The 72089-nt window shown below is 45.6% G+C and overlaps 2 protein-coding genes across 5 annotated transcripts in view; both read left to right on the top strand.

Moving 5' to 3' along the window:
- The first annotated feature begins 17173 nt into the window (after nt 1–17173).
- On the top strand, nt 17174–42610 carry Alg1 (ALG1, chitobiosyldiphosphodolichol beta-mannosyltransferase). 4 transcript variants are annotated; one of them, XM_072289987.1, is made up of 13 exons: nt 17174–17263; nt 18418–18582; nt 22499–22579; nt 23587–23690; nt 25114–25262; nt 26292–26381; nt 28128–28360; nt 31755–31793; nt 32600–32662; nt 34062–34172; nt 37589–37703; nt 40012–40087; nt 42112–42610. In XM_072289987.1, exons 2-13 carry the CDS (start codon nt 18447–18449, stop codon nt 42241–42243), a joined length of 1329 nt encoding a protein of 442 aa, XP_072146088.1. In that variant the 5' UTR covers nt 17174–17263; nt 18418–18446; the 3' UTR covers nt 42244–42610. The 4 variants fall into 4 exon arrangements, with proteins under 4 accessions (XP_072146088.1, XP_072146090.1, XP_054923879.2 ...); XM_072289989.1 differs by having other exon boundaries at nt 17189–17263; nt 18434–18582; XM_055067904.2 differs by lacking the exon at nt 17174–17263 and adding an exon at nt 17676–17766.
- Nucleotides 42611–69829: 27219 nt separating this feature from the next.
- Nucleotides 69830–72089, top strand: part of Myo10A (unconventional myosin 10A) — a 118412-nt gene continuing 116152 nt past the window's right edge. The window contains exon 1 of the mRNA XM_072284133.1: nt 69830–70941. Coding sequence (XP_072140234.1) covers nt 70678–70941 — 264 coding nt within the window. The 5' untranslated portion in view covers nt 69830–70677. The remainder of the gene's footprint in view (nt 70942–72089) is intronic.

Raw genomic sequence — 72089 nt, 5'->3', positions numbered from 1 at the left:
AAACAAAACAAAGTGGTCAAAATTAATCCGGAGTCCCCCATTACGACGTGCCCCACAATCCGATCGTGGTTTTGGCTCGTAAAACTCCATAATTTGAAATTCAGTGAAGGCGGCGACATCTAGTAACTCTCTGATTAATTGAAGTGATCAGAATTTTTTATCGGTTCCATGCTCCTCGCTGTAGTAGCCTGCTGGCTGCCCGCCGCTCGGTGACGTAAGCAGAACGTCGCTTCGAGGGGCGCGGCTTTGCGCTCCCTGCAGCTTCCGAGCTTCCCAGCCGAAGCTCGTCAGTGCCGCAGTTACGCGGGTAATCGCATTTCTCTAGATTCAAAATTCAATAGGGCTTACACGGAAAGCTCGCTTCAATTTCCTTACTACAATGAAGTCGCTGAAACTAAAAGTTGAAAAGTTAATTTATGGATTCTTCTTTATTAGCCATAATTACCCCGTGGTCGGCGCCGCTGACGGCATGTCTCCGACAGAACCATCCTTTTACTTCAAAACAATATATATATATGTATTTATTTATTTATTTATAGCAGGCACGTGGCTAAAAACTTGTATGGTACCTAATGACGTCAAGACTGCCATTCTTTAGACCCTCGCTATGAATGAACATGATGCTTTCGTTGGCTTCATTGTGGCTTGGCTGTATATGGTTCATATCATTCATTCATTAATGACAGTGCCAGGGAAAACCTACCCATTCGTTCGAAAACGGGATTACGGTGCCATCGACCTAAAAGTGCATACAGAGGCGAAATTTTATTAACGCTGCAATATTAAATTAAATTAGAGGGTTTTATGTGCTGAAACCGCTTTCTGATTATGAGGCACGCCGTAGTGGAGCACTCCGGAAACATCGAGCACCTGGGGTTCCTTAACGTGCGCCTAAATCTAAGTACATTGGTGTTTTCGCATTTCGCCCCCATAGAAATGCGGCTGCCGTGGCCGGAATCCGATCCCGCGACATCGTGCTCAGCAGCCCAACACCATAGCCGCTGAGCAACCACGGCGGGTCAACGCTGCAATAGTAATGCGCTATTACAGAGTATCTGTATCGGCTGCGATCGCCCCGTGTGCGTGTGTGTGTGTGTGTGTGTGTGTGTGTGTGTGTGTGTGTGTGTGCGTGTGTGCGTGTGTGTGTGTGTGTGTGTGCGTGTGTGCGTGTGTGTGTGTGTGTGTGTGTGTGTGTGTGTGTGTGTGTGTGTGTGTGTGTGTGTGTGTGTGTGTGTGTGTGTGTGTGTGTGTGTGTGTGTGTGTGTGTGTGTGTGTGTGTGTGTGTGTGTGTCTAAAGCGCGTATGGAAGGCAGAATAGACCAGAGCCTTTAAATAAGTGACTTTCTCGGACTTCATTTACGATAGGCAGGAATGACGACACGTTGAAGTTATCGCAACAGGTTCTCGTCATATACTCATAGATGGGAATTATGAAACCGTTTAGCCTGCTCCGCAGCTGTTCTATGAGATGAAAGTTAACCGCTTATTGGCTGAGCAGTTGACCCACACGCGCGTCCATATCGCAGCCCAATGGTGGGTGGGCAAGGGCAGCGCCACTGAAGCTGCCTACCAGGGGCTCGAAGACTGCGTGCAGGACATCGAGCAGATATACCAGGTGACCGCTGTCCGACTGTGACAATGTGTCCATATGTCCAACGAATTGTGTCTGTTTTGCCGGATGGGCGGGAAGCGTAAACGTGAGCGGCGTGACAGGTAGTGCCACCTGGTGGCATAGAGCTCAACCAGACAAACACAGAACTAGTACTGCATCAACCAAGTGTGTTCTACTTCGCTGCTGGTGTAGATTTTTCGGCAGCTGTGGATCGTGGCACAGTTACGCCGCTGCGAAAGTTTAGACCAGCAGCGAAAAAAGAATACTGTTGCATGGTTACTGTAATATTCTTGGAGGAAGGAAAAGACTAGGAAAGATCATCGCGTGGCAATGTTGAAGCCTAGTCATAAAAAAAAAAATTAGAGGAGTGGAAAGATGGGAAATAGGCCTTCACGTGACAGGCAAGCAGTAGATTTAGTTGGCTCACCTTGGTTGCGTCTGCTGTGGGGGGGTTTCGGAATATGCGCACACAGCAGGCGTGGAAAACGCACGCAGAGGGTAGTGCAGGAATTCAAGCGTGTGAAGCAGTCGTGTCTGTGCCATGTCAGTCAGCTAACGCACCGAACCACCATACGTTGCGCTAACGCGGCTCGCCGCAGACAGGTTTTAGTAAAGCAATGAAGGGGGCTAGTTGGTGAAAGTTCATGGTTATATTGCGCTCAGTTTTACACAGACGATAATAAGGAAGGACAGGACGTGTACGGACGTAGCGCAAGTAGTTGGTGAACGTTCATGGTTATATTGCGCTCACTTTTACACAGGCGATAATAAGGAAGGGCAGGACGTGTACGGACGTAGCGCAAGTAGTTGGTGAACGTTCATGGTTATATTGCGCTCACTTTTACACAGGCGATAATAAGGAAGGACAGGACGTGGACGGACGTAGCGCAAGTAGTTGGTGAACGTTCATGGTTATATTGCGCTCACTTTTACACAGGCGATAATAAGGAAGGGCAGGACGTGTACAGACGTAGCGCAAGTAGTTGGTGAACGTTCATGGTTATATTGCGCTCACTTTTACACAGGCGATAATAAGGAAGGACAGGACGTGGACGGACGTAGCGCAAGTAGTTGGTGAACGTTCATGGTTATATTGCGCTCACTTTTACACAGGCGATAATAAGGAAGGACAGGACGTGGACGGACGTAGCGCAAGTAGTTGGTGAACGTTCATGGTTATATTGCGCTCAGTTTTACACAGGCGATATTAAGGAAGGACAGGATGTGGACGGACGTAGCGCTTTCCCTAAATGTTATTTCGAGTATGCTTTACTAAATGTTATTTCGAGTATTGCGCTACGTCCGCCCACGTCCTGTCCTTCCTTAATATCGTCTGTGTAAAACTGAGCGCAATATAACCATGAGCGCAGACAGGTGCCAAAGCTGTGGCGAACGAAGGCGTCGGATAATCGGCATTGTGCCAAACAACCCGAGAGGACCGCTTCAAGGGCGTCTGATAGCGTTTGGCGTCGACGGTTTCAGAAATACGGCGAAACATTTCGCCCTTCAATGCGTGCAGGCGACCGAGCCACCCTTCCGACGGCGATTTGTGGCGTTTGTGGACGTCTTCTGGGAAAGAATGACGCCTTTCGCCTCCACAAACATGTACAGACGATTAACCGAGAGTCCGTAACGACTGCTTTCTTGCGGGAAAAAAAGTTCTACCTTTCTTGTGCCCAAGGATGGACTGGGGAGCCGAGGACCCTGAACATATTTAATGTCATGCCAGCCCATTTTTAAGACAGATGGTCCCAGTCGACGGTGTCGTTCTGCTCAAAGTACTCGGCCTCTCAGCCGACCGGCGAGGATTCAACAGGCGCGTCTCAACAGCGTAATGACGCAGCACCACACCATCTTACAAGACAGAGGATGTAACTCGGAAGGAAAGGCGACGACCTTGGCTTCAGAGTGCAGGCTAATGCTATTTAATTCGCTCACAACTAAACACACACTGTAGAACCTTTCAGTAAGCGAAAGCGCGACAAGAAGATATCCCGCAAAACTGTCTCGTCTCTTCCTAGGTTTAAGACAGCGGGACAAAAATTTGCAAGAAAATACGCACCACAGTTTAAGGTGCGCAACAGCTGACTTGACGAAAACAATAGACCCCGCTCGGGAATTCTGGACAGGTTTCGAGACGAGAGCGCTGGCAACTCCGCTAACCGCGCTTGTAAGCGCAGTTGACGCTTTGAAAATTCTGCCGTCATGGGGGCCCAGTTTTTCTCCACGTTTCAAGGCAACGCATTTGAAGCATACGACGAAGTGCGCGGTAGCAGAAAACCACCACTTCCTATGTGCCTTCCTTGCCTGTAACCGCAGGCGCCACTAAAGGTTACCGCGTACCAAACAATCTCGAATGGTCTGGCAACAATGTGGGCCCATTCCTACGCAAAAGACACCGCGCACAAGGCCCCGGATAGCGGGAGGGGCGGCGTCAGAGGAGGTCGGCTTGCCGAGGCTAGTGGAATGGCGTGACGCTCCCTCGTAGTTTTTCGTTCCTCCGTGGTAATATTAGCTGAGTGTTTGTCTGGTTGAGCTCTGTGACATCAGGTGGCTGCACCACTCCGGCCGCTCACGTTCATACCTCTGCCCATCCAGCAAAACGTCCAGTCCACCTGCGTTTACCGGAATACCGGACACGCTAAATCTATGTGGCCAGGCCAGGAGGATGGGGCGTGGTTTGTAAGAGTCCACCTAGTGAACTGTCTATTCGGGCTACTGCTGAAGTGCCGATTAGGTGGTGTGTGGTACCAACTAGGAGACAGGGGCCACACACCTCCAGGGGCCTCCAGGGGCCCCTGGACAGGGGCCTCCAGCCAGTTCTCTTCTCGCTGGTACTGCTCCAACCTCAGCTGTGACCTCAATGGACTGTTTAGTTGGTGGACTCTTCAAAATACACCCCCGTCCTTAGATCGGCGGTCAGCGGGAACTTTTTTGACGCCAGTCGTCTGGCAGTCGCCGCCGGACAAACCTTGTCGCTTGGACTCCGATAGTTAATCGCTCTATGTACCGTACCCCCGTATTGACCCATGCTCGCCTTGGTCTACATAACGCCTGGCGTGAACGTGCCGAAGATGCTCATGGCCTTTCCTCATAGGCCCTTTCACTTCAGGCGTTCATTTGACCAAGTCCAGCGTGGGCTTCAAGGTAATACGCATTTCCTAATACGGAGGTTAGGCTTTATGTGGCGTCGGTAGTTCGCCGAGCGGGCTTCGCGCGTGTGCGGTCTCTAGAACAGCGCATTAGTTCGGTACTGTGGCCTCTTTTTGGTGCAGATCGCCAAAGAACCCGTGGAGCGATATGAGACCATCGCAGAGATCGCGGCTGTTCACGTGCTCTACAAGGTGGGTCAGTCGTCGGCAATGCGTGTCACGATATCAGCACCCGAGGGAGGTAATTTTCACAAAGGTAGCCCATGCGTAAACCTTAAGACTGCCTTTGCGTTGTCGCTGTCACCGCAGCAATGTTTAGCCTGCCACTCGGCTGACGAAGGCGCTACACCTCACGAATCAACGCGTGGATGATTCCGAAACGCAGCGACCGATTATGGGTCCAGGGGCGGCGCTGATCTCTGCGTTCTTGAGTCGAGGTGAAGTGTTGAGTGGAGGAACCTCTTAGACTACGGGGGTAAAACTCCCTGCTATAACTCACCAATCGGCGACTGGGGTTCTCGAAGACGACGAATTAGAGCTCGCGTTGCGCAGGTACAAGGCGCCTTGATGAAGTCCCTGAGGTTGCTTCGGCATGGCGTTATGAAGGCATCATGCGTGCGATAGATGAATGATTGCTAGCTGTCCACTCCGATATTTCAGCGCACAACCTATAGAGTCGTTTCCTGACCTTTTCTGTTGTTGTTGTTGTTGTTGTTGTTGTTGTTGTTGTTGTTGTTGTTGTTGTTGTTGTTGTTGTTGTTGTTCGATTAGCCATAGACACTGATTTTCTGTCACAAGTAAAATTTTGCGCATATGCACGTTCTTTAGGCATATATTACGTGTAAGATGTCGACATACATGGCATTCTTGTTAGACGAAAACATCATCAGCCAGTCAATAGATATATACTGTGATTTCGTGGTGCTTTCTTGCTCAAACTTCGTAGGTACTCAGTTTCTTCGCATAACTTCAGTCATAATATTTCTCCGTGAGATTCAAGAAAACGCAGAATCGCGGAACCGACAAAGCGCTTCCGCACGCGAGTCTGCTTTTTTTTTTTCAAATATAAATTTAAAGAAATGACTTCGACTGCATGGCAACAGCTCACGTGTTCTACGCGCGGCGCCGTCCATCGAGGATCGGTCTTCCTGTGCAGCTGAAAGTTGCGCTGCAATCGTCAAATTATAAATTAGTGGCTAACAAGCTCGAATGGTCGCGGCTGTACTGTATGTATATTACGCGCTTTCGAAGTTGTTCGTGTCTGCAGTCCGCAAACTAAGATCGAAACTTAACCACAAGAGCTTTTATTACTGTAAAGATCACAACGAAAACTGAAGTAAGGCGTGTTGTTGGGCTAGTCGGTTCATATATATTCCACAAAATTTTAAGCTACGCGAAGAAGACGGGACATGAACAGAAAAATAGACTCGCACACTGCGTTCATGTGTGCGTCTATGTTTTGTGTGCGTCTATGTTTCTGTTCACGTCCCGTCTTCTTCGCGCAGCTTAAAATATTGCTGGACAAAACAAACACCGGGATTCTGCAAACTCACCCGATATGGGCGAATAACAGAGCATCGAACTTGCCATGCACCTTTGCAAACCTTGCCTATACGTAGCAAGAACATGCATTGCACTTCGAAATTAGCGACAGAAGTGCAGGAGCAAAGGACGTTTTGCAGACGCGCCTCCAAACGCTCTCGTCCGTAAGCTTTCGCCGATGCTTCACGATCACCGTCGCTTTCTGAGTTGCGTGAGAGCTGCAGCTGCTTGGCAAGAGAGGCTGAGTCGTGTAGCTCACAAGAGCGGCCATGCCACAACGTCAGCGCGGTTTCCCGCATGTTGCCGATAACCTCCTGCAAGGTGCAGCTCACTGAAAACGATTGCGCCAAGCGTTGAACAACGAGAACGGTCATTCCGGCGAGTAAACCAGTGTGGACATATGCACACTGCGCGGGTCACGACGCCGCGGAGGCGAGCGGCCAGAAAGAGCTCCGGCGCTGGGTTTCACGACGAGGCAGTTCGGTCAACATTCATTTGGGCTAGATGGTGCATACTTGAATTAGGAAGGAACAGCGCCAACTAAGACGATCACAAGGGGGGAGAACGACACAGGACAAGTGCCATCGTCTTAGTGATCGTCTTAGTGATCGTCATCGTCATGTGATCGTCTTAGTTGGCGCTGTTCCTTCCTAATTCAAGCAGTTCGGTCGCGCACTCGAGCGAGTCCAATCGAAACGGCGCCACTTGTTTTTTTTTCTTTTTTTTTTTTTACTGACGACAGTATATGCGCAATACAGCGCAAGCCATTTCGTCGGTCAGTACTTGCTAGCACCGTGACAGGTATGTTGTCGTCGTAGCGTGAGTTTCGAGCTTTTTCTTTGTTGGCGGCGCAGATGTACACGGAGGAGGTTCATCAGAACACGAGGAGTGCCGTGGACGTGCGACTGCCGTTCCTCAGGACGGTCCACTCCACCACGCAGTTCTTCGTCGCCCTGGCTTCGGTGCGTGACTTGTCCACCGCAGCTCTCTCTCGAGAATAAAGCCTTAATTTCGACGAGCTCGCGAAGAATGGGGAAAACAGTGTGCTTGCGAAAAAGAATACATGAATGTGGTGTGCGTATTAAAAATCAAATCTGCCGAAGCGACACGCCTCATTCATGTGTAACACCCCCCCCCCCCCCCCCAGAAAAAAACAAGGGGGGGGCACACCATAGCCTTTTCTGTTTTCGAAATGCCTGCTCAATGTCGCCTAATAATGAGGCACGGCCGCTCGATGAAAACGCACATTTCATCGAGCGGCCGTTTTCAAAGAGCGGCCGTGACTAAGGGGAGAGGGGGGGGGGGGCTGTAGAGGGTCACTTAGAGGGCGCCACTTTCCGAGGTCTTGCTACAACTTTGCCTCAGCGTGTGTCGGCTCTAGCGAACCTCCTACGACGTTGATCTAGTGACACTGCCGACCCACTGATCTGGACCTTAATGATGTACTAATTGTTTATTGCACCAACGCGTACACTTGTCTCTACCACGGTGATCACATAGCACCAGATTTCTTTTTTTTTTTTTTCAGTCGGTGCAAAAATTGAACTGACAGATAGCACTGTGCCGCCTTTTCATGCGTACTTAATCAACACGAAATAATGTCACTAACTTTTTTGACGATCTCTTTAGAGCACTTGTTACAAACACGGAATCGAAGCCGGCCACCGCTAAAGTGGCGCCCATTTTGATGTTCAGTGAAGTATAACGTTCGATGAAACTACGTCCACGTTTGTCTAGCACCGTCCTAATATGTGCCCCCCCCCCCCCCAAAAAAAAAAATCCTGTGAAATACATTGGCGTCTCAGGAAGTACTTTTTCGCAAAGTCTCACTCGCTCACAGGGGAAATCGTCGCATGCTGTCTTACGCCGACTCTGCACAAAGCGTGCGACTGCACATAATCTTAGTGAAATCAATGAAGGCATGACGGTTGTTCGCGTGGGCTAACCGATCGTTCCGTAGCCATAGCCTATAAATCAATTGGCTTTCACGTGACTATCGACTGTCTCCTCACGTGCACGTCATGTCATGCCCGTTGTCGTTAGCCTGAACGCATAGTTTCAGTTTCAGTTTATTTCTTTAATAAGTGGATACATGCTTACATAAGCATACAGAAGGGAGTCTCAGAGCATGTAGCTGAAAGGGGACCTCCTAAGGCTAATATTAATAATAATTCTATTCATTCTATTCTATTCGTTCTAATAGTAATAACAATACTAATCATTCAGGCTAATAGCGACTAGGCATTTCTCATTCACTAGGGGTATAAAGGCTGTTGCTCCAAAGGCATCCTCAGTGGCACGACTATAGTACACGGAAGCTAAGGAAGAGCAGGACACACGGCCTTACCTCTGCGTCCATAGACTACACTCGCACAGCACATCAACGCCTCCGCGGCGCTGTACCCATGAGTCCAAGGGATAACCGTTAACCCTAACGCGTTCCGGCCGCCCGTTGCCGGATATGCCCTCACAAAAGTTTGAACTGATATTCGGTAAGTTTTCTAACGTAAGTTCGATAAACGGTACAACCACCAAGAATTCGCTTAAGATTTCAACAATAATTTTGTAGTGGTATCCAACGCAAATGGTATATTGATCGAATGCAGTCACATCGAAGCCCCCTACAATGTGCAGACGACGATCACCAGTGGCCTCAGAGCTGAAGCATCTGAGGAGCAACGTCGAACGGAAAACGTGTATGCAATAACGAGATGTCATGTTCGTGCCTTCTTCTGTTGTCTCTGTTCTTATCTGTAACAGTTTAAAGCTTGAATAAGCGCTTGATCAAGTTTTCGCGATAAAGCAATTATCGTCTGCTCCCGGTGATGTGCAGGAAATGTGCGCCAGAACAGACGAAGGAGCCAGAAATGTACTAAGGACGTTTGGAGTGAAGACAGCGGAGCAGAGGTACCGGTCTTTGTGCTCGGAGGGCAAAGGTAGTACTGCATGGTAACTCCCTCAGAGGGCGTATGACTGCTTTTCGCACATTCAGCAACATACCGAGAGTTCGTCACATTGCGCCAAGCAGTGTAATAAACAAATAAATGTCTATCATAGGTATAGCGTAGCGACAAATCAGTAAAATGGCATGGGGGCACCCCTGTTAGTACAGATGGCGTATACCTTACAACAGGAAAATGGTAATAGGGGTGGGCCTGCAGTATAAGTAGTCTAGATAACCAAAATGTTAGTGGTAATATGGTTGGACCTGGTATATAAGTAGTCTATATCATCGGAATGATAGTGTACCTGTATACGCGGGCATCAGCAAAGTGGTAGTTTATAAGCGTGTTGGTGAGCAGGCGTGATACGCTGGGCTGTCGCCATGCTCATTGCGACGAGAGGTTGATGAGATTAACGTGAGTCAGCTGCTTCACTTCCGCAGCGCTGTAGGTTCAATCTATCTATCTATCTATCTATCTATCTATCTATCTATCTATCTATCTATCTATCTATCTATCTATCTATCTATCTATCTATCTATCTATCTATCTATCTATCTATCTATCTATCTATCTATCTATCTATCTATCTATCTATCTATCTATCTATCTATCTATCTATCTATCTATCTATCTATCTATCTATCTATCTATCTATCTATCTATCTATCTATCTATCTATCTATCTATCTATCTATCTATCTATCTATCTATCTATCTATCTATCTATCTATCTATCTATCTATCTATCTATCTATAACATGCGTCAATGCATGCGTCGTAGGGAGGAATTTTAAATAGTGAAGATCATGGAGTGTCACGCAGTGCTTAAGCATCCAACCGCATGCACCCCTCTCTCATTCCTAATTCCTCCTTTGTCATTGTCTGTAGTTTCGCGAACATCCTCTACATGTGATAGTGCTTTTCTAAACTGGCTAAATAGAACTGTCAAGCTATGATCGTTCCGATACCGGGAGAATGATGACTACTGCCATCATTCTCCCGGTGCAACTGATTACCAAGATTATTGTGACGTCATTTTTTAATATACGCTTTAACTTGTTTTTTTTATTTTCAAGCGATCATTTTTAGTCATCGCAAATTGAAATTTGAAGTTTCATTATTGTAGAGTCCCTTGAATAGTGCAATACACTTCATCACTCGTCGGTACTCAACAAAATTCTTAAAAGCCATCGAACAATTCTGCCATAATGAAAAAAAAAATCGATGGCAATTAAGTATGTGAAGCAAGAATATCTTCTTTACAATTGTTCATAAAATGGAGACTATGTGGACTTACATGAAGATGTAATTAGCAATACAACAAATAGTGAATGGCAAGTAACATTGTGGGTTCCGGTTAGAACAAGCTACGAACTAGTGTGGATTAAATTCTTTATAATTTTCAGGGAGTGGGTGATGAGTTGAAGCAACTTTTGGTTAGGCTGTTCCAAATTGTAGCTCCTTTGACTTCTAAATTGTAGACACCGTAATTAGTGTTTATCTTATGTTGCAAAAAAAGCGATAGAATGAAGTGCACTCGTTAGAGCGAGGTGATTGTCGAAGGGACACTGTCGTTTACAAAAAACGACGATTTTGCAAAGTCTCAATGCTTTTGAAGCCAAAGGGACACAAATGTTACGTGAAGTCCAGCTGGACCAATCGACTGTTCTAGCAGCTTCTGTATAGACACTAGCGCCACTCTTGGTGATTCTAGGACACTGTACAATGTCTATAGTTTCATCAATACACTTCTATAGATGCTTCGCATCCGCACGCTTTGGCTCATTGTTTGAACTTCCGCCGCCTTCCGCAGGATGGAGCTACTGGCCAACCACATGCCGCAATACACAGAGCACTTTGGCTGCCACCCATCCCAGAGGATGCACGTCAGCAGGCGCTACAAACGATGCCTGTTTTGGAAGAACTGATTTTTTTCCGATCGATTCGTTAATTTAGAAACTTGGGCTTTTAATGAGAACGGTTCAACCCATATATATATATACGTCCTACGTACTTGCAGCTGGGGAAATCTATTCTTGAACCTGTTGCCGCTGCCACGCACTCTATTTAGTGGTGCTTTTCTTATTATGATATTAATGAAGTAAATTAACTTTATTTTTCAAACTGTAGACATCGTGCAAGTTGTGATGCAGGCTTTTTGCGGGGATGGCTTTCGACAGAAGCGTACCCCGATGAGTCCTATTCTCTCTTTCTTTTTTTTTTAGCGGTTATACCCTGAGGCATGTGTGTTACTATCTAAATAAAATCATGAAAGCCTTCGTGATGTATAAGTTGCTGTAGTGGATAAGCAACGCTTGTCGTCTGTCAGCAAACGCTTATAGCTGTCCGTCTGACCTGCCCCTATTGCTTGGCAACTCTTACGGCCGCCTCCATTCAACATTCCATCTCGACTCAACGATGGCGATGATGTTTATTTGCCTCCCCTGTGAAACGTGGCGGGGACAAATAGTCATCTAGCCTGCTTGATTTATTCAGGTTTTACTACATCTATCGCCACATGCCCTTTTGCCTATCTGATCTTTATCCCAACTTTCGTATTTGAAACCTACATCACTATATTGTACCATTACCTACGATTGCAGTGATTCCGGTCATATCCGTTTCTTCCCTGCTTTTCTTTTTCCCAACCCTACTCTAATTTGCTCTTCTCAACTGCTGACCAGCCAATCCTTCTGTCTTTGAATCCCAACGCTCCTGGAAAGTGGACACTCACTACGGATCTCGCAGGGTGAATATTTTGGCATTCCATTACGATATGCCGAGGCGTTTACGGGCTTTTTTTTTTCAAAGTGAAAGCGTTAAGTGGCTCAAGGAGCGATAAATGCGATGTCCGGTGTTATGGCACCAAAATTGAACGGAGTCGAACCCACGATCATTGGTGGGAGGCGAACCCATCACCTTTGGTGGGAGTCGAGCCCACAACCGTTGGTGTTAATTAAGGCGAAGTTAAGGCACGGTTAATTGAGGCACTCGAACCCAAGATCTTTGGTGCTAATTGAGTAAAAGTTGAGACACTCGAACCCATGACCTTTAGTGGGAACAAAACTCAATGGCACCAAAATTGATGGTGCCACCATTGGTGGCCGAACCCACGACCATTGGTGGTTGTAGAACCCGTGACCTTTAACTTTGATGTTAAATAAGTCGAATTAAGGCACGGTTAAGATATGGTTAACTAAGGCACTCAAACCCATCACCTTTGGTGGGAGAAAATTAATAGGAAGTAACAACGTGTTCGAATTAGAATATCAAGTAATTTAATGTCTCGTGAGGGCGCAGGCTTTCGTCTTTATCCTCTTTAGCGCATGCTGTCCGTCAACATTTCCATCTTTTTTTTACTTCTTTTTAACTTTTTTTACTTCTTTTTAGCTTTCTCTTTTTTATTTTTTTAACTTTTTCCTTTTTTTCATACCCACCGTGGTTGCTCAGTGGCTATGGTGTTGGGCTGCTGAGCACGAGGTCGCGGGATCGAATCCCGGTCACGGCGGCCGCATTTCGATGGGAGCGAAAACACCCGTGTACTTTGCTTTAGGCGCACGTTAAAAGAACCACAGGTGGCGGAAATTTCCGGAGTCCTCCACTACGGCGTGCCTCATAATCAGAAAGTGGTTTTGGCACGTAAAACCCCATAATTTAACTTTTTTTTAAGCACGCACGTGACTCATCCTCTGGCGCATATTCTCTTCGGTGAGTTTCTGTCCTCCGGCAGCCAGCTCGGGCCTCAATAGCAAGGCACTGCGTGTAGCTTTTCACACATATTTTCCCTCCATATTTTTTCTTGCTGTTTTTGTAAATCTCCATGGTCTTCTTTGTTTCCATCGTTTGCATCCTATTTATAAACCGTATGTCTCTGTCCCATTCACTTTCCCATTGTGACTACTGGTTGTCTGTTTACACTTGAAATGCCCTGTACTTGGTTGCCAGCTTTCTTGACCTCTTCTGCCGTGCCATGTCAACGCTTTTAAGAGGAAGCTTTAGCTCGGATCATCATCATCATCATCAGCCTGGTTGCGCCCACTGCAGGGCAAAGGCCTCTCCCATACTTCTCCAACTATCCCGGTCATGTACTAATTGTGGCCATGTTGTCCCTGCAAACTTCTTAACGTCATCCGCCCACCTAACTTTCTGTCGCCCCCTGCTACGCTTCCCTTCCCTTTGAATCCAGTCCGTAACCCTTAATGACCATCGGTTATCTTCCCTCCTCATTACATGTCCTGCCCATGCCCATTTGCTCCTATGTAAATACATGTAAAAGGAGAATTTCTTTTTCTCCGCAGACACTGCACCAAATTTGATGGGGTTTGCTGCATTTAAAAGGAAAACTTATATTCTAGTGACTGCCGGTTTCGAATTTTTGATTTAGGTCGTCAGTGTTTTTATTAGAAATTGACAAAAATCAAAACTTTTCAGGAAACGAACCTATCAAGTTTACAACTCTAACTCAGCTAGGAAAAATCGTACCACAGTTCTGTGAATTGCATCTGATAGTACATCTATAGCGGACAAAATTGATATGTTACACATGAATCTCAAAAAATTTAGCAATGTGTGAATACAAGTTTTGCAGAACCCTTGTGCACAACGTAACAAATTATGTAAGATGTAAAACGACATAATAATTTGGTCCGCTTTCCATTATCTAATGGATGCCTTTTACAGAACCGCGATATCTCTTCTTGATGCAGAGCTGTGAATTTGTAGACTTCGTGCTTCGATTTTTTTCAAACGGTCGAATACTTGAAAATTCTTTTAACAAAATTCAAGCCCTAAATCGAAATTCCGCTTCCAACAGTCACTAGAATTTAACTTTCTCTCTCAAATGCAACAAATTTCATTACAATCGGTCTAGGGGTTATCTCAGAAAAGCGTTTTTGCGTTTTACATGTACTTGAATAAGCCGCGTCGGAGTTGGGCCCGAGCTAATGCATTTGGGCACTTTAGCCGGATATTTCATTTCATCCATTTTGCTTAGTCTTTCTTTAAAACTAACCTTCCTCTGCTCTTCTCTCACTTCAAAATAAACCCAACCCATGTCACCTTGCACTGCCTCATAGGTATTTATACCATGAACCCCCAAATCCTGTCGTCCCATCGCTGTCTAACCACCATACCACCGCACTCTGGTTAATCTCCAACTCCGACAAGATTTCTTATTTATAGCACAGAATTGCAAGACGTACCAGTGTTTCCATGGCATTTAAGGGCCTACGACCTTCATATAACGCAAAAAAAAAGAATAATGATCAGAGGAGGTATCCAAATCCACGCTCTAGTGGTGACGCCCTCTAAATCAACGTATGCTGATCTTGAAGGCTATGCTAGTGCTGGTTGCATGCGGCGCAGGCAAGAAGTGGTGTCGAAACTCGACGTCCCTAACGTGCTTTCGGGTCCCAAAGTCTCTTTCGCCGCATTTAGCCACCAAAAGCATAACCTTTAAGATCCGCATTTTAAATTCAGAGGGCGCCACGCTATGAGTCCAAAAAGTGTTACAATACTCGCCGTAGACAGCTAAGTAGATGGCCAAGCGGACAGCGGCCATCTTAAGTCTCATTCCAATTCTCACGAAGACGTCGAAGCAGACAGCTTCGCAAAGACAGTATCGAAGTCAACAACGATGCAGGCTAGTTTCCCATCCATACAAAATCGCGGCTGAGCACGACTCTTGGAAAGCCGACAAGAAGATTGTCTGCGCACAAGAAAACGTAGACACGCTATCCTACGCCCTTAATGTGAACTATCTCGTGTTTTCATGGATTTTAAGGCGTAAAGACTTAGAAATACTGAACTAATGTGGGCTTTTCTCAACTTTTTCTTGTGGCAGCGAGGTAGTGTCATATCGCAGAAGCGTCTCCCGTACGTCTTTCAGGTACCATAGCGTTTTCCAGACGGCTAAAAACACGTTCCATTACATGGTCGCGAAGCTGTCTACGTAGACTGTCTCAACTTTTTCTTATCACCGCAAGGTGACGTCACGTCGCAGAAGCGTCTTCCATACGTCTTCCAGACTGTTCGAAACACGTTCCATTCAAGGAGGTTAAACCGATGCTTGGCCCTCCTTCACCTGGAATAGAGCCTTGTCGGGTGATGTCCGCCTACAGATTAAGTTACTTGGCCCTGTGATTGTAATGCTAGGCTAATTAGACAATAAAAGCTGGTCGTTCCCAACGAAAATAGTAGTTACTTCTGAAAATTGATGACGTTATCCCCAATACAGTATGCCAGGATATTCAGATTTCACACTAAAGCCATTCATACAGGTATACACGCAAATAATTATCCGTCTGGTAAAGTAAGCCGTGATTAACCAAGGAGTTTGATTATCACGTGGGAAGTGTGCGAAAAGCGCCTCTTTATCGTTTTATCGATTATTTATACCTTTAGCGTGCCGCTCCAGCGCGGCTTCATCTTTGGGACATAGTTTCCACTCCAGCAGTTTTTCTTTAACCTCCTTGCTTCCATTACGTGGCCTCGGAGCTGTCTCGGCTGTCCCCTAAGCTGTCTACGTAGACTGTCTCCGATGCTGGCCAGAATTGGAACACACCCTATGACGTGTTTTATGAGGCTAAGCTTGCTGCTCCTGGAATCTGGCGGGAGCGGTTTCGGGAGCCTAAAACACGTCGCAGACGTTGGGTTTTGGACACCACTTCGTGTCCTACATGTCATAATCTGTGTAAGCCGCAAACATGGCATAAACGAGAGAAATTAAACACCTAAGCTTCTTTGGAAAAAAATCTCCTGACATCATTGTCGCGTGTTATTAACATAACTCTCGCGATAGGTGGTGTCCAAATCCACGTTCCAAAGACCGTTGTCCTTGAGCATGGAGAAAGGAAAGCATAGGAGAGGCCCCGGCTAGCATGGGCGTATTGGAGAAAGTGTGGCAGAGGTCACGTGCTGATTTTCGCAAAGGACTACTGGAACCGGTACCCCAAACCTCAACGTTACCATGGCAACCACACCCCTGAAGCTCTCGCTGCTGCTCTATTATAGGCCTCTGAAAAGTGAGGTAGGTTTTTTCAGCCTGTGTCTTTATTGCTGCAGATTCTGTTCGCGAGACAACCTGACTTTGGAGCATGGTGTGTAAGCTTGAAAGTTGTGTTTTGGGTCTGGGAGTGTGAGTTGTCAGTCAGCAACACACTCAAGTAATCATTGCGTGGGTCTTCGTCGTCGTCTTCGACGTGCCACGAGAAAGCACAGGAGTGCGTCTGCTTTACTAAAACTGTTACAAAAGTTTCGTAGCCTCTGTTCTGACGCCTGTCGTAAGCACACATTACCCGCGGCTCGTAGCAATGCAAGTTCAAATATCCCGCCTATATGCTCATTTAAGGCGCAACGGGAGATGGCACACCAACATGGCTGCATTTCCGGCTTCAAAAACACGACGTCAAGACCATAGAGTTTCTTACAATTAGGTAATTATTGTATTAAACTCTATGGTGAAGACCTCTCCTATATTGTTTCTTTCCTCCATGCCCTTGAGTAATAAAAACAAATCTCGGAGGCTTTGCTTTTGGATACCGGGAAGCAAAATACGTCAATACCACAATTACTATCATCATCATGATAGTAGTGAGACTGACGTATTTTTTTGCTTTGCACCAGCTTTGCACCACGCAAGAACATGCTGTAGAGCTGTAGAGTATGTGAGTATGTTTCTCCTCCCACGATAGGTGGTGTCCAAACCAAATTACGTACCGTCGCGTGGCGTCCTCTTGAGTCCTTTGGATCACAAAGGTTCTGCTTTTGCCACCATAGTTTCCTACAAAATTTTTGTAGGAAACTCTATGTTTGCCACAGAGTAACTCTATGGTTTTTGCTGGTCAAACGCGCCGGACGCAATTTATGAAGCCGGAACACTATAACACGACCAGCCAAGACTAGCCAATAACGAAGTCGTCAGCGGAGCCATTGTGGCGTTTGCCGGTTTCGTCTTCTGCTGTGTACTACAAAGCTGATCGTAGCATGTTTTGAAACGCGTGACCTCTTCTCAGGTTAAGTGCAGATTTCCATGCAAATTTCCCTGATAAATTTCTTCGGCTAAGTGTGCCCCGATCACTGTAGTGTAGCTATCCTAACCTATCAAAATTAAGTCGCTGTCTGCTCCTGTCAGTGTATGTGTAATGCAGACTGAAGCACGACCTACTGAAGACAACTACTTCGTGTGCAGCGTGTGCGGTATGCGAGAGAAGTACCACGTCGAGTGCGACGGCATCAAGCGTTTCGGTCTCAGGTTCCTCGAGAAAGTGTACTTCGTCAAAGACGGCGCGGGCGAAGATCTGGGAGGCTTTGCCGTCGGTTCGCACTGCTCCGTGTGTCGGCGCGCCGTCTGCCACGCGAGCGATTGCAGCGTCTTCTACGCGAAGCGGTTCTGCAAGGCCTGCTTCCTTCAGCACAGCCTGCAGTTCCCGCCGCAGATGAGACAGGCCTTCGGCAAATAAGGCGTCTGGCGGGCGAAGAAAACTTGGGCCGTCAGTGCGTGTTTTGTGTGCGCGCGGTACGTGTCACGTACGATTTGCATATCCGCGTGTTGTGGCACCTTCTGGCGTGTTCACACAGTGTCGTGCAACAGCTTTGCTCTTCGTTGCGTAGTTGAAGCGCGTAGCGACTGTACTACGTCACGACCCCCAAATACTGTTCGCACCTGATCGGCCTAAGCTATACGACTTCTGCAAATACTTTGCGTCAGGTATTGCTTCTAATTTAGCGACTTGGCACGCCAACGAACATGTTCAACTCCTCACCCCCTGCCTCTTTTAAGTGCGTTATTGGGGGGGGGGGGGGGGGGGGATTTAGACAGGATACAGTTACTTTAAGCCAAAAACATCACAAGACATTTAGTAAGCGCATAAAAATGATGAAAAAAAATGATACCATGGTTCATTTCAAGCTTTATGTGAAAGTGAAATGCGCAAGTTTTGTAGCTGACATGCTTTGTGAAATATGTGTGCATCCTTAGGTACGCATAATTTAGGAGGTCTGTATTACATGTGTGATACAAGTTAGTGTGGGAAACCCAGACTTGGGACTGGAAGGAAATGCTGCTAAACATATGAAAAGTTTTGCCAGATAGGCGAGGTGCATCTTAAAGCATGCTCTACGTAGGCTGGCCCTGGGAACCTTATTGAGAAGTTCCTTTGTAACGCAGGCATACCTGCATGCAGTGCGTGACCAGCCATGACTGAAGATGCACAGAGACGCCGCCGAGTGGCCGTGGTGGTCCTCGGTGACTTTGGACACAGCCCACGCATGAACTACCACGCCTTGTCTCTTGCGAAGGAACGACTCGAGGTCGACGTGGTAGCCTACCGTGGTAAGCATTGTCAGCGTTGTGCCATTGGTGGGGCAGATAGTCATCATAAAAGCGTGATTAAGCTTACACGCTCATCGGGTATTTCATTATGTGTGAGTGAATCGCCTATATGCATATGCTTTCAAATGTAGGGAAGATTTCTTTGCCTCTGCCCCCACTTTCCGGGTGCTGTCCAGCTGAGCAGGCTGGACAGCACCATCACTTGACCCACTGGTTATGGGTATAAATGAGTGTGTGCCCTTGATTGACCAATCACCCAGAATTAGTGTTCGTGTCACTGTGACACAAGAGTGCAGAAGCCTTAAGTGTATTAAAAGTCATACTTCTCTATGCGTACATTTTTCATCATTATTCTTTGCTTAATTGTCAAGCATCATACATTGCCTTCGTCTTTGTGATTCAGCCAGCTAACTGGGGATGAGGCTGTGCTGGTGTCATCAGCTACTGCCGTTACCTCGCTAACTCCAACAAGCTTCGCATCATTTAGATTGCAACATTGCGTTGAAGCTGCATTCTGATCTGTGCCTCGCACGTTCATTGCGACGGCAGTTTTTTTAAAAATTCATTTGCTCAATCCATCTGATGCCTGTCCATTATTTCTATCATGCCTTTGTCAGGCTTCCTTGTCAATCTCATCTTCACCCTTACGATACGACCAGGAAAAACAAAACTTTGCCCATCGGCACCAGGCATCGAAAACCTGCCCTTGCACCGATTTTCAGGTGGAAGCCACACACTCCAACTATAACCGCACATTCGGCTGGGGACATTCAAGCACTTCAGATCTCTCTGGCAAGGAAAATTACGTTCACATTGCGTACATGTGTGTTATGTTACGTTCAATTACATTCATGTGTGTATGTGTGCACGCACACTTAGAAGGGGACACATGTACGAAAATATCTTTATTTTCAGGTGTTGTGGCAAGGTTCCGGCCTTCAAATTAAATTTCATTAAATTCCCTTTTTTAGTAGTTTTAATGTCAGCCGGCACCTCTCACAGTAATCCCAAAGTGTTTGCAAGCTAAGAAAGAAATGTAAACATTGGCCTTCACCATTGCGGCGAGCGGAACTCTTCTTTCGATTTCTTCCTGCAATGATGTGAGGCTGAAGTAGGAGGTGTTGGCTGACGTAGATACCTGTAATCTTTCCTCACACAACAAAGCCTTTAATGGTGGAGGGGGGGGGGGGATGCAGAAAAATAATTTTCCTCGAAGGGAACATGCCCCCCCCCCCCCCTTTCTTGAAAGAAATTTCAAAGGTGGTTCTGGCCCAGTTGTTCCCACATGATCGAGGTCTGTTGTCTCACCAAAGGACCAGGCAGGATTCCGTAAAGGCTACTCAACAATAGATCATATTCACACTATCAATCAGGTGATAGAGAAATGTGCGGAATATAACCAACCATTATATATAGCTTTCATTGATTACGAGAAAGCGTTTGATTCAGTCGAAACCTCAGCAGTCATGGAGGCATTGCGGAATCAGGGTGTAGACGAGCCGTATGTAAAAATACTGAAAGATATCTATAGCGGCTCTACAGCCACTGTACTCCTCCATAAAGAAAGCAACAAAATCCCAATAAAGAAAGGCGTCAGGCAGGGAGATACGATCTCTCCAATGCTATTCACAGCGTGTTTACAGGAGGTATTCAGAGACCTGGATTGGGAAGAATTGGGGATAAGAGTAAATGGAGAATACCTTAGTAACTTGCGCTTCGCTGATGATATTGCCTTGCTTAGTAACTCAGGGGACCAACTGCAATGCATGCTCACTGATCTGGAGAGGCAGAGCAGAAGGGTGGGACTAAAAATGAATCTGCAGAAAACTAAAGTAATGTTTAACAGTCTCGGAAGGGAACAGCAGTTTACGATAGGTAGCGAGGCACTGGAAGTGGTAAGAGAATACATCTACTTAGGACAGGTAGTGACTGCTGATCCAGATCATGAGAGTGAAATAATCAGAAGAATAAGAATGGGCTGGGGTGCGTTTGGCAGGCATTCGCAGATCATGAACAGCAGGTTGCCAATATCCCTCAAGAGAAAAGTGTATAACAGCTGTGTCTTACCAGTACTCACGTACGGGGCAGAAACCTGGAGGCTTACGAAAAGGGTTCTACTTAAATTGAGGACAACGCAACGAGCTATGGAAAGAAAAATGATAGGTGTAACGTTAAGGGATAAGAAAAGAGCAGATTGGGTGAGGGAACAAACGCGCGTTAATGACATCTTAGTTGAAATCAAGAAAAAGAAATGGGCATGGGCAGGACATGTAATGAGGAGGGAAGATAACCGATGGTCATTAAGGGTTACGGACTGGATTCCGAGGGAAGGGAAGCGTAGCAGGGGGCGACAGAAAGTTAGGTGGGCAGATGAGATTAGGAAGTTCGGAGGGTCAACATGGCCACAATTAGTACATGACCGGGGTAGTTGGAGAAGTATGGGAGAGGCCTTTGCCCTGCAGTGGGCGTAATCAGGCTGATGATGATGATGATGATGATTGAGGTCTAGAGGGTTAACATTATTCGTCAATCTAGCATTCACTGTCCTCACTAGATTTCTGCTTTTTGCATGTAATAGAAAGCAGCACAACTGCTGCGTGACATTTAGCAGCCTACCCTTCCCCGCATTTAGACACTATAAATATTTACTCGAACCCACTATTGATCAAGCCATTCGAAATTTAATTCTTAATGCATTGCACTTGATTGTGTTTGGTTAAAGAGAGCACAGTTCACAGAACACTTTGAAGCTCTGTTTGTAAAGCTGAAAATTGAGCGGGGAATAACTGCGCCAGAGCAGAGACTTCTCATCCAAAAAGAAACTGTTCCTACGGTCACTTCACAACCGAGACCATCACCCAGCCTCCTCAATGTTGCTGGTGTGAATGTGCCCTTATGCTTCTGAGGATTATGAGTATAACGAGCCATTATATGGATGATTGAGGTGCGCTCACGGCGTCAGTGTCGTCCCGCTGTCAATGGCACGTAGGTAATTAAAAGGGTCTCAAGGATGCGGAGTGTATCTGGGTGCAAAAACAACAAACTGAAGTGGACACACCGTCAACACTCTGCTCACTCGGCTTGATGGTAGAGCCAGGCTGGCATTTCGCCTTCCACTGCTGGCATGAGTGTTGCGTGCATGCAGACTAGTGTTCCTAACTAGCTGCTAATATGAGTATATGATGAGTATATATGTCAGCATATAGTGAGTATATAACGATTATATATGAGAGTATATAATGAGTATAAATGTGAGTATATAACTTTACCCGTCGTGGTTGCTCAGTGGCTATGGTGTTGGGCTGCTGAGCACGAGGTCGCGGGATCGAATCCCGGCCACGGCGGCCGCATTTCGATGGGGGCGAAATGCGAAAACACCCGTGTACTTAGATTTAGGTGCACGTTAAAGAACCCCAGGCGGTCGAAATTTCCTAGGTCCTCCACTACGGCGTGCCTCATAATCAGAAAGTGGTTTTGGCACGTAAAACCCCATAATTTAATTTTTAATTTAGTATATAACTTTATCTAATATCTAATATTTCACTGGACGCCGACTAAAACCCACAGCGCCTCGGTGTCATTTTTTTCACCATTGAGGTGCAATCCCGACAATGCCACTGATGGCGCACCACAAGATGCCAGTGTTGTGAGACACATTGCAGCTGCCAGGACACTGTTCCTTCTTTTCAGCAGAAGTTGCCATGCTTGCCGTGTCGGGCCGACATTTTGCACCCACGTGTAGTTGAAGCACTGCTCCTAAAAGTTTGTGAGATACTCTAAACCTTGCTAGCGCTGTTGGTGCTTCACTCTTTTTGTGAAACTGCCACATTGATGTTGTTATTCTTGTCTAGAATTGTTTACCCAAGATTCCGGCTGTTGTGCAGTGATTTATTCTATCTTTTGTTTGTCTCTGCAGGTTCCAAGCCTGGTCCTGATGTCCTGTCCAACCCACACATCCACCTTCACCTTATGAGGGAGCCACCTGGTTTTCAGAAATGTAAGCGTAATGTGCTCAATGCGCTTGGGCTGAGTCTGAGGATTCAACATCTCACATTCTTTGCACACAAGAAAAGTGTTAAATAAGGCAGACCGACATTCACCTATAGCTTTATCAACATCAAGTATATGTTCATCGAGCAGTTAATAAAATGGGCAAGGATCTATTGGCGAATAATGTGCGTGGAGCACCATGATATGTCAGCGTACCCTCAGTTTGTCTATCAGCAAATGACCTACAGTTAACTTTTTGTTTTACTTCGCATGTTGAAGCTTATCAGTTAGTCGCGTCGTTTGTTTTGTTCGATTAGTTGTAACCTGGTTTCTCTTTCCATAATATCGCTTTTCTGTCACAATTTCTTATTGCCATGTGTGGTGTCGATTTAAAACAAACAAGGTAGTTGAAAGTCAACGCTTGCTGTGGGATCTTCTGCATGCTTATCTTGCACAGTTAAAAAAAAAAGAAATACGGGATCCAATGTCCTGAGGCTGCATAGGGGGATGTGAAGGATGTCATAGGTGAAGGCTTCGTATTAATTATGGGCACCTGAGGTCTTTTAACATGCGCCCAAAGCATGGTACTACACAGTGTTCTTGCCGCGCACTGCAGTAACTCAGTTCCTATGGGGATGAACTGCTGAGCTCAAGGTAATGGGTTCAATCCCCGCCACTGCTCCCACATTCAGGTAAGGGCGGAATGCAGAACTGCTCATGTACCATGCATTGGGTGCACGTTGAAGAAACCCCAGGCGGTCAAAATTAGTACAGGCACCTTGCACTGCGGCGTCCCTCATGATGAGATCTTGGTTTTGGAACGGACAAACTCCGAATTTAATTAACAGAATTTAATAGCTTCTTCACATTCGCAATCCATCAGAATGCAACAGACACGGTCGGGAATCGGACCCGCAACCTCGTGCTCAACAGCACAGTGCCATGGCCACTGAGCCAGCTCTGGCTTTGTTCACACTATTAAATTGTTCTGCTGCTGGTTCCTTTGGCTTGCAGATGTTCCAAGGCTGGTGGCATACGTTCTAAAGGTGCTGTGGCAGTCCCTAGCCTTGTTCTTCAGTCTGATGTTCCTGCCCAAGCCAAGCCATGTTCTTGTTCAGGTGAGCCTAAGCTCTACTCTAAGCTGGACACAGAGCAATGAATTCCATCGTCCAGTTTCATATTGAGCATGTACTCGCTTCTATTTAATCAGTGTTTATTGTGGTCACAATGAAAGTAACATAGGCTCTGCCTTATTGTAACACAGTTCGGCTCTGTCAATGCTAGAATAAGCTGTGTTTTGCTTTCTGCTGGTGGCATTTGAAGATTAAAATTTTTGAGTACAAGCAATCAGGAGTGCTGATTCAAAGAGAACTGGCTTGAAATATTTCGAATACTGAACATTTCTTTGCCCAATGGGATAATATAGACTAAAGTGGGAAAAGAGGACAAAATAAGAAAATATAGGCAAAGAAACATCTATTAGAACATGTAACAGTTTTAATTTAAACTAAATTATTGTGTTTCATCTTTCAAAGCAGCACACAAACTATGAAAGATGCCTTAGTAGGGAGCTCTGGATGAAATACAACTGCCTGGACTTTTAGCGCGCATTCATAGCATAGCAGAGGAATGTTTTTTGCATTCCACTCAACTTGTAATACTGCAGAGTTGCTGCAACCAAGGGTTTGAACCCATGACCTTGTGCACTTGCCACACCAGTCATTAAGAGTGGTGCATCATAGTGATGCGCTGTTGCTTTCAATTTCTTAGACCTACTCGTATACTAACTTATTTTGTATTTGACCAGGAACTGGCCAACAAGGCAAATTACAAGAAGCTGTACCTACGTAGTTAGGTCCAGTTTTCTGTGTACCTTTGCATATGAGGCCGTCGTGAACCTTGAATCAAATTTGAACCAGATAGCAACATCCACTTGTTTCGTATATACAAAATCTGAAATATTTGTGTAACGCTACTTTTAAAAAAAATTACAGAAGAATAAAGATAGTTGGAGTGCATACAATAGCCATTGCCAACTCATGACCGGCAGCTTACCGCTATCTTTGAAAAGTGCACAACTATTGCATTCTACTGGTCTAGTACTAGCATATGGGGCAGAAACTTGGAGGTTGACAACAAAGTGTAAGAAGTTAAGGACCATGCTGCGAGCAATTGAACTAAACATGATAGGCATAACGTTAAGTGACAGGACTAGAACGATGTGAATTGCAGAACAAATGGGTGCCATCCAATATTCTAGGTAACATTAAGAGGAAATAATCGAGTTAGGCAGGACATGTGACACATAGGGCAGATAACCAGCAGTCTATTAGAGTTACAAAATGAGCATTAAGACAAGGAAAGTGCATTCGGCGGTGGCAGAGAACTAGGTGGTATGACGGCATTAGGAAATTTGCAAGCACAACTTGGAATCAGCTAGCGCAAGACACAGGGTTATTGTAAATTGCTGGGAGAGGCCTTCCTGCTGCAGTGGACATAAATAGGCTGATGATGATCATTATTTGTTTTCTCCTTTGACAGAATCCCCCATCGGTACCAACACTACCGGTGGTGTGGTTCTGCTGCCTGCTAAGAGGCTCGGCACTCGTAGTGGACTGGCACAACTACGGCTACTCCATACTGGCGCTGGCATTGGGGCCTGGACACCTCCTGGTCCGCATCTGCCGCTGGTGAGCTGGTGGTATCACTGTCACCGAACGGTAACTTGAACTGGACGGGAACTGCAGAAAAGTCAGAATACAGTGTAACCTTGTCGATACAATCCCATTTGGTACGATTTCCCACCGCCAACATTTGCGATCGCGAACGCAAAAATTGACCCACTACAGTTACTCTTCTTTCTTGCCAGCTAATGTGTTCCCAAAAAACACAATCGTTCAGCACCCGCGTTCAATACACCACGATACTGCAATTGTCTGATGCGTTTTATGGCTACTAGATGCCATGGGAACAATCAAAGAGGCGAAGCATGCACGATTGAGATCAATGGGCTCGGTCGCTCGGTCTCAGGTGATCGAGAGCTTGTCTCAGGTTGCTCGCGCTTCACAAGCTCAACACGCAACAGCGTCTCAAGCTGCAACTATTCTCGCCCAATGGGCAAATCAAAAATTCTTGCTGTAATGCCCCAGCTGAAGCTGAAAGGGCTGCTGACCAAGGGCAAATTCGAGGAGCGCAAACCTAAGCTTTCTGAAGCCGCAAGAACAACAACACGGGACTCTGGTCGCTTATGACCCAACACCTTGGCACGTGTGGATGTCTCTTGGTAAGAACGATTTGTGCACCGCTTCGCTTTACGTCGACGTCAAGTACCGCTGAGTGTGCCAAATGTTTTAATAACTTCGGGTCAATCATTTTCCCGATTAGTACGTTTTCTCTCACGTTTTTCCCCAATAAACATGAGTGAGGTTCTACTCTAATTGGGAGTCTGAAATATCGGATTTGCCAGCAAATAAGTAACTTACAAGTATCCAAGAAAGGCTGTCATTGCGTTGCTAGACGCGCATACACTTGCCTGCAGCATGGTTAGTTTATATCGCAACCATTGTCGTGCTGTCACTACAGATAGACGTAAAGTACCTGTAAATGCATACACCATCCCTGGAGTTACTGGGCGGGGGTCTATGCAATTGGCACAGTACTTCAATTTCCAGTGCACCTCTTCATCATTTCACAGATCCATGGTTGGCTTCTATTTGCAGGTGTGAGAAAACATTTGGCAAGAAGGCAAAGAGTGCATTCTGTGTGTCTCAAGCAATGCAGCAGGACCTGGAATCGAACTGGAAAGTGCAGTGAGTCTTCCCAGGCTTCCTTTCCCGTTTTTTTTTTTTTTGACATCATTGAACAAGCGTAGTCTCCGTAGTACCTGTGGAATTGAGATTCCTCAAATAGTGACACATATAAAATTAAGTTACAAGTTTGGTCATTTCGTCTCGCTTCTTTCGTGCAATTAGAAAGATTTTGAGTGAGCCAGAGCACACTCTCGACCATTTTGGCTCAGTTGTGTCACTGACACGGGGAGTTTGCTGTGTTTGCAGATTATGAAAGCTTTATTTGTGGTATTCACCATTGAGCTAACCGCAGCAACATTGTTGGCTAACTGAAGCAGCTTGTTGTTGGGCGGGTGAGAGTGGTAAAATAGGGGACGAGTCACGTTGCCAGTGGCAGCATTGTTTCCTGTGGTTAGAACTCTGGCTTTGTGCCATCTTCAACCTATGGTCTACATGTGTGATACCAGTCACTACAGTTGTTTGTGTCTTTGTGTCAAATTGTTCCTCTGTTGGTAGCTCTCTGTAAATGTGTGCGTTTTCACTTACCTCCAGTGTCTGTCAATGGGACACTTCTAGTACTAAACAACTTCACTGACCTAAGCGCCTTAAATGCTACTGCATATTAACTCACATAATTGTTATAGGTAATGTCTGTTCTAATGCAACAATGTTTGTCTGCTCGTGTAACAAGCGATGATTTGGTTTGGGTCACATTTTATTAAGCTTCTGTAACTTCAACCTTCTGCTAGCGTAGACAACGAAAAAATTTTAGTCACCAAGGCATTTGAATTGATGGAAAAGACCATAGCTTGAATTATTAATGCAAGTTGATTCTAGCAGTAAGCAGTGGTCGAACAAGGGAAGCCTTTGTCCGGAGCGACTGTTTTGACTAGAGAGAGGGAAAGTTTAATGACATTTGAAGAGATTAGTCTATACCGATAGGCCTGGCATGGTACCCCATGTGAGATGGGGAAGGAGGAAAGAAAGGGAGCGAGATACAAATGAAAACAAAGCACGTACGCACTCACAACAACACAAAAGGTCTTGCACAAAAGTAATTTACATAGTCTCACTGAAGCCTGTACACCGCAGAAATGCTATAAGCGTTTTAGTGGGGCACAGCAGATGTCCAGGTCATTGCCACGGTTCCAGAACGTCTTGTAGCCAGAAGTAGCGTGTCGTGTCACATGCATAAAGCCTTCTTCAAAACAGCTCTTGAGGTTGTCTAGCCACTACAAATGCAGGTTAAGTGGTCTACGTCCTAGTCAACACTGTAGGTTGGACAGAATAGCATGCCGGATAAATAAATTTTAAATAAATGATGTCTCGTACAAGCAACGCTCAGGTGAATGCGATGAAGGCGCATACATTCACGCCTGGGAAGACAATGTGGCATACAAAAGTTACACTTGGGGCCAAAATGAGTATGTGGTCCTTATTGGCCACTCTGCGTCCCACCACGAGCTATACCGAGAGTGCCACAAGACAGCTGACACGTATGCCGCTGCGACACTTCTTGAAAGTTGGTATCGGGGTCAGTGGTATCAAGGCAACTTCATCAGGGCAACCACTGACCAAGATCAAATCACCTTCTCAAAGCACTTGCTCTGACCAAAGGCTTCCTTTGTTTGACCACAGCTGACCATTTCATATCTCCACCTTCATGTGGCCACATTGTCTTGTTTGGAAGCCAACTGTATGTGTTCAGAGGGCTTGACATCAAACGTTTTTGTAAATCTGTAATGGTTCTTTGTTTTTCTTTCTTAGAGCTGACGTCCTCTACGACAGGCCCTCGTCCACATTCCAGCCGACTAGCATAGAGGAACGGCATGCCCTGTTCCAGCGTCTGGCCGCGGAATATCCGGAGTTGGCCCATACCAGTGATTCATCAGATGAGGCTGACGGAGGAAACATCTTCACCCAAGCTGCGCCCGACTCAAATGCAGCAACTCTGAGACCCGATCGATCAGCTCTCATTGTCAGCAGCACCAGCTGGACAGGTCACTAAATTTTTCTTTAAAGGAATACTGTTCGCTAATTTTTCCTTACTTAATGAGATTTTCACCTTGTCCACTTTTCTTGCTAAATGAAGATCCGCGCCTCCTAAACGTTAAGGAAAAATTCTGCCAAAAATCGGAACATTCTAAACAGTGTACTATAACAGTAAGTAAAACCTTGTTAACTCGACCCTGATTAATCTGGAAAAATCTGATAATTCCTACTCGTCCTCTTGTCCCAGCGGGTGTATGCCTTATTTAATGGAATCAAACTCGCATTAATTTGGACATATTTGGCCACACACCGGTTAATTGAGACTATGCTCAGTTAGCCACTGTAAATGTGCAACACAAGAGAGCTAAAGCGGCGCTAGCGTCCAAGCACATCGTAGCAGCGAAGTCCGCATTGCCATAGTCATCAGGGGAAATGGTGCATGAACTACAGGAGTGCCAGCACACTTTGTGCATATTTATGCCTTTAAAGTCTTTATTTGCATTTACCACTGCGTATAACACGTCATTGACGCGTGCCTTCATAATTGCATAGTCGCCACTCATGATTGTGTCGATAGCGGCCACACTTTCCTCGGCAGCACTTGCAGCGAACAGTAGTTTTATTCTGACCCTGTGCCCGCGTCGCCCGCATGCTACAGAACTGCGTAGTCGCCATCCATTCGACCGTGTCGATAGCGACTGCAGATTGGTTCACAGTGGTTGCAGCAAACAGCAGTTTTGTACTGACTCAGTGGAGTGGCTGTGTGCGCAATGTTTCAAACGTGGTGGAAGCCATCGAGAATGAAGAGCGCCAGCTACATCGCAATAGGTGGACGATCTGCTGGCTCACTGGCAAAAAAATTATCTGGGTGTGTGCGCGGTAGGGAAGAGCGTGTCTCAGACAAAGGCGCACGCCATGGATGCTCTGGGAAGGAAGTCGCAGTGCAACTTCTTTTGCCATTGCAAGCACTAGTCAGTCATATGATGGCAAGAATTGGAGCTTCAGCACTGCTTCTTTCCAAAATAGAAATGGGATTTGCTGATTCATTCAGTAAATAAGAGTGTTTTGATGTACTAGTAAGGATTTGTTTAGTGTTTTCTTGATACCCTCGGTAATTTGACATTCGGTTAATTCAGACATTATTTCTTGGTCCCATGAACTCCGAATTAATGAGGTTTTGCCGCACTTGTTTCTGCAAACCAGTCTCGGTTTTGGTGCCCCTGACCTGGTTTCAGCATGACATTATGATAAGTTGACTCCCTCTGTCCCTGTGATTAAAGTGCATCCAGAAAAAATGCGCACAGCACTCTCCATTTTTTTGCTTGTATCGTAAGTAACGTCATCATATGTAGCAGTTCTACACAGCATCAGTAAGCTTTGCCTGCTCTCTCTATGTCACAATAATGTCCATGACACCAGATTCAGTGTTTCAATACTGTCTTTAGTACCTAGTTAAGATATCTTGTATATTTGTTTCCCAGCGTGCAGTAAGAGTTTCTGCAGCTTAAAAAAATAAATGTCACTGCTCCTTTAGCTTAAAAATTGCTACCACAAAAACAATAAGAAGGGAAAGAAAGAGCAGTGATCTCTTTATCATGCTCAGGAAGTCCCACGGCGGGCCGGCGTGTGAGGAGACATTTGATCATGTAACACGGAGATTTATCAATTCACCGACAAACTACACTCTGTAAAGTCTCGTAATTGCTAGAACATGTCATAAACTCATGCACACAATGCTTTCATCTCATTTTGCGCCAAAGATGCTCAGTGACCGTTCGGTGATGGTTCTTCTTACTTAAGTTCGCAAAGTGAATGAAGTTACTTAAAAAGGGGCACTAAAGAGAAAATTTAAGTAGAGCTGAATTAGTGAAGTCGGTTCCTGTTAATTAGACCCTTGCGGGACGCCAATACTATTCGGTCAAGCTATCTGAGTGGTTGAGCTAATGTACAACTGCAAAATCAACTAATCGAAACCTTTGTTATTGCCTGACGTCTTCTGTAATGTCTTTTGGTTTCTTGCTTTTGGAGCACAACCCAACGAGCATTTTGAACTTGAGAATGTGCTGACTTGAAAGCACAACATGAGTAGTGCTAACAGAGACAGACAGACACACAGTTTTAAAGGACAAAGCACGACTAAGAACTGTTGATTTTTTTTTTACATATTCTCATATTTGTAGCCGTAAAGGAAAGGATGGAATGAAAGTAGTAGTATGCCACCCTTCCTTATACCACATCATTCTTGTAAGCACAAGCGATCAAATCACTTTGCACAGATGACAAACGGATAGATGGCGCACTCGCACACTTTTCTGCACCCAGTGAAGCCATGATGACCAATTTGTAAATCGCTTTTTCTTTGTCGCATTTTATTCGCTCTGTGATTTTGGTTTTGGTAATTGTGGCTTACGAAGTGGTCGTCCTTGCATCACTGGGGGCAGAAACGTGTGTGAGTGCGTCATCTGTTATATAGAAATCAAGGTTGAATAACAGAAGTCAACTGTAGCAGATTGCGCTTCTACAATACTGCCAAAAGAAGCAACCCTTACTCTTGTTATAACAAAGTTGAAGGGGGAGCCGTAATTACTTTGTTATAGCCATTGCTTCATTGTGTCCAGTATTGCATGTACTGCAACAAGAACCTCAATGGAGATTTCTAGGGGAGTTTCGCTTACTTTGCTTTATTCATTATTTTGTTATATGCGTCATTTCGTTATAACGAGATTCGACTGTGTTCTAAAGGAGCCAGAGATTGAAATGAAATAATTTCAAATAATCTTACTGTGCCTCAGAACAGAAATGCAAAAAAAAATCATTTCGCATCCTTGTCATCACACCGGTACACCAGCACCGGAGTTTTACTGAGGAATTGAAAAAAAAAATGTGGAAGTGTGTGTTTTCTCTTCTTCTAATAAACCTATTACCGCAAAGTTAACAAAAATAGTATTGAACGGATACTTTGTCAGTCTGAATTTATCTAGTGTGTCTCTTTAGCGTCCCTTTAAAGTTGCGTGCAAGACAAAGTGAGAACTTGTTACAGCTCAGTTCAGAGCTGTAACAATTTCTTGCTTGAAATGCCACATTGCTGTGCTGCTAGGAGGTGAGCTCCACAGCCAACATAGACGTTTCACTAGTGCTTGCAAGCAACATTCCTTCCCCACCTTCTGTCATACCGGATCTGAGAGACCGCATAACATTTACATTGTGAGCCCTGTCTATCTTTTTAATCTCCTCTTGCTGCAACGCAAGTGGTGGTGTTGGGAATTCTGCATCGGCCGATTTAACGAGCATCTCGATGCTCCTTTCTTACGCGCTTAATATGTGTGAAAGAAAACATACTCCGCTGTCCTTTTCTTTTTTGGTGTGTTATGTGACCGTGGTATGTTTCCTGCCTTGTTGTAGAGGACGAAGATTTTTCGGTGCTTCTGGATGCCTTGAAAGGTGAGTCGAATTCTGCTTCCGTTCTCACTTCGGCTTGCGAAAACACGCGAGTGTGTACACTGGTGTGGTAACTTGTAGACAACAGTGAAGCCAGATAAAGCATGGGGTATGTTGATTGTTATGTTTAGTTGAAAAGTAGAAGTAATCGGGTAAAAGGAAATGAAAGTCAACGAAAAGATAGCTTGCTGCTATACAGTCTGCGCTCACGGGCCCGGGTACAACAGACTTTTGGATATAACAGACCATATTTCAACTTTAGTTTGTGCTACCTGTCGTATTAATGCAATGAAGTTCGCTTTTAACGGACCGTGCTACAACAAACTATCGGCCACAGCGGACCAAATTAGTGACAATTTTTGGCAAAATCTGCCGTATGAAACAAACTTTTGCCGTGTCAACACGGACTGACAATTGACTTGCAAGGGTCAGCCGACGATCGCGGCTAAATATCACGCATGCGAGGGAGAAAGGCAGGGCAGAAGCGCGCCCGTCTTCTTTTGTGCGCAAGGAACAGGGGAGGGGGGGGGGAGGTGACGGGAATAATTGCTGTCGGAATAATTAGCTGCTTTGAAGAATGTGTAATTGTGACTGAAGAGCAAGTGTTTTCTTCAAAAGCATGCTGTCAGATTACAGCAGCTTTATAATCAGACGTGCAGGCAGTGGCGCACACAAGGCACTTTATCAGTAAAGAAATCTACAGCCGTTGGTTTTAATGAAGACACAGGAAAAAGAAGCCTGTCATTAATAGTTATTAGTTGAGCAATGCCTGCAAAGAAAATTTAAGGGCATTTCTTGCATTCCTGCAGAGTACAGCACTCGCAAGGAGCAGGGCGACAGTGGCCTCCCAGACTTGTTCTGCATCATCACCGGTAAGAAAAATAGCTCTGCATACTTTGGAACGTGTCGAATCTCTTCTGCTGGTGAAGTTTATAATGCAACGTCCGCCGAGAGGTAGTGTTAGCCTTATCAGTGTATCCGTGCTTCAGTATATAGTGGGCCTCCATTAGTCCAAACTCCCAGAGAAAGCAGATTCCTTATTCAAAGTTGAATTAAACATAGTAAGACGCAGAATGGCACGTTGTTATATGAGCAGCAACTGTAATAGAATAACCTGACCGACAATATTCCAACGCAAGGATCTTTAGGAGGTCCCATTTCAGTTTCTAACTACGGGACCTCCTTCTGTGTATACTTATCAGGTATTTATCTCCGTGTTTGTCATGAATAAACTAATTCTGATTCTGTCGGCCTGAGGCAGTGATGCCATGTGAGGACTGGTTTCGACCACGGGCTTGCATTACAGAGACACTTAACTTACTATCCAGGGAAAACACGGGGGATATGGGAGATGGAAATTCGACTTAACTTACTATTGAACGTTGCCTCCTGTAGTGAGACACAGTTAGCCCTATCTTTCTTCCTCTTACTCACTTCCCCAAGTAGGCCCCAAACCAATAAAGTGAGAAGTAAGTTTAGCTGTGCTAGTAAATTGCCCTTTCCTACAATACCAAATAAGCCACTCTTACTGCGAGAGGGAGACTAATAAGCCAGCAAAGATGCAAGGACTACATATGGGTGGTTGGAGACAGCGCCTTGAAGTTCCCACACCAACTTGCCATGAGGTCATGGATTTTTTATAGTGTCTGCTCATGCCGAGTTGGCACTTTCAGGTGCTGTGTGTACAATTGTGCATGCCAAGTTAGTGCATCAGAAGCAAAGGGGCTGATTAAACCATTGATATTTAAAAATGAGTGGCATTCATCTTCGTCAGTGGCTGGATAAGGTGCTTTCTAAGTATGCTATACATTGAATAATAGTTGATGTTCCCATATCTGACGTTCCTGCAAGAGAGTTCTCTCACATGGAGTGCGCATTCTGTAAACTTGACAAAACCCGCTCAAAAATCAAAATTCTTAATCCATTTGGAAGTTGTACCCTTTTCATGGTTCTAAAGATGCAAGCGCAAGAAATATGGGGAAACTAAATTTTCAGTGGACAGAACAAATTGGTGCCTGAAGGGATTAGTATGCGTTCTTCGGTAAAAATAGACTGCATCGTGATTATCAGATAGCTGGAGACTGAAATTGAAAAGTTTCGAAAACGTTTACTGTGCCGTGAGGGTCGAAATAGAGAAAACGCCTCGAAATTTGTGATGTCACACTGGCATGCGGTCACTGGGGCTTTAGTACGAAATTCAGAACATGCCAATTTCACCTTGACGACGCACCTCTGAGAAGTATTTGCAGATGGCAATGCGCGCTTGTGCAGGCAAGGGTCCACAGAAAGACCACTACCTGTCTCTGATTCGTGCCAACCCACTGGCACACGTGAAGTTCTTGGCGCCCTGGCTGTCGGCTCAGGACTACCCCAAGATGCTTGGTGAGTGCAGACAGGCGCAGTAAGATGTGGATAATATTAACTTTATGGCAGCCCTAGACATGTGCTTGTGTTGCGTTTGCAAGGTTTCTCCTATGCGAAACAGCAAAGCCTGAATGTACAAGACCACAGTCCTTGTTTGTCTATATTCATTACTGTCAGTTAAAGAGAGCTGTTACTGTTTTTTCAATTTTATTTTATATTAATCTTTTTTTTTGGCTCAGTGTCGATCACTCATGTCTCCAGAATTTTAGAAATGTCCCTGACTGGGCCCCACCTATATATATATATATATATATATCTGTCTTCTACCATTCCAGAGCTGAGAGACTGTGTAAACGTTTACGTTGCTAGCCCTGTATCTATATCTTTTTCTATCTCTTCTATTCTAGCTGCAAGCCGTACTTCCAGTGGTGGTATTGTGCATTCTACATAGGCTGATTTAGTGAAGTCACGTGCCATGATCAGCGGCGTTTCCGGCAGTAGGCCTGACCTCAACAGGGGCTCTTATACGTTTCGCCTTAATACTCCAGTGAGAAACGGGGCTCCCTCGAGAGGAAAGGCGCTTGGGCTTTCATTTGAGATTACAGCTGTTCTCGCGCCACGCAGCAGCTTGACACTTTGCAGACTGTATCGTCAGCGCATGACCTACACACCACATTCGTCTACATTTGCAATGCCCAAACATTGGTCAGGAGCGATGTGTGTCCGGTGGTGCAGTGCTTGTGTCCATCTATTTTTTTTTTCTATCTTCCATCCATAGGGACACTGTTGCTTACTCTGGTTAGGGGCTCTGAAGAATGTGCATCATTGTGTGTGTGGGTGTGTGTGAGTGAGAGAGAAAGAGAGAGAGAGAGATGGCTTTAGTTGAGCTGTTGCAAGACCTATTGCACTACTCATTACTTGTAGATGAAGCCATTGGCACTACATGAACCTGACCATTCTTCAAGTGCCATTCTTGGCACTGTCAAATCGCACCAAGTTGGCGAATTCTACCACCCTGGTGCTTTAAACCTGAGAGGATGCATGTAGCCACACTGGGAGCCAATCTGAAATGAGAAGATGGCAAATTTTACCATGCAGCAGAATGAGAACCCATCCAGATTAGCATTCCGGGCAGAGCACTTGAGCGTTCTGTTGTACTAGGAACTAATTGCTGGGAAGCCCAGAATCTGAATGACGTTGTCCTCGGAAAGCTTACACAGGTAAAACGCAGATGGTCAGTACTACAGAGTTGGAATGCGGACCTAATGCGAGCAACCACTGTAGAGAGGCGTTCACAAGGTGTTTAGCTTAAGAGCACGAAAAATAGTCCTGTGCATATCAAAAAAACTTTTGAAACCCTAGTACAGCCCAAGTTTTCTTGGGGCGGTCTGTCGAGTTGAGCTAAGAATTTTTGACTGCGCTGGTCCCACACTCATTTTACCTGTGAACACCTGCATTTTACCGCAGAACTTTCCTGAAACATTGCCGTTCAGTTTCTAAGCTTTTTAGTCTCATTGTCACATGTAACAAACAGCCTCATTTGTTACATGTAATTGCAGTCAAACCACGTTAGGGTGAAGTTTCATCCACCACGAAAATATGTTCATTATATGTCTGGCATTCATTATAAGCGCAATTCATTACATGGTAATATCAGTAAAAAACACTTTTGATTTACTTCATTTTATGCAATAATTTGTTATATCCGTTTTCATTATAGTTTGGAGTCCAAACTGAATTTGTGCAAAAGCAGCTCAAGCTGACAATGTCAAGATAAAATGTTAAGATCAAATTCATATCTAAATGCAACAACGCACATCAAGATGCACAATGGCAAACATGAAGTGCACCCGCCGCCTTGACTAGGACAAAATTTCAAGTAAATTTTAATGGAGCACGACTTGAAAAAAAATTTTCTAAATGAATTTTACGCATGCTGCAGTTGTAAAACGAAACAATCAAATTGATTTTACTATCTAAATTCATTTTTTCGTACTGCTCAAATTCCCAGACATTTCTGCAGCCCTATCCATGTCCAAAAAAGCTGCGCTGTAATCAACTCGTTACACATGCGTTAACACATTGCAAATGCACTGTGTCATGCGGATGTGCACATAAGTCCCTCATTAAGTGGAATTTCTTTGTTTCGAATTCCGTTTTATTCTAGCAGGCTTTCAGGCTCATTCAAGTTAATATTGATCGGTATTCCACTATAAACTCAGAATCTAGACCCACATTTGCAAAACCTTTTTTACACAAAGAAATTTGTGAGAAACTATGCCAGCCAGTTGCAATGATGTGACAATGCCTGCCAATATTGAGGGAATCCTGTCAGAGAAAAGCTTTGTGAATTCGTCCTTTCATTGCAGAATTCGGCGCATTTTTGCAGAAGAGCGCAGGGCCAGTTTTAGAATTCTTAGCTCCACTTTAATGATTAGTGTCGTGTAGCCTCTGTAATGCTATTACTAACACTGCATAATAACAATGTGGGCTAATTGCTGTGTGCTCTCTCTACCTTGCATAATGTAATGTTTCACGGGATTGGTTACTGAACTAAAAGCTTCAGAGGGGGCTGCACGAATGTAAAAAAGTTGACCTCAATCACAGTCAGTGCAAAGTTTAGTTTCTAGCTAACCCAATAAATGCAATAAATGGTCAGTTTTCTGACCACTTTGCTTAATCTCTTAGTCGTGTTCTTAAAGGGGCCCTGAACCACCCCTCAGGCTTGGTGAAATAACATAGTCCACGGGTAGCATACATTGCTGTGAACGTCTCAGCCAAGTTTTGCTGTCGTAGGCGGTGCGTGCAGCTCGCAAGCAGAGAGCGAAGTCACCTTTCTCTCAAACGCTCTCTTTTCAAACAGAAGCCTGCTCCTCACTCTCTTCTGGACGCTTTATTTTGTAATAAAGCGGATTTCCATACGTGGGGGGGGGGGGGGGGCTGCAATTGGTAGCTGCGATCGGCTACGCAGCGTAGAGACCGCTGCCGCCGCGGGGGGCCGCCACGAGTCCACTGGCTAAGCACACTGCAACTCGCTGAGGACAAACGTGTTTTGCTTACGTTTAGCGCGTTGTAGGCACCAAATTCGAAAGTCACGTTTTGTCTACATTAACACCCAAATAAACATTTGAACTGCACGCCACGGTGACATTTCGAAGGCTGAGTGTTGTCGGCATGCCCAATTCCGCCGTAGCCTTCGCAGTGCAAGGCACAGAAGAAGAAACAGGAGCACAGCGGAAGCCATATTTCATTGCCAGTAACTTCGCGTCTGCTGAACACATTGAAGTACTTCTTGCGGTAAAGTGTTTCTTAAAAGCTTATTTTCACTTCAAATGCCTTTTTCGACTTCTACATAAAAGTGGTTCAGGACCCCTTTAAGTATTCTTGTGACAGACAGGAACCTGGCTTGTGCAGTACTGTCTCGATTGTTCCAGGCTCTGCGGACCTTGGCGTCTGCCTTCACACCTCCTCAAGCAAGCTGGACCTGCCAATGAAAGTCGTCGACATGTTCGGGTGTGGTCTACCCGTCTGCGCTATAGACTACCCATGGTGAGACAGCTCTTTCCTATTCACACTAAGGATAGGATAGATTGCCAGGCATTAGGTTTTGGAATTGTGGACTAGAGATGGCACTTGAGTCACTTGCAACGGCAACATGTTTCTCAGTGGCTAACAGAGTGGTGAAATAGGGCAAATCGGTTCTGCAAATTCCCACAAGGTGGGGGAAGTGTCGTGAAGGGGAAAATTGCCATCCACCCAAATGTAGCACAAAGCTACAAAGAAAACCGGTATGAATTTTTCAGAAAGAAAGCTTTGTAGTTGAGAAAAAATTCACCCTGGTCCGGGATTTGATCCAGGGACCAGCACCTCTCCTGTGTGGTCGTCCTGCCATCTGAGCTAACCAGCAAGCTAGCAGACCGCGGTGCAAAGGCATATTTATCTACAACTTGAAGCATAGGGACACGGAATATGGCTGACCAGTTTTGCAGAATCCCACAAGGCGGAGGAAGTGTCATGAAAAGGAAAATTGTCGTCCACCCAAATGTGGCATGAAGTTACAAAGAAAACCCATACAGTTTTCTAAATGCAGCAAGGTGGAAAGTTGGTTTGTCGTAAACTTTCAACTCCCAAGTTTTTTTATAGAAAGGTATTTCCTAAATTTTCTTTGCACTGCCCAATTTTTGTCTGTAACGTTCTTATTAAAAAAACTATATTCATTGTACGGTTTATTGCTTGTATTCACTGTAAACACCGAGAAAGACGTCAGCAGTGCGCTTTCATCAGTGTGTGTAAAAATCTTCAGTAACATTAATCTCCACACTCAAGACGCCAAAATGAATGTAAAGCTATAGAAAAATGGGCACGAGCGCATAAAGCCAGCAGTTACTGGGGGAACAAGCTGACGCACACATCTCATTACCATGCACAGAGCCTTGAAAAGCAATGTGCAATGCAAACGAGTACCTGGCACTTGCCCTTGGTAATGTCGGTACAAACTGGCAGGACTTTGAGGTTAGGGAGATTAAAATAAGCCCAAATAATGTGCCATTGAATACGCTCAAATAGCCAGAATCGTGAAGTGGAAAGAGTAACCTAAACAAACTGAAAACCTCACGTGTGCTTGCCCATTGGCCAACACTCAGGGGCCAACCAACGAGGCTGGCCCCCCAACATATTCAGTTGAAATCCATCACCCGAATGCTGCAGTGGCAATTTTCTTAGATGGGCAAGTTACGTTAGGCTCAGTTTGTAAATCAACCAATGAGAAGCCCACCGTGATTGCTCAGTGGCTACGGTGTTGGGCTGCTGAGCACGAGGTCGCGGGATCGAATCCCGGCCATGGGAGCCGCATTTCGATGGGGGCGAAATGTGAGAACACCCGTGTGCTTAGGCTTAGGTGCACGTTAGAGAACCCCAGGTGGTCGAAATTTCCGGAGTCCTCCACTACGGTGTGCCTCATAATCAGAAAGTGGTTTTGACACGTAAGACCCCATAATTTCATTTAACCTTTTCCTAACCAGTGAGAATAACAACTTCGCCACATAATGTGCAAGTGCAAAAGCTGCAGATCTCGTTTGTCGAAGGGACTCTGAAGTGAAAATGTGGTTGAGCTGTATTATTACATTATGTTCTTAGAATACACACTTAGCTTGAGAGGAGATTCAGTGAACCAGAAATGGTGCAGAAATCAAAGCCTGGTGGCAAACACCGTACCTTACGGTTGGCGTACCACCAAGCTGTGACGGTGCAGACTTTGCTGGCATTTGCTAGGGTCTGGTTCATTTTTTATTGGTAAGGATGGACTTCATTGTATTCTAAAAGAGCCAGAGGCTGAACTCAGCACATTTTGAAAACGTTCACTGTACCACAATGGGCCAAATACGAAAATAAATACCTTGAAATTCATGATGTCACATTGGTGTACCAGCTGAAAACTCGTAAAAGGAAAAACAGGCCTTTACGTTCTCTTATAGTGAACAACTCCTTACTGCAAAATTGGCAAAATGGAGTTTCGAAAGGATACCCTATCTGTCTGAACTCATCTAGTTTTTCTCTTTAGTGTCCTTTTAAAGTAAAAAAAACTTGAATGGTCGCCAAGCTTTTCATCAAATTTGGCTGAGAAGCACTGCTGTTTGGGCAAGTTGGTGCAACATATTGTTATTTTAAACGATGTGTAAAGGCGAGGGGAAAGCTACGTATCCACACGAAATCAGTGCTCTACATAGCACTGGTCCTGTGTGTATCTACATCTTTCTCCTTACCCATTCGCACTGTTTAAACTTGCAATTTTATCGGATCTGTGGCATCTGTACGTTGATGAAAGATTGAGTGCTGTGATTGCGCTTTGTGGTTGCAGCCTGAGGGAGCTAGTCAAGCCGGGAGAGACGGGCCTTGTGTTTGAAACCAGCAGTGAGCTGTGTCAGCAGATATGTGTGAGTACTACAAGTCTGCTTGCATATGTTCCACTGGCGTGCAAGTGCGCGGGGGCGTGCAAAAGCATGATGCATTAATCTCATTTGAATGCGTTAAGATACTTCAAGCGATATAAAATGCATGAAGCTTCGAGATGTGCTTGACACATGTACTATATAAGACCATAAGTGAGTTTAACCTTATCATAACGAATGCAGACGTAATCAATTGCTGGATATAACAAAGTAACTCTGAAGTATATCTCGGCGATATCAGGATATAACGAATATATGCTTATAACAAATGTTGAATATAACAAAAAGGATGTTGCGTCGTATGCAGCAAGGTTTGATTGTATTGACCCACAATGCCGAAATTAGGAATTGTATAAGCCTACATGCTTATCTGTCAATGTCTTCCTCTTATGCATCCTTGCTGCCTCTGCCACTCTCAAAATCACTTCTTATGAACAAACTGAACTGTAAGTGATCTGAACAGATATGCTGAGCATACATTGCCTCTCATTTAATACATAGAGAGGGTCTTGACTCCGTTGGCAGGTTTGATGCCTTCAAGTAGCTACTGAGGGTTTATGGGCCAGTTGCCTTCTTTCAAGCTCACGTAGTATGCGATGCCCGAGATAGAAAGCGTGTTCTACATCCAATGCCATTGCTGTGAGTTGTGGTGCTGGCTAACACTCCCAGGGCCATATATAGTACACTTATACGAGTGCCCAACAAAGTGGATGGGAAAAACAGCAGTGCAGTGGTTCACTTGGCTAGAGCATTGCACGCGTAATGTGAGGATATTGAGTTTAGATTCCACCTGCAGCAATTAAGTTTTTTTATCTACATTTGTTTACGTTTTCTTCAAAATTTCTACATTTCAAAAAAGAACTGGCAATTTACAAATTCTACATATAAAATAGATAACTGGCGATTTATCCTATGCTTGCCTGGGTTTCCTTGTCTGTTGACTTCATAAACGTACTATTATGTACCAGCACTTCTATATACCCTGGTAGGTAGTACTTATCCTTGTGATTGACCAGTCTTTACACAAGTCTTTCATTTACTGTGGAGTGAGCTGAGGAGATGAAGCCATGCCTTGCTCCTTGCTTTCTGCTCGGCAATAGCATTGGCTTGTGGTAAAAGAACAGCCATATTTTTTTTTTTATCTTTAGGATACGCCGTATTTCAGGGCCTGTTTTAGCAGGCAGAGCTTAGCTGTTGGAATTATAAAAAAAGGAAGGCAGTCAGCACAGGCTGGTTCAATTGCTGATGCGCCTTCGAAGCATAGCATAGGTTAGGTTACGGTCGGACATCGGGTCCTAAGCCTGATCCCCGATGATACACTGTGCTCTGAAGCGTTGTTGAAACCTGGCCAGGCATGTGTACCCAAATTTACAAAGCTTTTTCTTTTGTAAGGCCTATTTGCCATTGGCGGGTCACGTTTGCTAATAATATGCATGACATCACGATTGACAGGCACTTGCACTTACGGACATTTCTAGTGTAAGAGCTTGATTGTGAATACAGGCCCTGATCACTGCAAAGCTGTGGCAGCAACTGGCCGAGACGACACTTGTGACGGCCACCTTCTGTGCCTTGGCCTCCATCTTCTTTATTTTTCCAAATATGTGTTGCTTCACTGCTACGTGTGGCAGATTTCTTACGCTTGGAGGTAAAACAGTGCAACTTGACAAGAACAAAAAGAAAAGAAGAATAAACCACGCACTGGTGCTGACTCGCAATTCAACTTTTATTGCAGGCCTAGCAATATATACATATCTCATATACCCACCAAAAGCAACAAATTAAATGTAATCGCACCCCCTACAAATGTGGTCTGACAACAAGGCTTCCTACTGTCACATGCATGTAGCACCAACATGATTGCCACTTGCCAAGGGATGCTGTTTCTTTCTCAGTTAAAGAGATTGATAAATGGCTAATTTTCTGCACCTTTGGTCTTTTGAACATCATATGCTTCGATGATAAGGCGACATTTACTAGCCGTGACCCTGCCTTCGTGTTTGCCGCAGGACCTACTTGAAGGATTTCCAAAGCCAACAGAGCTTCTTGGCTCGCTCAGGGCCAACGTCCAGAAGTGGCAAGCTGTGCGCTGGGATGACAACTGGAGAGCAGTCGCACTTTCCAAGTTTTGCAGTACCTAGCTCTTGCCAAATATGTGTGCTGTGTGTCTCGGGACGGGTCCCGAGACCAATCAGAAGATTGCCATCCAGAGCCAGGGCAGTGCGCGCTTAATTTGGCACCTCTACTCACTGCTGCTGTGGACTGGTTATTTTACTGTGCAGGAAGCAGCAGGCCTGTACTGAATGCATTGAATCTTTCCTGGAGTCCTTCTATTTTCGCATGTGAGCACTTAAGTTATGGGAATTGGGCTTGTATGCTTCGCTCTGGGTGATCTTCTTATCTTCAAAGTATTTTGTTTGAAACAACATATTTGTTGGGACCAAGGGTGCCTTTATTGTTAATCACAAGTGACTGTGACCAAAATAAATAAACCCTTCTTCAATTTAATTGTTGCACTTTTCCTTTTATGTTTTAACTGCATGTAGTACACTATTATACACTGTTCCTATTTTATGATTACCTAATACTTCTGTAAAACTCGTGTAAACATTGTAATGTTTCATTTAGTAAGCTGCAGACTAGTGTATATCATATTTGTGCACTTTAGAGGATGTAATAGATGCAGTTTACAGAAGTGGGACATCTGTTTCTTGTGCAAATTCGATGTCACAAATATTCAAGCCTTACATGCTTATTGATTCCTATAGATTTTTGCACCGATTGTGGTTCATTGAGGTTCATAACCAAAACCCTGCTTCCAACAGTAGGTCACATTTAGTTTCTCTAAGTGTAACAAATTTAGGTCAAATCAAACCTGGAACTGTCTAATTAGCAAATTTTTGCATTTCACACATAGGTAATATGAGTAGCGAGCAAACCTGAGTTGGTGCTGGAACACCATCTCTTGAAACATTGAGAGTAACACAGGGAATGATTCACAGTGCCTCACCTTTCAAGGAATTACTTTCAAGGTGCCCGGGACAAAATGCTCTCAACTGAAGAACCAAGTGAGGTCTTATTCAAAATGGGTCATGCACATGCGCTGTGTCTCTGATGCTGCCTCTGCTGCTTGATGTGCTAACGCTCTAATATGAACAGAGATATTGTGAGTGTGATGCTTGTACCTTCTACGTTGCTTCTAAATACCCGAGTGGGTTCTTCAGCAGAAGGCAGAAGCGTCTGTAATGTTCAAAACGTGATGGATACAACGTCACTTTTCGGCGCTAGCAGTGGACGAAAGCATGTCCATCGAGACTAGTCTTCGTTGCTCCAAAAGAGCTGTTGCAATATTGTTCAACACCACCAAAGTTATGTGTATGCTTCCACACTGCAGGAAACAGAACAGAGCTGTGCGTAAATCCACGATTTTGTGTGCAAAACAAACCAAGGCTGGGAGGAAAACCCCCACTTCACGATCGCAGGAGCCAAGCTCGCCGCTACACCAGCAATCAGAAATGACCCTTATGGTCGGTGCGCTTTGTCTGGGATGCGCGATAACTATTAAATATGAAGTGAACACTTCAGAGCTATGATAGTTTTTCGATTTATGATCGCTGAACTGAAATATACCGTTGCATGTGCTGAGAAATCGCACAGGGACACGATCTCTCACTTCGCATGGAACAGGGGTGTCACCTGCAGCAGACACACTTCATTCTGTTGCGAATATTTGCTCCTGTATGTTTTTGTCCTCGGGGAGGCCAGCTCGGACCTCACAATAGCAAGGCACTGTCCTTTGTGTTATCGTAGGAATTTTCTCTCCTAATTTCTTGTTCACTGGTTGTCATTGAAGCTCTCTATGGACTTGTTTAGAGCGCAGCCCTTATGCGCCCTTTCCTGCGGCGAGCATCGGCGTCGTCGTAACCTAGCGAACGAGCACAGCGAAGGATGAAAGGGCGAACGCGGATGAAAGTCGGCGATTGCGAAGAGAGCGCGAGGAGGAAAGTGGAGGAGGATGGTGCAGCGGTACCGTGAGGCGGAAAGCGGAGGAGGAGGGTGTGGCGAAAACGTGAGAAGAAAAGCGTAGTGCCGCGCAAGGCGGGGCTTTGCGGTGGCGATGGCTACGAGATGGCGCCAGAGTAGAGCGCGTCGTCTGTCAACCGATGACTCCGTTGCCATATATGGAAACAAAGCGCTGCATGAGTTGAGGCCTGTCTGCGGCGGCTGCTGTGAATCGCGTCAACGGGTCACCCACGCGCTGACTCTCGCGATCTCTCGATTAGCGAATGGGCAGTCTCGCCACATTTTGCTCCATTTGCAACTTGCCGCACGAGACAGATTGACCACGCCAGCGAATATATCGCGAAATGAAAAAAGAACGTATACAGCTGCGCTCAAATTTCGCATTATGAGGTATCATCGTCAGTGAATTTTCTTGTTTCCGTCCTTGGCACCCAATTTGCTGTCTCGGTTTCTCTCACTTTCATTTTGATGGCTTTGGGCGTATTAGAAACCTAATTAAGCATACTGGAAACTGCCACTCGCCCTCTTGTGAGCCATGCTTTTCTGACGCACGGATTCCGGCCTGAAGTGAAGATACGGAAGCTAAGTAAATCGAGGAAGCGTTTTAAATCAATAAGAAAGACAGCTTGCGTGTTAGTGAAACGTCCATATCATCGTATAAGAGAAAAACGGTTTGTTGGACGTCCCTTATCTTAACGCACTTGATGGTTGAATGTGCTTGCTGCACAGGTGCCGACTGAAGTTGTATATGTACGCGTCTTCTGTAAAAAAAAGCAGTTGTGAGTGGCGCTCTGTCCCATTGTCTTCTCTTCTGTGCTGTGTGTTCTTCATGGTCGCTTTAAAATAGTTATAATGTATGGGAAGTACATGGCTTCGCCTGAACTTCGTCCTTCTGGCTTCAAACGGCTTCACGAACTCATAATTTTCAGTGAAGTACTGCGTAATAACAAATTAAAGAAACGTTATTAAAATTGCTCGACTGCAGGTTTCGAACACGGGACTTCTGCTAGCACAGTAGCCCGATATTGAAACCATTTCGCCACGGCCGCTTGTTCTCTCTCTCTCTCTCTCTCTCTCTCTCACTCTATTATTACGCCACGGTCGCATGCAGCGACAAGAATTTCTCGCGGCCAAGTCAAGCGCGTTGAGACGCTTGGTGCGTTTCGATTTGGCCGCCTCGACAGGCTGAACTGCTGCAATCGGTTGCGATTGTGTGTGTTCGCACAGTCTTCTGCACTTAGAAAAGCGTTGATTGCTCTGAATTTTTGGAGAGTGAAGGCAGGTAAAGCGTAATAGACGGAAGTGGCAAGAATGTCTGAAACCACAAGTACGAAGGTCGGACAAATCCACGCACTTCCCAGCATTCCCACATGGTGGCTGAACGATCGCGGCGCCAGAGTTTCCTCTAGCAGTTGTTGCAGGAGAGAGAGAGAGAGACAACTTTATTTATCCCATCTTAAAGGGAAAGGGGCTGCGGGAAGAAGGCGAGGGAGGTTGTCCTACTCGCGGTAGGCCTCCTCTACCACCTCAGGATAGCTTCCTGAAGTTCGGGGTGGTAACTGCGCATGGCAGCCTCCCACAGCTCCCTACTACTTAAAACTCTACAAAGGTTAGGGGGAGGGGAGTGGTTCTTGCATTGCCACATAATGTGGTTAAGGTCCGCTCTGCTAGCAGGACAAAACTTGCAGGCTGAAGTAAGGCATATTCCCGGGTGAATTTTGTAGGAAACTCTATGATTGAAACGTGATACTCGGAGCGCATGGCGGTCAAGCCCCTTTTACATGGCGGCCAGCGCTTTTAGCGCCACCGGTGAAAGCTGGGTGATCGCTGAGGGAATGCTTCTCACGTTTCCCGGCAACTGAAACTTATGCAACCGTAACGTTTACCTGTGAACGCTATGCACGCGAAGACGAGCGCTCTGATAGAAACGCGGCCTCTTGCGTGGGCCGATCCCGGAGGTAGCTAGTGGACGACCGCGCCAGAAAAAACAACATAATTTTCAGGTTTCTGTTATTGTTTCGCACTACTTTTAATATCTAAATCTGAGAAGAAGGTTTAACATAAAAGACACGCGCTGTCGGTGTTTTGTTTCCTGAGATGTGATTGTGCGCTGTCGTTCTCAAAATTCCGAGGAATAACTTCGTCAAGAATGTAAGACAAGATATGAGCGAGGCTTGGCATATATACATATACCTAAGCATATACGGGAGTTTTCGATCATGGGGACGCCGACGCCGGATTTTCTGCGACACGGTGCGTCACAATGCGTTGCAAAAGCTCTCGCTTTCATGTGATGCAAAAATGCGTCACCTCGTTTTCTACAGTGTCCGCCTCGGTCACAGGAAAGAGCCGGCAGCCACGCGATCCGAGCATCGCGTTTCAATCGCTGAGCACTACGCATGCGCGTTGACTTTATTCTGAATTGAAAGTCCGTGCTTCTGCGCCTGTGAAAACTTGTTGGGAACCTCGTGCTCTTGTGAGCCTGTGCGCATGCGCATTTTATTGTACGCTTTCTTCTGGTCTTCTAGGAGACTGGTAAATCAGTTGTGTGGGTGTAGCCCCGTGGCATCAGCAGGTCTTCTGTTCGTCCTGTCTTGTCTTATTTACGCTCAAATGGCTAAATCGAAAAGGTTTCACGTCGTTTTCAGCGTTACGTCTGCAGGACTGGACACGCTGACCGGTAAGCTTGCCGTTGCACTAAAATAGTAATCGTAATGACAATAAAACGGGCATCATAAAAAATTGGTCGTGAGTCCCTCTAAGTATACATTCAGGAGGCTGTCCCTGTCAAAGCTATCCTTATTGATGCACCACGTCAGAAACCTTTGCTTACCGCCGACGTCATGCACTTTTTGCTTTAGTGCGCGTGTTTTAGACGGCTGATCTCATCTTGCAGATTTCATCTTCGTGTATATATACAGCGCATGTGTTGTTGATATTTCATTGTCCTCGTCTTATGCGCTGTTTCCCCGTCTCATCTTTGTGTCGCTGTTTTAGGATGAAACATGAACGTCTTGGCAACTGTTATGGCAGATCATGATGCCAGTAATCAGGCAAAATTGTTATCTTTAGCTAGAAACAACGAGCTTTTATCTTCCAATTAGCAAAATTTACATTAGCAAAGCAATAACACTTAAGGCTGTGAGCATATACCTTATTATACTTCAGCTAGCGTGGCTTTATCCCCGAGCTGTTTCTAACACATGCATATATATATATATATATATATATATATATATGTTAGGCACGGAGGGCAGGCACACTGTTCCTCTGTGGGCAGTTGTTTAGTGAATGATGCGCTGTGCGAGAATAGGGTTTTGTGGGTGGAGCTTGTTATACTGAATCTCTAAGGTTTTCACTGAGTGTAGAGTGTACCAGAAATATTCTAGGCCACTCTATACCCTGCCGTAGCCTGCTATGCTGGAGCACTAAAACCAGTACCACGTATTCTGACGTGTCGACTACTTGTTATTCCGAATCGCTTGGCTTCAACGTTGTTACGCAGTGCTCCTCCCTAGCTTCTTCCGTCGCCATGGCAACGTGATACTGCATGCTGACAACGCCGTCTCCGTTATTTCGCGACAGCTTTTGCATGCAGTTGAAATGTCTAATGAGTGTTTCCCACAATTTCGTGACCCTCTCACGGGCGCGAAATATGCACAGAGTGAAGTTAATATATATATATATATACATGAAAGATTCGCACTCTTTGTTCGTACTGATGAACAGTACAACCTAGGCAATGCGGACCACCGAAACCACGGGCAATTCGTGCGATAAAGCCTTGAATGGTTGAGGCAGCTATAACAGTGCCATTTGCACGGTCACACGAACAGCAGACGATATTCCATGTATAGACTCCAACATCTCGTGTTCGTTACTCGTCTCAAATTGACACCGTCTAGTGAACCAGGGTGTCTGGCAAGAAAAAAACCTTTCTTGTGAAGAACATAATGACTGTCTTGTCAAATTTCGCCATGTTGGCATTTCGAGCCAATCAGAGAAGCTGCAGCAGTCTTGTGGGCCAATCGTAATGACAAGATGGTGAATTTTTTTTGAGCACTTTGCTTATTTCAGCCCCAACACATTACATGCGTCTTCATTAACGTTGCAATATGTCCGACGCATCATATATGCGCTACTCTGTTTTGATACACGAGAAACCTAATGCATAGCCCATATTATCATTTTTATACAGTGGGGCGCTTTTTCAGTTGTTTATAGTTTCGAAAGTCAATTTTAATTAATAAAAAATTAGGTTACAACTCGTATAGCATGTCATTGTTTTTATTTTTTTGTACAGAATTAATATACTACAATCTCTATGCCAAGAAATGAGGGAGAACAAGTTGTAATCGACCATAATGTAAAGCAGTGGCGTCACATGGTTAACTCGGGAGCTGCGCATGCGTTCTCCTGTGCCGCGCTCGCGCGCACTTTTGGACACCGGAAACTTCCGGCAAAAGGACAAACAGCACAGAAGGCTGCAGGCAGCTTGCGGAGACACGTTCCGCTCGTTTATGTATGTGTGGGGCTTTCTTCCTTCCCCGAAATACTGCGCGAGCGTGCGACGAGATCTTGGGAAAGTGGTCTGGTAAAAAAGCTCGCGGTCTTCCTGTAGCCAGACAACGCAGGTCACGTCTGCTCGGCAGCGTACGCCGGCGGCGAAGTGTAGCAGACGACGTGCGATTTTGCGGCGAAAATTATTTGTCTAATGGAGCTGTTTGTTCCAATCGTACCTCCATGCAGAGAACACGACTTAGCAATCCTGTAATTGATAATTATTGCACGAACAGTTAAAAGCAACAGCTATATATGATGCAGCTTTTTTGTGACACATATCAGTTGATAAATAAAATGAACTGATATCTGTGACACTTCGTGTAAAGGCGATATTAAAAGTTCGATCAGCAATTCGGATTCACAATTAGCCTCTCGTGTACGAAAAAACGCTCATATATAAGAACGATTACCAGCCAATAGCAATGGGCAACGATATGATACGGAAGTGCCAACCAATTTCAAGCAGGTCTTATGATCAAAAATCGGTATGGATATGAGAAGAGCGTAGCCAGGGCTAGACGTGTGTGTGTGTGTTGAGAGGAGGGGGGGCACGCCGAACACATGCCTCCGCCCCGCCCCCCGAAATTTCTATGTGCCAGGGTACCTGGCATAAAACGACGTGCGACAACATCACCGTCAAGATAAAGATCGATCTTCCATTGAAAAAAATTCTTGGCTTCGCCACTAGATGTGAGACCTACGTTACCGCAAAGCTTTTTGAAGCCGGCGTACCACGCACCAACAGGGACGAAGGCAGCTGTGTTTTGACATCAATAAAAGAGTCCGCGGTGGCGCTAATCACCGACATCAATAAGGCAAACGTTAAGGGTACAGGGAATAAAACTACGAAAGCGCTCGTTTCATAAAATGCAGTTGGTTTGTCGGCCAAACCAGAGCTGAGCGATTCCGAAAGCAGACGACGCGGCGTTGTTAAAGAGACAGTGGCGCCACCTCCAGACAAACCGGCACACTCGCACTCGCGGCATTTTAGCCTTCAAGATCGTGTACCGCGCGCTTGCAGTCTCGAAAGCCATGGCGGCGCCGATTCATGTCACGGCGCCGCCGCAGGTAAGCGAGAGGTAGATCGAAAAAGAACACAAGCAAACCGGCGCCGCTCGCGTAACGGGCCAATGAGCGCGGCTTTGGGACGGGGAAAAAATACACCCGTAGGAACTGGTTTCTCGGCCAATGAGCGGCCACGTCTCGGCGACCAAGTTCCGCCCGTGGCATCCGTCGCATCTCGGGGACTCGTAGAACCTCGGACCCACGGTTCGCTCTCCTGCCTGGTTGGAGTTCTCGCGACTCGGTCCGGACCCGTGGCACGCCCACAGTGCTGTGCGCGTTGTTTGCCGTAGAAGTTGTGCGCCCCGCACGGGCGGCCCGTCGTGCGCGCTCGCTCAAAGTGGTGCGCTGCTGCTCCCGATTGCTGCATCGTTCTCGGGCAAAAAAGTGCTGCGGCGGCGAGCGCTCTACATCGGCCAACGAAGCGAGACATTCTTCCCAGCTGAAAAGGAACTGCGCCGCAACCACGTCTGCTACGAGCCGGCGAGCGACCCAGGTATAGTGTTTGTGCGTGCGTGCGTGTGCGTGTGTGTGAACCTGCGCAACAAACTCGGCGCCGCTCCTTCATTCAGGCACGCAGTGGAGATGATGCCCCCGCGTTCCGTCGCGTGTCAGAAAGCTGTTTCGGCCGCGGGTCAAGGCGATCGCCGCCGCGAAATACTACTGCGATGACTGTTCGACTCAAGGGGGCTAGCTTATGCCGTGTTTCGATCTCTTATTTTTGCGCTTCCCTTACGGAGCGGGCCAAAGAAAAAAATGCTACGTTCCTCGCAGTAGTCGTTCTCCCTTCGCCGAAACGTCACTCGTGTGAGCCTGGCCGCTCGTTTCACAAGCGGCGCGGACAGTAGTGGAGGGAGGGGGGGGGGGGGGGGGTCGTAGGCCTGGATATTTTATTTCTCCCCCTCCTCTTAGCTAGGCCTAGCCTCAAGAACGGGGCACGGCTTCGCCGCATTCTCGAGAGGAATGTCCGGCTATCGTCTGCTACGCGCGCCGCCCGGTGAACGCAGTGACGTTTCGGCTTCTTGCTCGTTAACCTTCTCAAGTGCGAGTTTTCCGAAACTGTAAGCGGCGTTTTGAAATCTCTCTCCTAGATCAAACGAAAAGTGCAGCTTAGCGGCGCTTAGCAAGGCCGCGTGCTACAGCGACGTGGTCCATTAGTTTTTCTTTGTTTTTTTTTTTTTCCCTTGCGAAGCCGGCTGCTGCGGCCGCTTCAGAACGTACGACCTGTTGATATCTGCTCAGAAGATGGCGGCTCGCATACGTGTGTGGGGGGGGGAGGAAAGACGGGGGGCGCGTTCGTGGGGTGACGTCACCTGCCAATTTCTGGGTTTGCGCCGTGGGCGGGCTTGCGTAGGCGGGAACCGTACGGGGCGGTTTGTTTTGACGGCCCAATTTATGCCAAAGGGAAGTGATTCCTCCCATGTGTCTTCCGCTCGATCTCTCTTCTTTTTTCTTCCTCGCTGGCGGCCCCGTTCGATTGCCCTGCGCGTCATGGGTGAGGGCGAGCGACGTCGCTTTCAAGTGTGTCCGTGCGCGATCAACCTTTGCGAAGGGTTCAGAGGTTGTTGACGCCTCTGCCGTCTACGTGCGCACACGGCACGTCTCAACGCCCACCGTGTGTGCTGGATGTGTGTAACAGTGCGCCTTCGTACGTGGAGCGGTCTCGTGCCGTGAATTACGACCTGTATTTCTCGCCGCAAGATTGAACTATGGCGTTTCACTCTCTCTCTCTCCCTCAGTCTCTCTTTCTTTATTTTTTCCTTGTACGCATTTAGGAGTATTAGGAGCAACGTGCGATCGGCGCACGGTCGGTTTCAAAAGTTTCCCAACCGCTGTATTTCTATTTTAAGCGTTAGAAATGGCCTCAACCTCGTTTATACCTCTTTGAAGAAGCAAGTGAGAGTGCAACGTAAGCTCAACGTCGGCAAACAGAGAAAAAAGAATAAGAAAAGGCAAGCGCGTTTCAGAGCTATCACGCCGCATAGATTTTTATGCTTTCGCGTAGGGGACCTTTAACGTCTAAATTTAATCTCTCCGCAGTAAAAATGTCTCGACCACAATGGTAGGCGACGTCGGCGATAGAAATGTAACGAAGTTAAACCGCTACAACAGCATAAATGTTCAACTGTCTGTCGCCATCTTTTGAAATAGATATTTTTTAAATTTTAAGGAAATATATTTAAGGTGCCTGAGTGTAAATCTCGCAGCCCCGTAAGCTCAGGAAAAGGAAATATCATGTCCACGAAAAGGTCATTGTCATCGGCCGGCCGCCTTCACTATGATATGTCCACCATCAGGATTAGCTGAAATTTTTTCTTACGAACAACTCTAGCGCGAGAGTTTTCTTTGAGTACGGGCCAAACACATTAGTATACCGTACTTTATTCAAATTAGGCGCACGTTACACATTGTTCATGCTGTGAGAACAAACTTTCCAACACAAATTTTATTCGCACGTGTAATGCGCTACACCGCTAGCACTCGTGATCGTTTACAACAGCAGTAACTTACCACAATTTTAAAATTTAGTGCACACTGTAAAGAGCTTCGGTAGGCCCTGTATAGGGCAGTGTCATGAAACTGTTTTCATGCAGGAAACTTAAAGTTCGCTGTATTTATTCATTGCTGCAGGATGTTTATCAGCTGTAACTATCAGCGTGACGTTACTACTTCTTAACGAGAATCCAAGGGCCGAATTCACTAACTTTTTCGTTCGTAAGCGTTAACTGCCATTGGCCAGTCGCCTTCGCTATTCGTACGATGCCTACATTCACGATTGGCTGGCCAGTGATTGGATAGAACAGAAAATTGCAAGCAGTTCTGATGCTAAACAATTATTGTTAGCGAAGGTGAGGGGCCAATCACAGGTGAGCGCTCACGAACGAAGAGCTTAGTGAATTAGACCCTATAGCTATTCACAAAACGGGCTCACACCGAAATTTTTCTTAAGAGGAAATCCCAACCAATCCTGATGCTGGACATGCTATAATCGAATGATACCAACCAATGGTGACGACTACGTGCAAACGAAAAGCTTTGTGAATTCGATCCCAGAACACGTGTTCACGAAAATCTCTCACGCTAAAATTCTTCGTAAGACGAAATTCCCGCCAATCCTGATCGCTACAGAACGTATGATTAGCGAAGGCTACCGTGCGATGATAAAGGCCGTTCACGAACGAAAAGCTTTGTGAATTCGGCCCTCCAGAGCCCGCATTCATAAAAAAAATCTCTTACGCTAAAATTCTTCGTAAGACGAAATTCCAGCCAATCCTGATCGCTGCAGAACGTATGAGTAGCCAAGGCTACCGGTCCGATGATAAAGGCCGCTCACGAACGAAAAGCTTTGTGAATTCGGCCCCACAGAACCCGCATTTAGAGAAAAGAATCTCTTACGCTAAAATTTTTCGTAAGACGAAATTCCAGCCAATTATGATCGCTGCAGGACATCAATAGCGAAGGCGACCATCCGATGATAAAGACCGCTTACGAACTAAAAGGTTTGCGAATTCGGGCAGAATTCACGAAGGTTTTTCTCTCGCAAGCGCTCTCCATCATTGGAGGGCTACCTTCGCTGCTGCAGAAAAAAAAATAATTTCAAAGATGACTCAGCACGTTGTAATGGAATGTCGAAACATCACCCAGCCAGAACCGTATGGAACGACCACCTTCCAGAATTACTAGGGTTCTAAGCTGGTGGGTGCGTTAATCGGTCAACGTTCTAAATAAGCGAAATACTTTTCTGGTGAAAAAAAAAAAAAAAGCGGGTAAGGGATAAGGCCTTAGCCGTTACAAACATAGGTAACCTTACAAGATAAAGCCGAGATAGACAAAATTCTAGATTGTGCTAGTATAGTAAAATCTAATTAGCTCAAGCAGGTTGGTTGACTGTGTGCTCACCACCCCGTTTCAAATGGGATGCCATTAGGAATAGTGTTCGTCAGTTTCCATCTGCGGTGTTCCGCTAGAGTACGCATCGTCGTTCAATTATTGCTCTCTTTCGGCGGTACAGAGAGCAGTAGGAAGGCATACAACACGCGGGTTAATCGAAGGAACACAAGTGCTTGAGCAACGCTTATTTAGACATGGAGGGTCCAGTAATGGCGACCATGGAAGCCGGCATGCTGTTCCAGTCGTCGATTGTTCTTGGTGCGAAGGACTTGGATACAGTGCCTATACTTGCGCACATTGCTATAGAAAGGCTTTTAATAGGCGATGATCGGTGCGAGGTGAGACGATCGAAACTATTGGAGTACTGAAAAGAAGGTGTCGCGGATCACCATTCCTGCGGCACATATTGTGAAATGTGCACTGGCGAGAAATACGTCGACGTAATGAAACGTCAGGAAAGTCCAACGACTTCTTTATCTTAGGTAAACTAGCCCCCCCTCCCCCTCTATATCCGCCAGCGACGCAAGGGAGTTAGTAGGTATGTCAGCGTCATCGGCCTGTTTACGTTTATTGCAGGACAAATCATGCTCCAGTTATACACTTCCGGTACTTAGCCGGTTACCCCTGACTTGCTTCAACCGACTCCGTCCTACGTGGTCGCCAGTTTTCCTAATCTGCATTGATGATCCTCGGACGGCCTCGACTGCATTTCGCGTGCTATGTACTATTGACAACGAACGCTGCGTTTATCTGATTTACGGATTTTGCGCGACCTGCCCGACTGCACTTTCTCCCTTTTACTCTCTGCCGGAATATCGGCTAAACCCGTTTGCTCTCGAATCCGCGGTGCCTTCTCCCGGTCTCTTGATTTTCTCGCCGCTCACTTTATGTTCCGCCGTTCATCGTGCTCCTTGAGGAGTACTGACATCACAATCTCTACTTTTTTAAGGCGAAAGCCTTGGATCTCTGTTTCAAGGTCGCGTTGTGAGGTGCATAAAATATCACGTGACCCAAGGAAGGCCAGACGCGAACCAAAGCATGTCCAACCGTGTATAAGAGATGATTAATTATTAGCAAAGTTATTTAATTATTCATTAGTGATTGGATGTAGGTGGGTTAGGGGGATTAAGGTGGATTAATATTTATTAAGGAGGATTAGCGTGGATTAGGGTGAATTATAAATTAATGACAATTAAGGTGGATTAAGGAGGATTCAGGCAGATTAAAGTGGATTAAGGTGAATTAGAGTAGACTTTACAAGGCTTTCACCTTCGCGTCTCTTAGGCGACAGCTAAGGACACCTTATAATTTTTTTTTGCGTTAAGTGACTAGCTTTCGTTAGCCCTGGACTTCGAAACCCTAGTAGAAAAATATAATCCCGAGCATCAGCGGGCCCCCTATTACTTTAATAGCGTTTCTGCGAGCCACCCATGGTTTCGTTTTCGAGTAGTTAACTTTGCCATGACGTCATTACGCAGTTAGTCACGTAGGAGCAGAGCACTGTGACCGCGTCCTGAGAAGCAGCGTAGCAAAAAGACCGAGTAAACCGGAGGGAATGTCAAAACGTCAAGACGTTCGCCTCCCACGTGAGCACCTGCGTAATGACGTCATGACACAGTCACCTCCAGAGAAACTAAACCGAAAGTAGTTCACAGAAAAGTCATTAGTAAAATTATTTACTGCGCCCTCAGGCTTGCAAGCATTTTCTCCCGCATGTTTAGGAATATCTTCTAGCACAAAAGAAAGTCGAAAATGTTTTGTCATTATACTGGTTCAAATAACCAAGTCCTCTTTCTTTTGTTGTGAAACTAAACCGAAAGCAGTTGATAGAAAAGTCATTAGTAAATTATTTAGTGCGTCCTTAGGCTTGCTAGAATTTTCCCCCGAGGTTTAGGAATATCTTCTAGCACACACACAAAAAAAAAGTCGAAAATGTTTTGTCATTATACTGCTTTAAATAACCAATTCCTTTTTCTTTTTTTTTTGTTATCCTCCAGTTTCGGCATCAGCTATTGGCGAATGGCCACTGATTGTATACTTTTCGTTTATGTGAGTAAACTGCCGTTCTTGACTTGAAGGTACTTGTTCTCTGTACTCTTGTCCATGAGTATTCCTGAAGGTTCTCTTATGATCCGAGTTCAGCGTGACTACTTTGGCATAGATAAACGTTGCGGAATCAGACAGCGAACAACCATTCATGACCCTCTTGTTCTCCTCCGCTCCGCGCGTCACAAGACCTGCCTGATTCCATGATTCATGTTAACCTTAACTGTAATATAATAATTAGCCGCTTTTCGGTTTCATATCCACACCACCGTCCCTATGTCACCTAATGGGATACCGACACAATATTTTCAACTTTACATTTCTTGCGTTTAATGAAAGTCATAGACATCTAAAGTCTAAACCCTAAACAAAATTATGACAAGCCTCAGAGCACCGCAAATAATTTAGTATAATGGCTTTTATACGGCCAATTTCGGTTTGGGTTCAAGCGTAGAGTTTCTCGCTATAACACCTAGAGAGAAATCTGGCGCCACCGTCTATGGGAGTTTCCTAAGTGGCGCCGTGCTGTCATGGGAATGACGGTATATGTGTCTGCGAGGCTCGTGTTGGCTGGTGTTGTAAGAGGCTTCGTCTAAAACGTGGATATGGCTACACAAATAACGCGTTCTGAAAGGAAAATCTTCATAAATTGTTTCCATTCACGCATATTACACCTTTACTCACCTACAATGCATGACCAAGCGAAGGAAAGCAAGAACAGGCGACAAACTGTTTCAAGACGAGCGCGAATCTTGTCTGTCCTCCAGCTTTAGCTGCTTGCCCATACTTTTTTACGTTTCATATAATTGTACGTGCAATAACAAGTTCTCATAGTTGAACAAAACATGTGTTTATGTAATAATAAAGCTAAAACAGCTTTTTACGTGCAGCTTTAGTAGAAAATTAACCATTGTGACAGACATAACGGTGCTTGTCTGGCTCTCCGAGAACGATGCCGATCCGAATCCACAATATACCGGCATTCCCATGCATTCCACAGCGCAGCAGCGCCAGATTTCCCTCTAGGTAATATAGTGAGAAACTCTATGGTTTCAAGGACAATCTACTGTGACGTCACGACGCAGTATGTGGGAGCTGGACTCTAGTTTCGTGCAATTACTAGAAGTAACCGTGGCGCTAGTGTCTACGGGAGCTGCAAGCAAGATGGTTCAGACAGCATGGGATTGATGGGCAGTATACATAAATGGATTTGCTCAAACTTCATCCTTCTGGCTTTAAATGGCTTCGTGACTTTGGAAAACGATCGTTTTTTGATGGAAGCACTGCGTTACAAATAATTAAGCAAACATTATCAAATTATCCGACATCAGGATTCGAACACAGGGCCTATATAGCACAGAAGCCCGATATTGAAATCGTTACGGACGCATGGACAATCGGAATTGCTGCAATTAGCAGCGATTAATCACGCGTGCTTGTAGAGTCTTCATACCTTCTGTGTAAATTGTGTAAATTGAAATGTAGTCCAATTTAAGCCTCGATAAAGCGTAATAAACGAATCCACAAGAACGTCTGAAGCCCCAAGCGCGAAGCTAAGACAAATCCACGTACTACCCATCATTCCCATGGTGGCTGAACGATCGCAGCGCCAGAGTTCCCCCCTAGTGTTTATTGTAGGAAGCTCTATGACCTGGACACACTGCGACGTTTTGGCGCAGCATAGCGGATAGCCAAGCGAGCCGGAGCGCGTGTCGAAAACGTCGCAGTGTCCTGCTCCCACGTGACCACATACTGCGTCGTGAGGTCACGGCACAGTGTCTTCCTGGGAAACGGAACGGAAACTGACTTGTAGAAAATCTGTTATATTGAATTATTTGCGGCGCTATGAAGTTTGTCACTATTTCGTTTTCTTCTGGCGTTTAGAGCTCTAAGATCTCAATTTAGCGCGAAAAAGAAATCTTTCGCTTCTTTTCGGGCATCGTTTTGGTCCTCCAACGTTTCCTCGCATAGTTCAACACAGATATCGTATTCTTCTCCGTTCGAGGGTACTCGTGAGGGGGTCGTTCAGGACGTGGGCGCGCATGCAGAATGTGCTGCGACCCATTTTTATCCCTCCGCGGGTTTCGTTCCGATGATCCGGGACCCCCCACCCCTCAGTGCTCTCGACCTAGATCAATGCACCCCGCAAGAGAATCGTTTGTTGCAAATCGTCTGCCGCCTTACTGTTCGAACGCACCGTCTGCAATCTATAGCAGGTTGTTGAGATCATTACCTCCAATTCTTAACCGTGAGGCATTTCGAATACCTTTATAGCGAGGAAGTGAATCCGTGTGCATGAATGCAGGGGATAACAATGAAGAGAATGCGTCGCCAGTGCCCGACGTTCTTCTTAAACGGAGGCTAATATTGACCTAAGTATTTCAATCAGGTCAATCTTGCCGTCAGCGCAGTGGCTCTACGAGCCAGCAAGCGCGCAAAAGCGGAATACCGGCGCCGTCGACATCTTGAGATTCTTGCAACGGCTACCTAGTGACGTCAGGGATTTGAACAGCATCTTATAATGTCCGAATAAAAGAAAATTATGAATGTATACCGGCAGTGAGAAAAGTCTCGTCCCGCGCGGGGTTTAATGAGAGCGTTGTCGGCTCACAGGAAACGGTCTAAGTACATCGCATATGATATCTGGAAATCGGCGCTGCGATGCGGAAGTCACGTGGGTTTCGGCGCGAAGCTTAAGAAATGAGGTATCGCCTTTGCTCATTTCTCCGTAAACAACTGGCCTTATTTCCCGCCAAATACTTCACAAACTGTGTTGCGAAACGACGTTCTCCCAGTCTAAACTAGTGAGTCAGTGTTTCTTCGCGGAGACCTTTCGAAGGGACAGAGAGAAAAACGATTTCGCCTGTATCATCATCATCATCATCATCATCATCATCATCATGAGCCTGGTATCAGTGTATTATATATCCTTCTGCAATACCAGACACGCCACTCTTAGCGCGAGAAGCGGGCTTGCTAAGCCAGAAAAGGTGCAAGAACGAGAGACTGGTGGCGCCGCCGCGGTGCAGTTCACGCACCTACACGCCGTGACGTCATTGATTTTGACAGCGTCTGCTATGCCCAGTTAGTTGTTGCTCGGTAAGAAACAAAAAACAAACGGGGTGCATTGTCTTCTAAAGCAGTCAAATAATGAATATATAACAAGTAACGAAAAAAAGCGCGGCCCAATTACGAAAAAAAAAAGATGCTTTGAAATTTGTGACGTCACACTGAGGTAACGGCACTGGTGTTTCAGCGCGAAATTTAAAATATGGGACTTTGACCTTCGTGTTTTCTTCTTTTTCGCAAAATCAAGTTTTTGCGGAATTTAGGAAGATATAGTTCTGAAATAATATTTTATCGGGACGAAGAAAGACGTATACCGACCTCATAAAACTTGAAAAGCAAGACGTTTCGGCTTCCAGACGGAAGCCTTGTTCGCAATGAGCCAAAAAAGTGCAAATGCTTGTTTAAGTAGATTTAAGCTTCCGTCCAACTCTCGTCTGTACAAACACTTTATCAGGCTAAATCGACATCGTGTTTCCCTCTCTTCATTTAGTTTAATTGGTGTCTCTTTATGGTGGTCCTTAGAATTACGCTACAACTGCGAGGCAGCCAACCAATGTGTCATTAAAATTATTTCAAGCCACGGGCTTTAGTGCAAGGGCCGCTGTGTAATGCCAACTGTGGCTTCTCAATTGTATTACACATAAAACTAAGAAATGCTGACAGCCCGTGGGCCGTTTTGAGGGAAGATTGTTTCAATTTCAATTAAGAGAGGAAGTTTACAACAACTCTCGAAGAAGAATTTTAATTAGAACCTCAAAGTTATAACAAAAATTGCCGGAAATGGGCAAGCCCCCCCCCCCCCCCCGCCAAAGAAAAATTTGAGTTACGAAGTTTGCAAATTACACCAAAAACAGATGTCGGGCGTCTGTAAACCGCATCTGCTCTAGTGTTGAGTTTCATTACCTGCATGAGAAATTGCTCTGTCGGCTGATTAAAATATTCTCCAATCACCTCATTTAACTATTCACTTTGACTTTGCGAAACCAGGCCGAATATGTAGGTAGGTTTCAAGTTTCAAAGTTTATCCATTTATTTAGTGTATACATAAAAAATACATTCGTGACGTTACAGAATGAGGTCTGACAGCACAGGTCTATGTGGGGACCTCCTGCCAGGTAGTTATGTAAAAAAAAAAAGCAAGTGAAATATGTCATGCTTGCTTAGCGAAAAGTAGTAAGACTATAGCACCACTTTCGAGATATCCTACGCTAAAGTGGGCTGCGAAATATACATAACAATGTCCCAGCTAACAGATTGCCCAAAGCGGGCGTCAACGTCAAACAGTTTGGGATGGCCACAATTGTAGCGCCAGTGGCATTGTTTAGAAAATTCTGGAATCGGAAATTTCGAATGTTGCGCTACTCCAATGTAGGATTTATGCTAAGCGTGAAGTTACTTCACGCGTGCGCGGTTATAACCATTTCGTGGTTGTAACATGTACCTTAATTCGCACGTTAGAAGCGTCGATCCGGCTGTTCTGGTAATCCAGCTTAACAAGGCGAATTGGTTTACATGATCCGTGTGATTTGAAATAAAAAGCTTGTCGAAATAAAAGAAAAAGGAAAGAACAGAGCGTTACAGAGTGTATCTCCTCAGCACGTCCTCTGTGGCCTTTCTTCCAAATGCAAGCTCCCTCTCATAAAAGCTCTAGTATCTCACTTTTTTCCGAGGGTCAAACCACGTCCATCACCAGATAGATTGCTCACACACGCTGTGTGTGGTCCTCCACGTACTTGTATCTCTGAGGCTATAGCCTTCTAAAAATGTGGATCACAAAGGCTATGGTCTTGATGGTTGCATGCAGCGAAAGCTATTGCGGGCGCCGGAAACGCGTCATAGTAGACGTCGGGTTTTGGACACCACCTATTCTACCACACTTCACGTGTTGCTAACCGCAGAAATCGGTCCACAGCTCTCAAAAGAAAAGCGGTGGGAGGCTTTTTTTCTTTCTTTTCTTTTTTATCGTCACGCTTCCCGTCTAATCAGGGCGTTGCATAATTAAGGCAACGACATTTATATAGAAAGTGGCCCGCCTCGTTGCGTAATGCGCATTCACCGTTGTTTCTACACGTAATGGCCCATTGCGAACCGCTTCGTCTGTGCGCAACACAGCCTGCAGACATATTTTCACGCTCCTCGCAACGGACCAAAGTCGCTCACTCGGAAAATTGCAGCTCCACAAAAATCGCGCTGATGTCGTAAAGCATCGGGAAAAGAAAAGTGTGAATCGAATAAAGCGCATAACGTAAGTGGGACGGCGGGATGAAAGAGAAACTTGAATGGCCTCGAGGAGGAGGTTATATATACGCAGCGGACTGTACAGACAGACAGACCGGTCTTTGAGCTTGCAGGCCGACTAAATTGAGCTAACTATAAGTTGAGCAAGATAGAACGGGGCGGTAGAGAAACGAGATGGAACTGCGTTTATCACTCCGTGACAAACCGGCGAATGTACTTGAGGCGTATACATCGGTTTTGGCGAAAGAACAATTTGAGCTAAAAAAAATATCGCCCGGCGAACAAACAGCACAAGCGGAATTACAAGGCATGCTCGCGCTCGTAAAACGGGTTATACGGCTACGCTGCTCAAGACAGAGGTAGTTTGTGGCACAACGACGAAGGATAGTGACAAAGACGGTGCACGGCGCCGGGAACGACGTCCGCACACAGGCACGATTGCAGCACGATGACATGGACGAGGCGCGACAATGAACAGTATGACAAAATCATCGCGGAGCACGAGCAAATTACATTTGCGACAACAATGTGCGAGGCGACACTGTGTAGGGTTCTGGCGTTCTGCTTTTCGCCTTCTGGCACGTCAGTACTCGCCCCTTGTTCTTTTTGTAACGAACAAGAAAAGTTAATTTAGCAACACCTGCAGACGGGCTAGATGGTGCATTGTAGGGTGCATGGTACATGTATGGTACGTGGTACACGAAAAGATTACTGCGCCTTTTATTTTTTTCCTGCCACCGTTTATGCATTGTACGCAGAATGCTCCTTCTGTATTCAACTAGCAGTGAAGATGATGATGCTGCTGATGATGTTGATGATGATGATGACGACGATGACGACGATGCCACCTATAATATGGCTCGTGCCCACCCTGGGTGGATTGGCCAAGAATCGGGCACCTGAACTTTACATGATATTGCGAGAAACTTCAAGTAATGTGCAATTGCGCAATCAAAACGGACAGGTTAGCAACTTTCCTGAACAGTACAATTTTTTTATTTTTTTATTTATTTCCAGGTACCTTACAGGCCCCAAGGGGAGCATTGAATAAGGGTGCCGTCATTGAACAAATGACAAGAGAAAACAGATATATGAGCGCTAAAAAATGTGAGAGCTAAAAATGTTGATAATGATCACGTGCTTGCAAAACAGTGTAACAAATAAAAACGATAAATCAATACAAAGAGTTGTCGGGAAAGCAATGAAAAGTGCAATTCACGGTAACATAAAAAGCGATGTAACACTCGCGCAAAATAACGTACATAGCGCGAGCACATAAAGCAAACAAAATTGAAACAACCATAACAACAACAAAAAGAAAGTCATGACCCATATGTGACACGTATTATATGACATGACATATGTCATGTCATATCATGTCATGTGGTAATATCATGTCATAATGTTAATGCTAGAATTTAAAGCACAAATATCACTAAGAGAATTGATAAAAGTAGGAATTTAAAATTCCATTCGTTTTTGTTGATTGAATGAAACCACAAAAGGCATCAAAGACGTGCCTGTTAGACGTTAATATATCCGTTAGACGTAAATATAAATGATATAATCACGGAAAACAGCATCTCAAATTCACTAGTTATTACTTATGATGACATATACCCAAATAATGCAAAGCAGCTTCCCTCGCATATTCTTAACGGCTTACTCCAGGATCACTTGAATCAACTCCACACTAACGTAATTATAGCAACGGATGCTTCGCAGAGTGAAGAAAAGGCAGGAGTTGGAATCTTCTCATCATCATTGGACTGGTCTTTTTCTATTCGGCTTCCCGACTTCACTCCAATATACCTAGCGGAATTCCTAGCTGTTGTCCTAGCTTTACGAAAGCTACAATCTTTCAGGTCAACGGCGGTAATAATCACAGATTCTTTGTCGCTGTGCACCTCACTTACTGCTCCCGGCGAGACACACATATTGAAAACTTTGTACTCCCTGGCTCCAAGTCATTTGAGAAGTTTACGATTGATATGGGTACCTGGGCACAAAGGCATATTTATGAATGAGGTGGCAGACAGCTTGGCCAAGGCTTCTATCAGCGGCCCAGTGCTTCCCCTTCTTCCAACGATGGGCTTTATCACGTCCGCCAGGTTCAGAAGATACATCCTTTTAACATCTCAATCGAACCTCAAATCATCCTTGGAACTACGCCACTTACAATTCCCTTGGAGCAGGAAGTTTTGCAAAACAAGACAAACTGAAGTTACATTAACGAGACTACGTTGTCGAGTCCCATCTCTAAATTTTTACATGCACCGATCTGGTCTGGCAATATCCCCATTATGCCATTTTTGCAATGCATTAGAGACGATTGAGCACTACCTACTGGAATGCCGGCGTTTCTCCTCCATGAGAAAAATGACAGAAATTACAGTGCGACAGCTTGGCCTGCCATTGAACACTCCGGTACTACTGTCTTTCGGAGCGTCTGTGCTTGGGCACTCACACAGGAATGTGTGCTTCGCCTTAGAAAAATTTGTTATTGAATCAAACCGATTTCATTGATGACCGTATTATTCTATTCATTCCTCCTCTATTGCCTCATTGACATATTATAGATAATTCTTTTTTTTTTTCCTCTACGTAGCATGACAATCTACTGAACCGTTTCGACTTTCCCTCGCCTAAATTCATGTAACAAAATTTTAGATCTTTACCTCCATTTTCTGAACACATAAGCAAAGTCTGCCCGACTCTTGGCCAATCCCCGCGAGTGGGTAAGCGCCAATCTCATCAAGGACATCATCATCATCATCATCATCAAATCTCAGGGCTGAGGCACCGAAAGTTGGCGCTATTTCTGATGTTAAGTCTGCCCCTAGTTTAGCAAGCGGAATTTCAAGAAGCATTTTTCTTAGTAATTCATGCCGGCGAGATATTAAAAGATAGTGTTCTATGGATTCTATTGCTAGGCAGTATTGACACAGGGACGATATCGCCAGACCAGCCCTGTGTAAACATAGATTTAATGGGGGGATACGACAGCGTAACCTGGTGACCATTACTTCCGATTGTCTTGCTGGACACCACTGGATTTTCCATGGAAATTTTAGGTGCTGAAATTCTGCCAATGATGTTATTGTTTCATTGTTGTCTCTACGGATTGAAAACTTTCGATATCTAATCGCTGTTATGTGTGCTGCTACTGGAATAACCAATATTATCGGTCCACTCAGGGATGCTCGCGCAAATGAACCATTTCATTTAAATGTAATCCACAGTCACTTAGCACCCATTATAGCATTACGAGCATTACGAGATTCGGCTGTGGATCAACTAATGCTAGGAACATCTTTAAGGGTGATGAATTGGATCAAGGCTGAACTTTATCGACTTCACATCTATTGCCACTTGGTCCGTGTCAGTTGGGTACCAGCCTCAGGTCTATTATAGCAGCTCTTGACGAGAGACTTCCCTGTATTTCCTTCCCTTTTGTATCTCTCTCTCTCTCTCTCCACGAGTTCATCGAAGCGTTCGGTAGGTTACACAGTTAAAGGTGCAGATGATGGCACAATTTCTTTAGTTTCCCTTTGTTAAGTAAGCACAATCATAATTATGTTGTCCCTAATTATTGTCATACAATCGCCGCGGCCGCATATTGATGGGAGTGAAATACGAAAACACCCGCGTACTTAGATTTAGGTGCACGTTAAAGAACCCCAGGTGGTCAAAATTTCCGGAATCCCCCACTACGGTGTGCCTCATATTCAGATCGGGGTTTTGGCACGTAAAACCCCATAATTTAATTAATTATTATTGTCACACAATGTCTCACTTTACTGCTGGTTTCTTTCATTCGTTTTCCTCGTTGTGTGTTGTTTTCATAATCTCCTGAGTGATCGATCCCCCTCGACAACAGCGACAACAGCAACAACACCGACAGCTTTAATAACAACAACTGAAATAACAATAACGACAACAAACATCCTAAATGAAAGTGGATCATTTACATCTACCCGAATTGCAGCACCAAGCTACAAAGGAAACCCATGTGGGATTCTCGGAAAGAAAGCCTTGCAATTGAAGAAAAATTGGTTCTGGTCCGGGATGGAATCTTTTTCCAAGATGCAAATCCGGAATTTTTTTCGCTTTCATGCACTTCCCTCCACCTTGCGGGCTTCTGCAGAACCGATTTGCTAAACGTCCTAAAGAAACCTACCTCCCATTCTTATTTTTTTCACCTAACAAAAAAAAATGTAACAAGATGCGCTTGTTTATAGCTCTTATCTAATGACCTTACGAGATTGCAGATAAAAGGCGACACGATTGTACGCGCCCAGCGCGAATCGTCAAGTATAAATCGTTTTCTAGCCTTGTCTTCTGCTGTGCTTGTTCCTGCGGGCGTGCTATTCGTCAGGGCCATCAGCGCGCGCAACACAGAAGACGATGGCGGCTCGACGATGAGAAAGGCTAACGATTATGACAGCGTGACGTCAATTACATTGTCACGTGTCGTGACGTCAACGACGAGGCCGACGACAGCGCCGGCGATCGCGCGCGCGTCACTGTACGGGGGGGACTAGCGGAGACGAAGATGGCGATGATGAGTCTTAAGACAGCTTCGGTCACAGGGGCTTCCGCCGCACACACCGCTTTCATGCATTTAACCAGAACGGGCCGCATGGGGCGTGTTTCAGGGCCCTCAATGGGGGATGTTTATAACATGGCGTCTGTGACGTGTTTCAGGCTCTCAAATCGCCTCCGGACATGCAGCCTGCAAAAGCATTTACCTCAGCGGTCTGCTTCTGTAAATCAGAGAGAGTCGTCCCTGAGGCGTGGACTTGGACTCCATTTTCTTTTGCTTCCGGCGCATGCAGTCAGCAGAAGCATTGCTTTCGAGATTAGCTTCTCTTACCCAGAGAGTGCCCTTCGCTGGGGCGTGAATTTCGACGCCACCTGCGGCGCATATGGCCAAGAATTGGCCTGTTTGCAAGAATCGACAGAAAATAATAACTACAGGAATCAAACGAAGAGTTAAAAGAAAAGTTAAACCTTGTGTGTAAATTCTGAGTTTAGAAGTATGGGGCCCAAAGTTAGAGGCCGCTATTGGCCAGGTGTATACAAAGAAACGCAAAGGGAGTACAAAATAGCGCTCAATAGGCGTACGAAGAAATTATTTTTTTTTCCTTGTGCGCGAAGCCGTTTCCTGACGCTACTTCTTAGTCGGACCAGACAAACGGACAGTTGCGTCCAAAAGGAATAGAAGGAAAATCTATGGAATGATTCAGACCGAGAAGAATTTGGAATATAACAAGGATATAGCACCGAAAGGATATGAATTAACGAGCAAAACGTTCTGTAGCTTAAAGGAAATCCCAAACAGTGTCAAGCACATCCGTGCGGCTTAAATCTTCGAGGTAGAGTAAGAAAAATGTACCAACATTCAAACCAAGTTCGCAAAGCTGAGCTTTAAGAGGCTTTCTTTGAGTTTTCTGCCGACGTTTTCCGAGGAGACGTGACAGCGATACAGACGTGGTGACCATGCCTGCGACAATCGCCACGAAAGTCGAGTGAAGCCACATTTAACAGCTATCGCTGTTACACTTGTCAGCTATCGCTGTAAATAGGTATGAGCGAATGAGATGTAACAAGCCGAATTTAGTCGGTTCCTATACACACACACCCAAATGAGGAAGCGTATCCGAGCCGAGAAAGTCGCAACCGGGGTCAAAACATGAAGCTAAACATTTCGCCAGAACTGCCTGTCTCGTTAGGTTAATTAGCTACGACTTTAAGTGTCTCTAACCGAAAAAAAACTTTCCCGACGTTTCGGAACCAACTCAGCTTCTTCTTCAGGGGGGTAGTATAAGCAGCGGGAAGAAAGCGGGCACAAAGCGGACCGTAGTATATAGACGAAAAAAAAACACAAATAAAGCGAGGAAAGCAACAATTAAGTGGCCACCAGCGGGCGTACCCTGCATATTATTTATCGCGTGCGCGGCCGTTATTACAGCGTGCCGTTATATACTCTGTCGATAGCGTGGCCGCCGCTGCTGCTTGCACCTCATGGCACCGTGCCGACTCGATCGAGTGTCCGTGAGAGCGTTCTCGCATGCCGCAGCGTTCGTATGTAACCGCATCCGCGAAAGGAAAAAAAAGAAAGACCCTCTTGGAGGAACAGGCATCTCTCAGTGTCCCTATACAGCTCGTCGTCGCGAGCGCGTATCGCATGTATCCCGATCCGCTGGACACTTGCCCGGGCGTTCCTGTCTTTCGCCCGCGGTGGTGGCGATCCGCGCATTCCTGGGCAATTCGTCTATGAGTATATGTATACGTGCCTCGAGTCTCTATCGATGGTGCCCTGCCGGAGTTGCCGTATATATGCGGGCCCTTCGCGGTCGGAGATCGTGACTCATGTGTAGACCGCTTACGAAACCGCCTCAGAAAGTATCGTGCTGTATTACACCTGTAGCTCCGTCCTTGCGATCGGTTCATTAAGTTTGAGGTTCGATACTTTACGTCACGGAAGGAGGAGCTCAATATTTTATTTGGGTCTACCTGTACGGTCGCTTGTTCAAAAAAAAAAAAAAAGACTGCTTCGCGAACTATCGGAACATGGTCTCCCTCTCTGCGCGCAATGCATCGGGGTCATATACAACTGTGCTGGAGCGCCCGTGTCACTATTGTGACGTTCTCGCTTTGAATCCAACTACGTACAAGATAACCCTAACTCTCTCTCTCTTTTGTTGCTTTCCTATTAGGATGGCTCAATTTCGAAGTAAGACAGGTAACCGGATTTCGAAAAATAGGTGATGGTAAGCAAAAAGATGTCGCATTTATGTCGCTCGTAAGATATCCTCCTTCCGCGCAGTCGCATCGTGCTAACTACAGACTAAATATGTTGACAAAGGGTGCACGTGGTTTCTTTTCATTTTCTTGCATATATTCGTTATATTGTTGTTCCCGCTATGCGAAAAGGAGTAGCTATCACCATTATAAGGTGTCTACGCCTCTTTCTTTTATTTTCGCTTAGATAAAAAAAATGTGGATCCCTTTGGTACAGCTCCGAGGCCGCATAGATTGATCCATAAAAGAGTACGAAGGCAAGGAAATAGGGGCTCTTTCGTTTATGTCGCACGTAACGCATATTTCCATACAATCGTATGGAGCATACTGTGCAGGCTGCTCATTTTGACAAAAAGTGCTTCACGTATAGGTAACGTCGGCACAGCTTCGAGGCCCCATAGCCATATTCGGATTCGGATACTTATTTTAATGCGATAGTGGCACTAAAAATATTTCTCCGCAGTTTTTTAATGCGGTAGCATTAAAAAGAAAATATCCGCTTTCCTTTTTAATGCGATAGCATTTAAAAAGAAAGCGATATCGCAATATCCTATGTCTCCTTTAATGCTAGAATAGAGACCAAAGTCATCAACGAAAAGACCTCGAAGGAACCAACGTAGACGGGAAATAAATGAAAGAAGAAAGAAAGAAAGAAAGAAATTTCGTTGATGCAACTTCAGCGACGTGTGAGATACCGGGACATACTTTCACTCTAGCGCTCTTAAACGCTCGGTCTTCTCCCATTTACGCTTTGCGCGAGGAAGCTTTCCTGCAAGAAACGCCCGCAATGCGCGGAAGGAAGTTGGCGCGCTGTGCGCGGCGGAGAAGCGTCAGGCCTACTTCCTCCTCGCAGACGTGAAAAGGAAGCTAGCGATCCTCCGTCGCTTGCAACATATAACTCCACGCTGTTCCGGCGCGCCGATTCGTCGTGGTCCTTAATTTGGAAGCGACGTCGTTTTGTGCACAATTACATCTCTTTATCTTTTTTTTTTCCTTTCTTTACCCTCCGGAAGCTCCCAGGGGATCGCGAGTTGGCACCGTGTGGATGCTTAAACTCACGCCGTATAATGCGATTATGTATTCTTTCTCCCCCCCCCCCCCCCCCCCCCACCCGAGCACTCGCCATCTCGGGTACGCGTTTTAATCTCCTATAGGTCGCGCATAAACGTGACTTTGTACACAAAGTCATGACACAAAAGTAGGCGTGTGCGGATATTTGACATGTCGAATACGAATCGAATAGTCTCCGCTGTGCGACTTAGCTTTTTTTATTGTGCAATGCGTTAGCACTAGGAGCTTCAAAGTGGGAAAAAAGTGTATGTGTGGGAAGTGTGGGAAGCCGATCACGTGGTATATGTATGTATGTATGTATGTATGTATGTATGTATGTATGTATGTATGTATGTATGTATGTATGTATGTATGTATGTATGTATGTATGTATGTATGTATGTATGTATGTAATTTTAGGTTCACAAAAGGACTTTATCTGGTCAATCGATACCATTATGTTCTCTAAAACTCCCGGTGTCATTTTTTCTTAAAGAGCAACCACTTTACTGCTATTATAGTGCCAGTTCTTTTCTCTCTCTCTTTCTCTGCAAGCATCTGAACTCAGCACAAAACTCTTACCGGTGAATTCCGGTGACAGCAAACTTTCTCTGGTAAATCTGGATACTCTTTGCGTGTGTTCTCTACTCTCTGCGCTCTTCATGAAGTTCGGCTGCTTTAGGCGTGTGAAGGCCATGCTGCCGTAAGCTTTTTACGACTCAGTGTATACTTTCGCAAATGCGCCAGCGAAAACGTATGCCTATTTCTGTCACACACGCACACACGTTCCCTGAAACTTCCCAGTTACTTTCGCTCTCCCGAAAAGCACACCCAGCGATGCTTCGATACGGTGTGCTCGAGTGCTGGGCACACGTCGTTCGGTCCAAGCTGTGAACCCGGCAAGAAGCTCCTTACGGGGAATCTATGCAGCTTTGGGACTTGTTCCTTAAAATCCCCAGTGGCGGTGTTGAAGAGCTGCCGTATCTACCCAGCAAAATCTACCACTACAGGCTTCTTTTGGACCCGCGCCGGCAAGCATTAGTCAAAATCGGTGCCCGTTTGCTCCATACATACATGTTCCCTAAAGCTCCTCGCTTATTGTCGCTGTATTAGAAAGGCCACCCTCCAGCGCACTGATGAGTGTCGTCGAGAAATGGGTACAGCTCATATTGCCCAAGCTTTTTAACATGGCAACAAACTTTTGATGGTGAATCTAGACCAACCTCTGTACATGTTCTGGAAAACTCCCTGGGTAACATCGGAAAAGCGCTGGCCTTCTGCCCTGAAAAAAAAAAAAAAGAAGAAATCTACTGTTCGATTTCACTTGACTCCGTGTAAGCTCCTGGACCCGCGCCAGCGAATATGCTTGTTTGCTATGCTGGTTTCAGCTACACGCACATTCCCTAAAACTCCTCAATTATGTTGAATCATAATTCATAAAAAGACATATGATTCATAATCATAAGAAGACATGGTGAATCTGGGCCAACATCTGTACATGTTCTCTAAACTCCCTGGGTAACATACGAAAACTGGTGGCCTTCTGCCCCAAAAAAAAAAATACTATTCGGTTTCACTTGACTCCGTCCAAGCTCTTGGACCCGCACCAGCGAATGTGCTAGCTTGCTGCGCTAGTTTCAGCCACGTCGCACGTTCCCTAAATCTCCTCAATGATTGCGCCTTTCCAGAGAGGCCGCCATCCGGCGCTTCGATACGGCGTCGTCGAGTGATGGGCACAGCTCGTGCGGCCGCCAGCCCACCACCACCACTGCCGTGACGACCCGCCGGTCCGTGTCGCCGAGCCCTCGCCGCCGTCTCCGGGAGACATGAGGCGAACACCAGGGCCGGCTGCTGCCAGCGACCGGGGCGGCGGCTCGCCGAGGCCCCCGTCGTCTCAGCAGCAGCAGCTGCCGACGTCGTCGTCCCCGTCTTCCTCTTCTTCGATGGTCGCCACGTCCCCCATGGAGGACTTCGAGCCGGGCCAGCTGGTCTGGTTCGATCCCGGGCTGGGCTACAGCCTGCCCGGAGAGGTGGTCGAGTTCTCCAAGCCCGCCCAGGTCGTCACCGTCCAGGCGGTCGTCTCCGGGAAGGTGCGTGTATGACAGATCATGAACCTCGATGGCCGGAGGGGGGGGGGGGGGGGGGGGTAGAAGGTGTTGCGTGTGGCTTTCTTTTTTTTTTTTTTTTGCGCACGCAGTAAGTTGCACGTGCATGTGTTTGCGCCCTTCACGCTGTTATCTCGACATGGCTGCACGTGATGTCTTTTCGTTTCACCACGAAAAGACAGCACGCGCATTAATTAAATACATTAGGCGCGAAATGAAGACGAGAACCAAATGAGAAAGTATTAGACTGGACGAACGTTCACTACCAACTATTTAATTTCGAAGCCTCGCATCTACTTCTTTGTTTACATTCTCGACAATGCACGAGACGGGAATTTTGCGCAGATTATCTGTTTGAATGAAGTTAAAGGGGCCGTTACACGGCCGTCCACCTAATCTCAGGTTATCGTTGTAACTTAGAGTAGAGGGGGCTAATAATGTTATACGTACATAAAACTTGGCGTCCCGCCGATTGTTGCAGTGTACGGAACGCGCTTGGAAACGGTGGCTTCTTTAATGATGTTGCAAACGTTGGTAACTTTCGTCGCAAGCTTTTCCACAATATTTGGTTGTCCAGTGACAATACAGAAATGTCACGACAAAATGAGCGAGTAGAGAGATAGACATACGCACATTTAGCCCAACACCGAGCACCTATAGCGTCGACGCAGCAGGTGTGGCAAGACACTTGGATCATTTGGCAGGTAAAGCGTTCAAGCAAATAAAACAAGCAATCGAAGAAACGGTGTAATATACCAAGCACGTATCAACCACACACGTAGGGAAGCTTTGCTGCAATCGCACAATGGATGCACAAGCGGTGAACAAATAAAGTTTATACAAGCTAGAAACGACGAGGAATGTTTGCGAACGTGAAAGAATCCTGGTCAACAGGATCCCAGTGCAGCACAACGCGCTGCGGTTGGTGTCGAGGTCAAGTTAGAGAGGTGGTTCTACAACTTTGCCCTCTTGCTGCTAACAAGGAACGTTGAGGACGCTGCGCCTGCAGCATCTCTCTACCCCTTCCTGAATTGTGAAAGTTACAACTAGCTCTACACCCCTACTTACACCCTACTACAACTTACTACACCCCTTACTCTCTCCCTACACCCGTCACTTGCACAAAAGGTGAT

The sequence above is a fragment of the Dermacentor andersoni genome, chromosome 8, assembly GCF_023375885.2.
Source record: "Dermacentor andersoni chromosome 8, qqDerAnde1_hic_scaffold, whole genome shotgun sequence".
Classification (NCBI taxonomy): Eukaryota; Metazoa; Arthropoda; class Arachnida; order Ixodida; family Ixodidae; genus Dermacentor; species Dermacentor andersoni.
The sequence above is the reverse complement of the archived record's forward strand: the minus strand, read 5'-3'. Positions and strand labels throughout refer to the sequence as shown.

Excerpts from the sequence above, each read along its gene's own strand:
- Alg1 (XM_072289987.1), top strand. The coding sequence starts at position 18,447 with ATGACTGAAGATGCACAGAGACGCCGCCGAGTGGCCGTGGTGGTCCTC. Across the intron at positions 18,583-22,498 it reads CGACGTGGTAGCCTACCGTG|GTTCCAAGCCTGGTCCTGAT; the intron begins GTAAGCATTGTC and ends TTGTCTCTGCAG. Across the intron at positions 25,263-26,291 it reads CTGGTCCGCATCTGCCGCTG|GTGTGAGAAAACATTTGGCA; the intron begins GTGAGCTGGTGG and ends TTCTATTTGCAG.